Source organism: Catharus ustulatus, chromosome 4, assembly GCF_009819885.2.
Source record: "Catharus ustulatus isolate bCatUst1 chromosome 4, bCatUst1.pri.v2, whole genome shotgun sequence".
NCBI classification, from domain to species: Eukaryota; Metazoa; Chordata; class Aves; order Passeriformes; family Turdidae; genus Catharus; species Catharus ustulatus.
Genome location: NC_046224.1, coordinates 70,264,157 through 70,335,671, shown reverse-complemented (window position 1 = coordinate 70,335,671; position 71,515 = coordinate 70,264,157). Strand labels below are relative to the sequence as shown.

At 43.6% G+C, this 71,515-nt stretch overlaps 1 protein-coding gene across 1 annotated transcript; it reads right to left on the bottom strand.

Moving 5' to 3' along the window:
* Positions 1 to 10,917: 10,917 nt before the first annotated feature.
* Positions 10,918 to 45,316, bottom strand: AKR1D1 (aldo-keto reductase family 1 member D1). Its single transcript, XM_033058169.1, has 9 exons — positions 45,078 to 45,316; positions 28,897 to 29,064; positions 24,636 to 24,752; positions 20,179 to 20,256; positions 17,771 to 17,893; positions 15,933 to 16,042; positions 15,288 to 15,453; positions 14,435 to 14,517; positions 10,918 to 11,079 (listed from the first exon to the last, which is right to left on the bottom strand). The coding sequence occupies exons 1-9, from the start codon at positions 45,168 to 45,170 to the stop codon at positions 11,037 to 11,039; spliced, it is 981 nt and encodes a 326-aa protein (XP_032914060.1). The 5' UTR covers positions 45,171 to 45,316; the 3' UTR covers positions 10,918 to 11,036.
* Positions 45,317 to 71,515: the final 26,199 nt, after the last annotated feature.

Sequence of the window (71,515 nt, the reverse complement as noted above, 5' to 3'; positions counted from 1 at the left end):
ACATCTGTTCCAGCCATGCTCAAACCTATCCCACTATCCACAACCTTGCATTGATTAGCAATTCTCATGAAGGTGGAAACTCTCTGTGTTGCTTGATCCAGGAGTTTGCTGGTGGGCACAGGGACTCATGAGTGCCAATGACACACAAGTGACTCCAAGAGAATTTAGGCACCCACATGGTGATGGAGGTCAGTGCAGGCAGGGCAATGGCACTGGCTGCAGCCCTGAGAGGAACATTAGAGTATTTTGCACTTCTGACACCAGCAAAATGAATCACTGTGGTAAAGTTTGAGATCCATTTGTGCCTATTGCTGGGAACAGGAAGGGGAGCAAGTAAATAAGGCTGGATGTGTTATGGCTAGCTGTCTTTTGTTCTGTTTGATCACTTGACAAGACAGATGACTGCTTACTTTAGGCTATTAGGCATGTTTGTTATACATAAGGATTCATGGACTTTCAGTTAGGCTTTAAAAAAAATCTTGCTAGAATTATAGAGAGTATTAATTAAAATTCCGTGACTGTTCTGAATGAAGATAGCAGTAAGTATCGAGACACTGGGTAAATGTACTGCTCTCTACATTGTGCTAGTATAATGTTTCCTTATGTTAAAGGACAACAACCTCACAGAAGAGTGAGAAATGTGGATAAATAATGTGTTAATTAGTGACAAATTTAAGCATAGACGCATACATAAATAAAATTTCATAACTTTATGATGATTTATTACCAAAGCTAAAATATTTCCAGAGGAGTAGTTTTCCACTGGAGGAGAAAATTCTGTGAAGCTGTAACAACATAGTGACAACTTTTACCCATTGTTTGGAAGAGAAAAAATTTATTAAAACATGAAAGGCCAAGTGATTTTATTCTGCAAATTAGTAGAAATCCAGAAAACAATTAACTGTGGGCAAATCCTAAGAAATTAGTTGTCTCAGAACTTGTTCAGAGATAGTTTTTCACAGAAAGTTCACTTTGAACATCACACTCAGTAACCAGCAAAACACATTTTTAATGATGTTCACTTATGGCATAGAAAAAGAAACCAGTAGGAAAAAAAAAAAAGCGGGGGGTGGGAATGTTGCTTTGCATGTAAATCTGTTTTGTGTCGCTCCTTCTGTCAAAACCTTTGTGGGGAGACTGATCCCAGCAGGAAAGCATTCTTCTGGAGATTGCAGCAAAGTGGAGTGTTTCCCAGATGGGTGGAAAGCCCCATCTTAATCCCCAGTAGTAGTTACAAATAGGTGAGAGCCATGCTTGTAGGACCCTGGGAGTGCTCTTTGGGTTTCCTGCTATAAACAGGAGACATTAAAGGCAAGCAAAGTTTAACTTTCCTGATAAACTGAAGCACTGAACTCAGTTGCTCAGAAGGCTGCAAGAGTTCTCTGGCAGAGCTTGTTGTGATTTGTCTGAACTGTATAAACTGAAAAAGCTGTGAAAGCCCAGGTTTAACAGAGCTCCTGAAACCTTCTGCTGGGACACCTCCTCCAAAAAATGTCAAGGAGAGCAGATATTTTAGGGTTAAAAAAGGGTGGAAACTGAGATGTTCTGCAGTCTTGCTTAATGCTCTGCTCTTCTTAATGACTGGAGAAGTGATTTGGTTAAGAGGTGGTGGAATTTCTTTTTATTCTTCTTGCTGAGTTTCTGAAAGGAATTCTGGATTTTTAGAGGGAGAACCTTCATGTTTTTCTCAAGAAGCAAGGTAAAATAGAAAAAGGAGTCTTCCTACAACCAAAACATGAATGTTTAATTCACTCTAAAAGTAGGCTGAGCCTTACAACTCTCTGAACTTTCTTCTGACAGCCATGCCTCTTGGAGACTCTCCTGCTCTCCGACCACAGCCCCAGATGCAATCTTAGAGTCTCAAAACCTGTGGGACCAAACATCAGCTCTGCAGTGGCTGGCACTACAACATCCAAGGCCCTCACCCTGCAAATGGAGACGGTAACAGATCTCCTACATTGGGAAGAATAACTCCCAAAATTGTATGTGAATGGCCCAGTGCAGAGTATGGATTGAAGCCCCCTGGACACACATGTAGGAGGAATTTAGAGTGTTAAATGTAATTTATGTCAAGCTTCTCTTTTTGCTTTTTCTTACCTGCCTGCTTTACTTTTCCAGGTCTAAGGAAACTGCAAAGCCAGAGATCCCAGCCCCAGAGATGGGGGATGTGTGTGAGGTGTTCCTGTACTGTGCAGCTCTTACAGGATGAATTCTCCCACTGTCTTCTGACTCTGTGTGGGCATATCCAGCCCCTGCCCAGGTGGTGGGGGTGCCACAGCCCATGAGCAGGAGCTGCTCCAAACGGCAGGAGCAGCAGAGCTGTGCACAGGTTGCTTTCCTGCAGAGCTGCCAGGTGAGCCAGGCGCTGACCCAGGCACGTTCACTGCTGTGAGCTCCAGCTTCCTCGACTTGGGAAATGCAGCAAAGGCAAGGGGGAGGGAGTCACTTTACAGCAATTCCTGCAAAGACTGTGATTCATTTATTTGTTCTTCTAAGAACGCCCTAGCCAGATGACTAAGGCAGATCTGCAAGCTGATGACCCAGAAACAGTAGAGCTAAATTTCACATGTGGTGGAAAGGAAAAGTAAGTTAAAAGCCATATACAGACTGTTATCTTCCTACTTTCAGTGGTTTACCTCCCAGTACAAGCCCTGGCCTTACACCAAAGACAGAGCAGAGATTTGCTCAGGGGCTTTTCTCCTTTTTTCTACCTTTTCATCATCTCAGGATGGGGTATCTGAGGTTACCTATACTTGTGACTTTTGAAATTAGCAACACATAAGCTCACCACAGCTGCTGGGTCTCTCAGGTAGGAGGGTTGGGGTGGCCTATTTCCTTTTCTTGATGAAGTTCAAACTGCTGAGATGGAGGCTGCTGGGTTTACTGCACCTTTGCTTTCCCTCAGGTAAGACATTTTTCCTTACAGGGCAGGTGGAAAGGAAAAGAAGGAGTGTCAAAGTGTAATAAATTTGTTTTGATTGCTTGGGCTGAGCTCCCACTGGGGAGGCAGGAACCTGTCTCTGCCCTTGTCAGAGGATAGGTCTCTGAGATGGCTGCAGTAACTTCTGAGGAATTGAAGATAGTCTGGATAAATGTAGAGGGGAAAAGTGATTCTTGTTGTTGCTTCACGTCTGTTGGTGGAAGAGCCCTCTGTGAACAGAAAGCACCAAGCTACACTGCAAAGTGGGTGTGAAACAATCAGACTAACTGGTTAAACTGTGCCTGATGTCAGCCTGGTACTAAGATAATGCAAAGGGCTTCGGTATTCTGTTTGAATTTTTAAATTTATTTTGTCTGCAGTGGTATTCCCTGGGGGGTTGTCTGTGCTGCTGCTGCTGGGTTGCTCTCAGTCTGTGTTTCCTTAGTGCCAGTGGAGCATTGTACTTCTTGGGGTGCTCTGGGTGCCTACAAAACCTGATGTGCCTCATCCCAGCACCTGCTTGTGGAAACATGTGGCAGCCCTCTGTAGAGGGCAGGATTCCCAGCCTGTGTGTGTGCATACCTGTAGGAGCCTGCAGTCATAAATACATTCAACCTCTTGGCTGAAAATCTCCAAATATCTCTTTTCTGGTCTTCCTTTTAGAACACTAGAATTTTTTTTAAAAGGTGCTTTTATGAAATACAACTTGAAAGTATTAAGCGCCAAGCAGCACATGACCCTAGCATCACAAAAATCCCTTTATAATAGTCCTCAGTCATGTAATCCTGTGTGCAGCATGCAGGGCAAGATGGGAAAGTTCTCTCTTCTCATCAGGTTCTTCTGTCCAGGTGACTAGGCAGTATCTGACATGGAGATGTTGTGCACTGGCCATTACAGGAGCCACTACCTTCAAACCCCAATTCCCTTGTTTGACCCTTTAATAAATGTAGCCATGATTTCCAGAAAGTGACCCTCCACAGTTTAAAATTTATACAAAGATAAATATTATGCTCTTCGATTTCTTCAATTTTAAAAAAATATTTCCTCAAATATATGAATGTTTTCTTGTTCCTGTACCATGATATAGGCTATAAATGTAGAGGCTAGTGCAACTCCATTATTATATGATTTCCAGTAGGAGAATATTGGCTTCTCTCCATACCATACTAAAGAGGTCAGTCTCCATAATCCATCACTGGCTTCCTCACCACCATTTTTGCTCTTTTTCTTGATTCTGCCAGAGAATGAATTCTGTGGGCCACATCAGACCTTTACTCCACACAAAGTTCATAAAGGTTCGCAGGGTCAAAATTACTAAGAAGTTAAAAATTATGTAATTTTGCATGTGTTTTCCTAGTGCTTTCTCTCTCCTAATTAGTTTTGGTTTGTAATTTTTCATGACTGGCACAGTCTTTCCACATTTCCATCATAAATGCTACTGGGAAGAGATTCTTCACACTCAATACTGTTTTTAAAAGCTGGATTTTCCAGAGCTGGGAAATATCTCAGGTGAGTGACCTTCTCTGGAGGTGGGGTCACGTCAAGGCCTCTTTCCTCAATGAATAGGAGGAATCCAGAGAAATGAAGGCAAACATCCAAGTAATTTTTGCAGAGAGTGAGAATGTGTGAAGGGAACCCTCACTCAGCAGTTAAGTTCGATTTAGTTGTTCATACATGTGGCAAAAAGAAACTTGGGAGAGAGGACAGAACAAGAATGGATGTGTGTTTAGCTGCAAAGAGGGTGAAGGAATAAGATATGGAGGAGGCAAAGAAAGTCACAGAGGTCAGTTACTGATGTCTGTGGAGTGCTGGATTTATTGGGTGAAGAAGAAGTGCAAATCAATGTGTTAATTCAGTTTTTTCCATAGTATCTCTGTGCAGCCTGCTAGGGAGTGTGTTTGCTTGAGGGATGCTGCAGGGCTTGCTGTCACTGTAGTAATAAAAGCCAGAAATGCAGTGAAATTCCCATTTACTCATATTGTGTTGGAATTGATACTCATACCATCCTTTCCAACTCAGACACTCAGTTTCTCTGATAACATAACTGGTTTTGTGTCCAAAAGAAACAGCAAAGGGAGCGACTCACATAGCACTGAGATGAGCCATAGTACAAAGGGGGAAAGGTTTGATCCCTGCCCTGTTGTTTTCCCATCACCAGTGACCACAGTGAGGTCTGGACTGCAACTGCCCTCCTTCCCAAGGACATTACATTTCTCAGCTATTTCCCCTTTTTGCCCTGATGAGTGGCTCATGCAAAGTTGAAAAGTTCGGTGTAGCACATGGAGCCAGACGCCTTCCGTGAGACTGCAGGGCTTGGTAACTGGATAAGGTGAGGCGTGTAGGTTAAAACCCCTGTAAAGATTTGAACCTGACTTCCTGCATCACTTCTTAGTATTCTGAGTGCTGAGGAAAGGCAACTACAATGCCCCCCTTCCTCCTACTGTGCACTCTGAAACTGCTTTTATGGGCTCAAACCCTTGCACACCCAAAGACCAACTCTGGAAACACAGGGCTGGGAGCCAAGTAACTCGGTGGTCTTCGACTTGGAGAGGTGTAGATTACCAAGGCAATTCATAGCTCCTGGTGTGCTCTAAATGCCATGACTAGAAAAAAAATTAGCAGAAATCCTAAATTAGTGCTTAACTTTTCTGCTTTGTTGTTTCTCCTACTCTGTTCTGGAAGGACTGTAATTCACAGGGGACCAGAGAGATAGCATATTGAATGAAGGTGTGGATTTCTGATCCATGACTTAGAAGAATTTTGAATGTTGAAGATTCCTCTTTGAATTGTCTCAAGTTCAGATCAATATAGCTAATAGCATATAAAAGCAATCTACTCATAATCCTGTAGGAGAAAAAAAAAAAAAAACAGGACTGCAGTCCCACCACAGTGAAAAAGCAGGGAATGACTGCAAAGTATGCTGCCAAACAGCTGGTTTGGGCTGTTTTGGACTGTCTGGGTCCATTACTGCTGAACATGTGGGATGGTGGGACGACTTTTCTGGGAATCTCCTATTTTACACACAGGGCAGGGTGTCACCCTGTAGATGAAAGCTGGGGGAGTGGCATGAGGAGCAAAGCAATTTTCCAGAGAGTTCCCAAAGGTGAAATACTCTTGACTACCTTTCCCAAGGGTCTGTCCTGGTGTGGGAGAGCAACACTGCTCAGGTTAACTGGGGGAAGAGAAAACTTGGGATGAGTTTCCTTGCAGTGAGGGCATGGGGCCTCCAGTTTGTGCATCTACACCCCGTGTCAGCCCAGTCACTCCTGATTTTTATGTGCTGAAATGTCAGTGGGATTCTACCCAATGTCCTCAGCACCCTGCCCTGGCACGGACTTTCGTTATGTGTGAGGTTTCTCTGAGACATGTTCTAGGTCATCACGAGCTCTCATTTATCTTTTAATTGAGTGTACATTTGTCTTGGTGCAGAGTCTTGCCTTTGCTGTGTTCAGTGACCTTGGACTGATCTGAGACCTCCACTCAGGTAGCTCTGCAATCTATGGAGCAAAAACTGAGCAGCTTCCTCCAGTGGAGCCCCTGGTGTCCATGTGTGATTGTTTATACACACGTGTTTTCTTCCTTTCCAGCTCCTTCTTTCTGTCCTCTTTTCCCATTTGGTTCTGCTTTGCATTTTATTTGCAATGTGTTGTCCTGTTGTGAGTATTGCTCATGCATGTTGAGTTAGGGTTCCCCAAGGAGTCTGTCTGGCACTGGAAAATTAAGGTTTTTTTGGCTTTTGCACTCTCAAAGCCCTTTATTATAAACTGGGGTTTTTGCTTCAGGGTAGTAGGATGTTGGGAAGAGCTGAAATATGGCACTGCTGAGAATCAATTAGTGTAAAAGCTGCACTAGTACCCAACTACATGCTGATTACTCTGCCCCCAAAGGCAAATGTGTTTGTAGTTTGGGTCACAAGTGAAATAAGCCTGCTGAATCTCATTTCTAACATGTCACTCTCTTATGGACTTTTTTCACCCAGTGCTTACCTCTAGACATGTGAATTTTCTTGTTGAGAGAGGGGAAAAGTGTTTTGGAACAGCAGATCCCGCCCTTCCTCTCCTCCCAAAAAATAAGGAAATTGTCTTACAAATACCAAACTGATTTATTTCAAAGTGTTTTGGTTTGGCAGATAGCAACAAGGAGACTGGTTTTATTCACAGTAGAAAGGTGGTATATCATCTTAAATCTTCAAATTTGACTTACTCTACACAAGACATCTGAGTTTGTCCTCTCTACTTGCGGTGGAGATTTGAGAAATGTCTTGTACATCCCAGATATGTGATTTCTTTTCCTTTAAGAGTCCCTATAACACTGACTTTGCTTCCACACTGAAACGATTTGCACACTAAATTGAAGAATCAACTTTGATTCTAGTTATGAAATGATCTTAATTAGTTAAGGAATGTATTAACCTCTCTGCTGTTGAATACCTTTGCACCTCCCAAGAATGTGGTAATGATTAAATATTCTGCCAATCTGGAGGTGAGCAGCTTTTGGGTTTTGTTGGATTCCAGAAAAGAATTAAATGAAGAAGAGTTATTAAATGAGGACCTTGCTGCATGCAGCCAAAGGCATTGCCTTTTGTGGTCACCTATCCTCTCTGACTGCAAAACTCACTATCACCCCTCAGTTGTCATTACACTTTGACCAGGAGAAGAGATCTCATTTTTGCACCCAGGCAACAGGTAAAAACTACACGAGGTACTTTTTTCCTTTCCCTGTGTCCATTTCTGTCTACCCAAAATTGCATCCTAATTTTGGCTGATGGCTTGATATCTGCACTCTTGTAAAGTCTCTTGGCAGCTCTGTGGTATGAAAACATGGTATAAATCCAAAGGGCATTCTTTAATGTAGGACTGTAAAAATAAATGTACGCTGTGTCCGTCCCACTTCATCTCTTACTATTTTCCCTATTTCTCTTGCACAGCATTCAGGAAAATTGGATGCACATCCTTTTTGAAACAGATTCCTATTCCAGATGCTTAGTTTGGGGAAGGGGAAGCTCTGCCTCCCCATGGAGGAACAAATTCACCTCCCCATGCAGTGCAGGATGGAGTGATCACTGTGCCAGTGCTTTGCTGTTGCTTCACCAGCAAAACATGAGCATGCACATGCCCAAAGCTGCTGCGCTCCCAAGCCCTGTGCTCTGCCCTGAGCTTGTGCAACAGTAGGTAATGCCAGGTAAGCCCAGGATCTAATGAACTGCTGTGGCAACTAGCTGTGCTGCTGGGGGTGTTATCACATCACCTGGGTTTCTGCTGACCAGACCAGCTCTTAGTGTGCTTGGAGAATCTAAAGTGCTGCATCGTTTGTGCTCTTTGCTGTAAAGTAACCTGTGCCTAGTTGAAGCAAACATCTTTGGTCTGTATTTCACTTCATTTTGCAGCTATACAAAGAGTCACAAACAATTCAGGTTATTTACCATAAAATGAGTAAATTTTCCAGTATGTGATCGGGTCTATTCTTGTCACGTGTGAGTGCTATCAGAGCAGGAGGTGCTAGAGCTCCCTCTGTCCATGCCTGACCCGTCCAGTTGGAGCAGGGCTGTATGTGACCACTCCAAGTGATGTTTCACACCAGCCAGAGAGGCCAGTAAGACTCTGAAATGTGCTAGATGGAAGCAAATCATACTTGGGTTGTGGTTTGGACTTTTCTCTCTTGTTGTGCAGCTGCTGGTAGAATGGGTTTCCCAAGCTCTCACCTCCAGGTCTGTTTATATCCCCCATCTAAACCTTTTCTTTGTAGGGCAAGCTGGAGAACAATGGGGAGCAATGGTCTGAAACTGAGAAGAGTGGGGGGTAAAAGTAGGCTATGTGTCAGTAGCAATTTCATAACTGATGGAAACTAGTATGGGAGAATTTGCCCCTGGGAAGAGGCTGAATCTTTTTTCATCAGATACAAATGAGACAATGCAAAGGAGGAGGAGGAGGATTCTATTAAAATTAGAGGGGGGAGGAATTTGATGGCATGACTAGGGCAGGAGGAACACTCACAATCTGTCCTGCATTATTTAATCAGTATAGGTCAAAGATGTGATTATATGGTATTCCCTGTTAGAGAGGGTTCAGCATATTGTCTTCCTTACTCACATGTACAAGGTCACCTGCTTTATTAGAATCTCCAGTGCTGCCTGACCTCAGGGAAGGGGATGCCTGGAAAGAGCAGTGAGCTGGTGTGAGCATTTAAGCTAAGCACTAGTTGACATTTGCAGTTGTAGACAACAAGAGCTTTGCCAAACCTGGCCTGAACGTTGGCTGCGACTGAAGAATTGCACCTGGTCAAGTTACAGTGCAAAAATTTGTACAGTGCTACTGTTAAGAAGTTGAGCCTTGTGGGCTCTATTTAGGGCTTGTACTCATGAAGCAACTGGAATAACATGTTGGGTATGGTGGTAACTCCTCCTCTCTGGCACTTGAATTTAGACTTGGATTTTATTCAGTTTTTTGACTAGGACCTCAGCTGTTTGCAAAGGGGCAAAGCAGGACTTGTGATAGTGGTTCTCAACACCCCTTGGGCTCAGGGTTCCACCTGACCTTGGGATTGTCCTTAGATCTACACCAGGAGGTTTCTAACATATCTGAGGAGAAAGAAGACATATATGCCCCACTTTGTTTTTTATATCCCCCTCTGGTCTAAGTGGGTAATAGAATAAAATGGGAATTGCCCTCGGGTAACAGGAAGCAGAATTCTCCTTTGCTGGCATAGCTTTATGAATGGCATAGCCACATGAAGGCCACCCCTGCTGAAGGGGCCTGATTTCCCCACTGAGCTCATCCAGGGATGCATTTGCACTTGCCTCTATTAGGAGGCTTCCCCTGCTGCTCCTGTGGTCATCCCTGTCCCTCTTTGTCTCAGCTGAGGAGCACACCATGACCATAGAGAAGAGTTTCCGTGAACTGTACGCTCTGGCATTTTCCTGTTCCAGTCACTCCAGGGATAATAAATAGCAATGGTAATAAATAAAAGCAGATGCTATAGACTGAAGTTTATGTATTACACATTTTCCAATGTACATACATTCTAGTACATGAAGTACTCTCTCTCTCTCTGTGTATGGCAGGAAACTTGTGGTCCTTGAGCTCAGGAGAAAGGCAAAATAGCCTTCTGCAGATGTGGGTATGGGCAGATGCAGCTATAGGCAGCAAACAAGTGGTCTGAAAAAAAAGTTCATGCTGAAGCAGTCAGTCTTCCTTATCACAGTTTAAGTGAACAGAAATTTTCTTGGGGTAATATCAGTTAGTGGAGCATGAAAGAGGCTTAAGGGATTTTTAATCTCCAGAGATGAAGACCTCCCTAGTTGAAGCTGCAGGTTGTGTATGCAATGCTAGTTAATACCACCCTCGAATAACAGGTACAGTGTAATACAAGTGTCATACTCTGTCTTGTGTTTTACTGAGGCACTCAGCTGAGGGGTGTGTGTGGGAATATGGGAATATGAACATGCCTTTAATGCTTCAGGGTTTGAACTAGTTCCATGTGGAGCCAGCTGGGATGTACGTATGGAACAAACTCATGTGTGCAGCTGTAGAACACTCTGGTCACAGTTAAATGGCCTTCACTGCATGAAGCAGTGCACATACCTAGTCCATATCAGCAAAAATATATATCACATATCAAAAATTAATAGATCAGATTCAATTAGTTCACCCCTCTTGACTTTCTCTTACTTGAGCTACAAAAGAAAATGGTACTGGTTTGGACCACATGACCCCTCTGTGGTATCTTTGAACTTTGGCCATTCTGTGATTCTGATTCTGCCTCACATCTACTGAAGTGGGAGGTTTTGTTTAAATTAAGTGAAGAATATTCCATTAAGTGAAACTGATTGGGCTTGAACTACTGAACTTGTTTTTAGGAGAAATCTTCAGTTTTATCAGTGGTCAGTCTTGAACCATCAGTGTTCAGCATTAAAGCCTGCTAAGCCAAAACCAGAAATTCAGTGAATTAAATAGATTTGGACATCAATAACAAGAAGAGACTGACAAGACAAAAAGAAGTAAATGTCATGTTTTTAATGCTGATTTGAACAGCCTCACATGAAGACAAAGCACCAAACGTTGAGTCTCTCTCAGCAAAGCCTAACAGCACAGGCTGGCTGTCCAGACCCATCTCTTTTTCAGTATTCATCATTGAAGGGATACTCTGGATGGTCACGCCACCTGTGGAAAGGTCAGATTGGACAAGTGAGCTCCTTGGGTGAGGCAAGATATCAAATCACTGCAGTCATCCTGTGCCCAGCAAACCCCTTCCTTGCAGTATATAGGTGGCCTTTATGGTAGCTCTTCTACTTATTCAGAAGCTGTTCTGCTCTGAATAACTGCCCCTGCAGAGCTGGAAGCAAGCCTGTGTATTTAAGGAGAGCACAGTGAAGGACCATTTTTTCAGGCTTACAGACTGCATATCTTAGGGAGAGATGGGGAAAATCAACAGGAGTCTGGATGTCAACTGTTCTTACTATTTAACTTAGGTGAGTGGAAGTGTTTTAGGAAACGTGAATGGCTTCACCTTGTGTGCACTGTGGAAGGGGAAGACTTTTTTCAGGTGTCTAGAAAGACTCCTAGAAATAAGGACTATATGTGAAGAAGAGGTGGAGACACCAGGCTGTTCTACTTTGTCTATTTGTCTTTGCCCTTAGAGCTGGCATGAACAGGTCTGGGTCTGGGGTGGTACTTTCCCCAAGCAGCTGCCATACCTAAACTAGGTCTGGCTGTCCTCTAGCTCAGCCTACATGTAGATACTCTGCCAGCATCTACAGTGGCAGAGAATTTACAGAAAAGCTTTAGGATGACCCAGCTCAGGGAAGAAAGGCATGGTCATGGGCGCATCCTAACAAAGACAGAGATATTTCAGGCTTTGTCTTAGAAACTGCATGCTCAGGAAGATGCACAATCCAGGATCATTATAAAAGGCAAGAAGAAAATTCCCAGGGTCAACTTCAGGTGAAAAAATAACACTGTGTTTGCCCATTATTGGCAGACTTAATGGAGAAGTAGCTGTTTTCTGTTGTGGGTTTTCTTGTTTGTTTGAGAAGATGATGCTAAATCACAAGCCCTGGCTTGACAAACACTTTCCATTAGCTAAATGAAAAATTTCTGAAGAGCATTCTCAGGTGCAGCATGGCAGCTGGCTGCCTTGCCTTACAGCACAGCACAACAAATACTGGCATTTATCCAGCTATGAATCGTTCCAGTCTGGGAAGGACATATTTCACAATATTGAAGGTAACTAACTGGAAGGCATCAAACATTTGAATTGGTTAAGTCAAAACATTTCATTCCAATATTCAGCCAAGTTCAAGTGTTTACACATTAACAGATTGAGTTGGTTGAAAAAAAAACCACCAAAAAACAAAACAAGCCACAACATTTTGGCTTGTTTGACTTCAGTATAATTTGATAATGTCTGAGTTGCCAGTGTCATTATCTCTACTTTTCATCTATTGAGCATGCTTGCTATTCAGATCTCACATGTTCAAAAGTCTGAGTCCATTGAGTGAAAATGATTCACTTGAAGGAGTCAGTGCAGGTTGGCATAACTGGTAAGGAAAAACAGCCATAGCAGAGAGTGGGACCATATGATCAGTCAAGCTGATACATTAATGTAAAACTTGCCCTCCATAATGCTTCTAGATTTCTCCAAGAGGAGAATAAACAATTTCAGATTAAGATTTCCTGAAGTACTCATGTTTTTTTATAAACCCTCCATTTTCTTCTCAGATGCTTAACTTGCTAATTCATTCCACCGATTGCGTTATCCTGTATGTATGGGCTTACTCATACCATCAGAACAACAGGTTTGCACACAGTACCCTTATGGTAGCTGATAAGAGGAAGAACTACAGGAAAGCTGGATTTTTCCATTCCTGCTGGCATGTGCATCATAGCAGCCAAAGGTTTTTCAGGAAGTTGACTAACCAAAAGTCTTTCTGTATCGCGGTTTGACTTTTTGAGATACAGATTGCTGGATGAAATAAGAAATGTGTTTAGGCTGGTAATTTGCCTGATGCATGTCAATTCCAGACACTTCAGTGTGGTAACGCAGAGTAGGCATAGATATATATATATATATATATATATATATATATATATATATATATCTGCTCCTTACATGGCAACATCACTTTTCCTATGAGGCTTTTTTCATAGCTGAGATCAGATTGTACTTAAACATTTTTCCCTAAACATGGAGCTCTTGTGAAAACTAGAGCTGCCAATGCCCATCTTATGCATCCTGTTTTCTTTATCCTTGGTGGCCTCCTGTGACCAAATTCAGTCTAACAAAGCAAAGCATTTAACTTATTACTTTTTTAGATTGGTAGCTTATGAAGTTCCTCCCCTGTGGGCATTTGCAGCCTTTGACTTTGCTTCTGGGAAACGCTCTTGCATTTGCACCAAGGTTACATTTCGAGTATATAATCTTTAAAATTTAAATGATGCCATAACTCAGTTTTGCTATATAAAACCAAACTGTGTCAGATACCAAAACACACTTAAGAATCTCCTGGGCCATTTGTGAACTTAGTTCCATTCTGGAACTAAGTACTGCTAATTGATGCAAGGCTATTTTAAGTTTTAAGAAATTAAAGCTTCAGAGCACCTGGCTGAGCTTAAATGTGAAAAATGAGCTCCATTATGAAGCTTTTAACTTAGTGCATATTTTGGATCATATTTATGCAGCACAGTAAGTGGTTTGTTTGTTTTTTTGTAACATTTCCCTTTATCTTTTGAGAAATGGTCAACATTTTAGAGTGCTATTGATGCTGTTTGATGCTGTTATCAATGTTTTTCATTTCATGCTACAGTTTAGCAGGACACAGATAATCTAAGGTAAAAAGAGAAATGCATGGACATTAATCACTAGCATCTGGCTACTTATTGAGTGCCCTGAAAAGGGGAAAACAAAGTTTGGCCTTAAGCTGTAGATGCTTTTGAGCTGAAGTAAAAACAAACAGCCTTATCCTCTGGAAGAGAGGATGTTGGGTGATTCTGAGCTTTCAAATGAAGCAAAACTATATTGGGTGATAAGCTTTAGGTGTCAAGTGGCACGAGTTCAAGCCTTGTTAATTCTCAGAGAGATAATTAGGAAGTGGTCTAGCAGTCAAACTAGCTTCCCACTCTTCTGTTTTTCTTAGAAGGTACAACTCAATTTTATTTAAATTTCAGCTTTGATATCCATGCTTCTAGACAGGGATGATGCTATGCCTTATCAGTGTCTGAGACCACCATTCCCATATAGCAGAAAGAGTTTAAGGAAATGGAGTAGAGATGGAATAGCAAGATACACTCACTTTTTGCTAGGTGTGCTTTGAGAACTTGAGCTGCCCGCAAATATTGTACACTTATTTTTGCAATGGGTCTGGGAGCATATTCAGGCTTCATTAAAAGTCTCATGTTTAAACCTTACCTTAGAATAGGGTTGTTTATGCAAAAGTTAATATTAAAAGGAAGTGATTTTATTTTTTTAATTCTCTGAAAGGAATGCTCTATGAGGATGTAGGATTTCTCCTGTACTTACATTAACAGTTCCACATAACGAACGTTTTTGTTCAGGGCTTCAATTTCTTTCATCTCTTTCTCAGTGAGGGAGAAGTCAAAGATCTAATGGAGGAGATGTTAGGAATTCATTAGCATTTCTTGTCGTAATCAACCTTCATATTTTTAAATTCCAGAAGCACAATCCCTCCTTCTCCCCTGTATCTCTCCCACAGACCCATGCTTACTTACATTTGCAGGAGTCTCGAGGACATGAATAAGCCCAGTCACATTTGCCTACACCTTTTTTTGCAAGGAGGGGAAGGTAGTCTGGCAATACTGAGCCACCAGCTTTGAGAGCAATGTATTTCCAGGGAAAGTAGGGAGCAGTGTGAGTACGGAGTGCTGCAAGGGGTGCAGGAACAAAATCATCTTATTTTTGGGTGGTAGTGAAACCAATTGTTTTCTGGTGGTGTGGTTGTGACCCTCTGTAACACTTGTGTGTAGCAACCCTTCCCTAGCACAGCTGTCCCATACCTGAAGACAGGGCAGAATGACATTCCTGAGCTCCTGCAGCCTCGGGCTGCTGTCTTAGTGGGTTACCTCCTCTCACTTGTGCTGCTCACTGCAGCAGCTGATGCTCTGGGACACACCACCAGCTGGAGCTTTAGCTGCTCCAGAGGGTTAAAAGACACCAACATTTCCTCTGTGTATTGCTCTATTATTTTCATATCTTGTTACCATTTAGTGGTGGGGACAAAAAGCACCAAATGTGGTGAAGTTTGCCATTGGTCAAGTCTTACTTATATCTACAGAAAAAATGGGGAAATTACCTTCTATAGGGGCTAAGCCAATGGAAGTGGATTTGTCCGTGTGCTACTGGGTTATGAATTTACCTGGAAATTCTCTCTGATGCGTTGTGGATTGAAGCTTTTTGGGATCACCACCACCCCTCGCTGGACATTGAAGCGCAAAGCAATCTGTGCTGCAGTCTTGTTGTACTTCTTGCCAATGGCATTCAGCACAGGATCCTTCAGTAAAGGAGGGGAGGACACATTTACCCTGGAAAGAAAGTGGGAAGAAAAAGAAAAAAAAAGTCCTGCTCATCTGTAATGTCAACACATAGGGGCATCTGCTTTTTTGAGGACAGAACACTGCACCTTTTGACAAGTAGGGTGAAAGACGGGAGAAAAGCTTTGGCTCTTAGGTTGGCAGGTTGTCAAAGGCAACTTCCTGTGTGATGTCCTAACGTTGACTTAGTTTCTCCTTCCTCACCTAAGCCTCACAAGTTCCCCTTTCCAAACACTTGCCTTCTGTTAGAGGAGACCTAAGGCAATCTCCTATGCAGACACCTGGCATTCTTTGATGACAGCGTGCATCAAGAGTGTTGAAAGTTTACACTCACAACAGTAATATTTAGACACTGAAGTTCAAAACCACTTTAAAAAATGGGGGCAGAGGTATTTTGCATGGAGATCCAGCAGTAGAGAACTATGTTTCCCTGGATAATGTCCTGCTGTTAGAAAGTAAAGGGGTCTTACCATGATTCATCCCTTGAGGTTCCCAATGGGCTGTACCCAACAATAACAATGTCATGTTGTCTGCAAAATTCCAGGAGTTTGGGTTGGGTGAAGTAGGGATGGCATTCTACCTACAAGAGTAACACAGAAAGAATGATTAAATAACAGGACTAGACACAGTAGCAGAAGAAATCCCAATATTTGTGAGAGCTATAGACCAGATGATGCTTTCAGGAAAGGATATATGTTAATTAGGGAAGAGGGAACTTCATCTGTGTTTATTATCGTAATTGTACATTGCTGGGTGATTGACTTTTTTATTAATTTTTTTTTTTTTTTTGTGAGGAGCAGATCAACATCTGCAACTATAATTTGGCTGCAAAGAACTTTTATTGGCCCACAGTGGAAAGGTGGCAATAAATGGAGATTATGGAGGTAAGGCAAGCTCACTAGACAAGTAGACTAGTGGGTCTACTCTCATGTGGGTCAGCTCTCCATTTCTCTGCCTCTTGCATTCAGGATGACTAATCTGATGTTGTTTTTAGGGAAGTGTTGGCATAAGCTATCCCAGTTAGAAAGGTGAGGGGAGGGGCTATACAGAAGGTGAGATTATGACCTCTTGTGAGCTCTGCCCTCCCACATTGCAAACACTGTTCCTTTGCAGGCATGGATTTTCTGGCTGTGATCTCAGACTCTGGGAAATGGATGTCTAAAAGGTGACAGAGCAACCACTGTTTGCAGTGGTTGCTATCTGGCAAGTCTGAAGCTATCTGGCACATCTATGCTTGCTGGCCAACTGCCCTACACTAGGCTTAATCTTTTGCCTGGTTTTCCTCGACCCCAGGAAGCATCAGCAATGCTCAGCACAGTCTTAGGGGCACGCCAGGAACAGCAATTGCATTTTGCACCCGCTGGGCATGTTAATACCGGGGAAGGGTGCTGGAATTTCCTATTCTTGCCAGCCTTTCCCTCCAAGCCAAGTACAGAAATGGAAGCTGTGGCCAGCCTCCTTGCCCTGCCTCACGGCCATTCTAGTCCTCCAGGCCACGTGCTGGGAGTGGGAAGTTGGTCCTGGTTGGTCCCTGGCCTCTTCTCTGTTACTGCTAACGTGGATATTTGTTTGTGCCAGAGGAGTCAGAAGAGCTTCCCAGAGATTTCTAGGAAATGCAGTGACCTGCCAAATGCCAGAGCCAAAGGTACTGGGCACTCAGATGTGTCGCTGCCACTTGTCGCCTTCTCAGAGCCCCGCTGCTGTAATTTAACTCGGATGTGCCTGTCATCCTCATGGGATTGCTCAGCTGGGCCAAGGTAACAGGGTCTTCTTTAGCTGAGCGTTTTCTCTACCTCTTACAAAGGTCTTTTAGGAAAAGTACAACAGACCAAGTACTGGAAATTCAGGAGTTGCTTCTAATGGCTTTCACACTTGAGAAGCCTGGAGCGACTCAGGATCTGTAGGGTTGGGCTGGTGTCAACTAAGGTAGGCATGGCTTCATTGAGGACTGGTTGTCTCTGAATGGCTTTCTTGGGAATTTTTGGACTTGAAGTAAGGTACATGGCAGAGATCTGAGATCTGCTTTGACTCAGCATTCAACCTTGTTATGGAGCTTTGGCACAGAGGCACCAATTTTGTAGTCCTGGAGCAGAAACTGAGCAAAGCGATTGCTCCAGAGCCTTTAAATATTGATCTTTAGCCTAGATAGGAAGAGTAATATTTTCAAGCTAGAAATGGAAGTATGGAGGGCATCCTCTGTGGCAAAACACCCATCACCTTTCTGTATATGGTGGCCTAGGCTGTGTGTTCCCATTCCCCAGAGGGCAGTGGCACTGTGGCAGGCACTGCCCTTGGCTTGCAGTCATACCTGGTTGCTGACAGGTTTGTACTTAAGTCCTGGCTTGTTCATGATCATCTCCAGTTGCCTGCGGTTGAAATTGGATACTCCAATAGACTTTGCCAAGCCTGCATCTTTACATGCCTCCAGAGCCTGCAAAGAAAGCAAAGACAACAATCTCACAGGTTGGCTTGATTTCTTGGGGCATGCATTTTAGAGAGAGGTGGAAGAGAGACCATTATTGAGACCCTTTGCTGCAGCAGAACTAACGGCTGTTAGCATGAGGGCTGGTGGTGTCCAGACAAACCAAACTCTTTTCCTGTGTCGACCCGCTTTTCAGACCAACCCCTAATGTTTTTTACCTCCTGTGAGGGTAGAATTTGTCTGGAGAGCAGAAAGATTTAACCTGAGATATAGATACTTAAATACCAGGCAACCACTTTTTAAAGAGTTTTGCATTATGCTGCTTTAGCAGTACCTCAAAGCCGGAGAAGGAAAAGTGAACAAAACAGATTGCTTTCCTGATAAGTCATTTCACTCCTTTTGATTGTAAGATAGTTTTTCATATGAAGTCTTTATCCAGTGAAATCCCCTAAATATCTGGCAAGGCACATCACAAAACCTGCACAGGAAACTTCAGTACAGTATCTAGCAGGAAAAAAAAGCTGGATGGGAGAGAAGCATTCTAGATATCTTGCACTTTAGGCAGATCCTAGTAGCTGAGAAACTCTTACGAATACTGGATATTAATATGTTCCTTGGTCTTTGTTATCTTCATCTCCTGGGTTGCTAAGGGGAAAGGGGGTCCTTTCCTATGGTCTTTCCCTTTGCTGCCCAAAACACAAATAATTCAGTGACTGTTTGAGACAGAGCAGACCCCACCATGGAGCTGGATGCCCTTCCAGGCTTTGTTATTCTTTCTGTCTCACAGGAGCTGAAAGCAGGGAGCTAAGAGGCACTGTGTGTTTGATGACCTCTAGTTGGCCTCATATGCCTTCTATCACTCAGTGACAAGTCAGCAAATACAGTCATCTGGATTAATTTTTGCCAGCTAGCACCACACTGAGAGAGTGAAATTATCTGGATTGAGTTGAGCCATCTTAATTTAGATTAATGTTGCTATTTGCAGGCACTTCCCACAACCTATTTTTCTTTTGGCTTATTAGCTGAAGAGAGTGGCCTGCTATAGAACAACCTTTACATTAAACACCAGCTCAAAGATAAAAATATGGCACTGTTGGGAGAGCTGCTTGTTTCAACGTGTGAGCAACCATTCTGTGAAAAGAGGAGAATGAACTGCATCAGCCAAATTCAAATGTAACATAAACAGCTAACATGGAAGTCCCCCTCCCCCTGAGAGCCAGCCTGGATGGCTCAGCTGCCGAGGGAAACTTCAGGACCTTCTCTGAGCTCTCTGCCCCTTCAAAACCTCACACAGAATTTCACCATTCTTCATCTTTATCTTGTGTACCTCAAGTAGAGCTAAACTGGGACATGTCTATCCAGATCTGGACAGTTGAAGCTGAAGTGGAGCACGTAGTAGCACCTCTTATCTCTCTTGGTGTGAACTGGATGTAATTAGTGATGCTATTTCATCAGGCCTGGTGCAGGAGAGCTGAGCAGCTCTGGCCAGGAACTAAAGAGGTGTCCATGGCTTTGAGAGACAGAAATGTGAGGAGATTGCTAGCCTCACTTTCTGCCTCACCCAAGATCCTGAAGCCAAGTGAGGCTTAATGAAACATCTGCCTAAAGGATTAGAGCACATCACAAACAAATGTAGGGTGCAATCTTTCAGGCAAATGCTACTTCCCTCCAAGTTTTCTTACCAGAAAAATCTTGTGTTCCCATCTGATAAGTAAATTTTAGAAGTGAGTGAACTTGTTCTAACGGCAAGTGATGGCAAGGTCTTGGGCTTTGTTTTTCAGGGGTTATGAGTGGGGAGGTGTTGCTTTTTTATTTTGTTTGTTTTGTTTTGTTTTTAATAGGGGTTTTTTTGGTTGATTGTTTGGGGTTTTTTTATGGTGAGCTTTAGGGCAAAATCTGTTTTTTTTCTGCAAGTGAAAAGATTTTTTTTCTTTTCTAGATGACCTAGTCTCTTCTGAGGGCTCCAACTTTCTTGTTCCGTGAAGATCTGATAAAGGGGAAGGATTGGTAAAAACCTAATGATAAAAGCTTCAAGTAGAGAATGTAGAGTGCACTCTCTCAAAGAGGGAATGTGGATGTCTAATGTTTCAACAATTTTGTTATTAAAATAATTAAATGACAGCAAAAAGAAACAAGCTTAAGGATAGAAGTAAAATTTATCTATGGAGCTTGTAGAATTAGATCCATTTACCTTGGCAATTTACTTCAGTTATGTTTATAAAAACCACAAGTAAAAATGAGAATGAATATCTGTGGGTTAAAAGCATATATGGATGGATGTTGTGTTTGCTTACCTCCCAAGTGGCACATAAGTCTGTCTCATGGTAGATAAATTTTCCGTTTTCATCTTTTGGGTAGAGTGCATCTCCAGGCTGAAAAGTAAAACCATACTACTGTGCTTAGAAGAAAAATTTTTCAATCCTTAGAGCAAAATTTTTTTTTCACAGACTCTGTTTCTACTAGCAAACAACAAATATAAAATAATAGTTTTCTGAAGCACCCTAAGTTCAGCATGTCATTCATGCTGGGATTACCACATCTTTGTCTGCTGGATGGTCCTTGGATACACTCCTGAGCTGTCACATGAGAGTACACTCAGGAGATCCTCGATGGCCTTGTTTTTCAGTAAACTTTTGACCTTTATGTTATGGCCTCCAAAAGACTCATCTCCTTCCAAAGGGCTGGGTTACAGTACCAGCCTGTATTCTCTTCTTTTTGGCCCTTCCCTTCCCTCCTGCGTGTGTCCTAGGCACTTGGGAGCTGGACTAAGCTGGACTGTCTCCAACAGCTGGAGGGTCCAAGAGCTACTAGCAGTAAAGGGCTATGGGCACAACCTCTCAAGTGCATTATCCACCTTTCTTTGGGCACTAGAAACTCTTTCTTCCAATTTCTATACTCTGTAGGCTTTAGAGATGATTTATGAGCTGTTATCTCACAAGCACAGCTTTCTCTTATTTGCTGGTCATTTCACTGCTGTTGCAGGCAATGCATTAACACCTTCCTCCCTTGAGCCTGATCAGAATTTCACTTTTGTCTTTTGCTGAGGTTTGGTTTTTCTTTTTTTTTTTTTTTTTTGAGCAAAAAACCTTCAGTGATGTTTGACATTTAATCTGACTTCAAACTGCATAATTTCAAAGGCCTGGGTACAAGATGTTGACGTGGTAACTCCTTGGGAACATGCAGCTGTGACTAATATGATCAGTAACTATCACCTCCCAATTCAGTCGAGTTCAAATCCAAGGCACTTAATGGGAAAAGTGAGCCTAAGGAAAATACAGCCTCAGATTTCAGAGGGCCAAGGTCTCAGTTACAGGCATAAACCTCTCTCCTCCAAATGTGCTGATTTTCCTCAGAGAATTCCACAAAGACAACTTGTTGCTTTTGCTGCTCTGTCTTGCTGGAAAAAATATCTTGACTAGAAGGAGGTAGGTGGCTGTTGGGTACATTTTTTTTCTATTAGAAGGCAAAGTGTTTGCCATCATAACATGAGGTGGAAAAGCTTTATTTGCAAAACCATCCTCATGGTATTTTGGAACAAATTATTCATCCCATGATGCCCCAGCAGACTTTCCAAGGACTGCAAGTTCAACATATTAAACAGTTGGACCTGTTTAATTTTAGTAAATGAATCTGAATTCAGGACCTTTTTACTCTGTCTCATTTCTAATTCACTAACTTTTATTCAACTTTTTTATAGTAGTCACTAGGTAGGAATTATATCAGCTAATTTACCATCCTCCCATTTTCCTCTGTCATTTGTGTTTTAAAAATGAACCAAGTCAGGATGAATGGTGCTTGAGGATGAACTTCTCTTGCCTGAGATGTGGTGTGAACCACTGTGGATTTCTACAGTGATCAATTCTTCCTCCTACCTGCAGAGAACTCTGCAAGGTGTTGAAGTGCAGTTGTCTCTGCTCAATAGTCTCCAGACAAAACTTTCTCTGTTTAAATCTTTTTATTCTTAATAACTTTAAAACTTTCTCTACCAAGCTATCTTTTTAGGGATCAGAAAGGAAATTTCTGAATGGAAGATCTGCCTGCCGATGGAGAGTGGTGAGTGCTGGTTTTGGAAAAGGTCTTTCAGAAGTTGGTCACATATTTTAGCTCTGGTTTGTCATGTACTACACCATACCAGTCATCCTAGAAATGCTGATGTCTTCTTTTGCAGTTCTGTTGAAGAAAGCCTTGTGTTTTACACTGGATGAAAGGTGGCTTGTTACCATGCTGGTGCATGAGCACTGAAATTACTGTGGCAACACTGTGCAGTCACTGCCGTTATGCAGCATCACACGTTGTCATGTCCTGTCTGAAGTTAGAGGCACTTCAAAAGATACCCGACAGCTTATTTGCCGGTTTAAAACCCTGAAGCTGTTAACCACTGAGAGGAAAAGTCTTGCTCCCATTATAATAATTTTCTCACCAACACACATGCAGAAAGACAAGTCTGCACATCCCCTTGTTTTCATAAAATGGTCTTTGACAAGCAGGCTTTCTCAAGAAAGCAATTTGAGCAACCTGTGGATGCCTGTCCTATAAATAGAAGGGCAACAGGAAGTCAAATAGTGATGCAAACGGTCTGTTTTGTGTTATTCTTTTAAAATTACAAGATACTTAGATGAGACTTGCTCAGTGTAACACTAAAATATCTGCTTTCTTGTCAGATGACAGAATCACTCGGTTGGGATAGATTTGTAGATCATTTAGTGCACAAGTTGATGCTTAATTGATTAATCAGTCATCTGAAAAGAGTCCCCTAATAAACCTGCTGTTTTTTCATCCCTAGAATACCTGCTGGGTATGAGCTCCCCAGGCAGAGGGAGGACATGTGGTGGCATGGAGATCTGTTTCTGCTGGTTAGTGCCTTGCTAGGGTGGAGGAACTTAGCAACACTGCTGGGGGCTAAAGGCAGGAAGGACAGAAGTCCTAAATAGGGAATCTACCCGGGAAAAACACAAGGAGGTGTAGGCTCATGTTGGTAGGTCAAAGAATAATTTCACCCCCACATGGTGGCCATTCTTGAGCTGTTGAAAAGCTGAGTGGTGCTCTTTGAAACCATTGTGCCTGAAAGCCCTGTGATGAATTGCTGGCTGGGCTCTGCAGGGAGAAGTTTCTTACTGTTTTCAGGGTGGTACTGTAAGTTCTGTCTTCAGTACATCACTGCTTCCAACCAGAGATTGCTTTTGCTAGACTTCTGGGGAGGAAAACACCAGTATTTGCAGACTGGGAGGAGGGGGGGGTTGGAGTATCTTAGAGTTACACCTGCATGCTCCTCATCAAAGGCAAGCATCACAGGCAGGATGGGTGTATTTGTGAGAGAAGGAGCAAAGAAAGGAAACCTGTCACCACAGCAAAAGGATGGGGTTTTTTCATTTTATATTTGACACAGAAAAGTGTATATTTTTCAGGAAGAAAGTGAGTTATTTTTTTCTCTCCTCTCATGAGAAACATGAATGAATGTCTAGGTCTGCTACTCCTTTAACTACTGAAGATTGTTGATACAAGCCTCAGGGAGTCAGATGTACATTACTTTAAAGCCAGCTGTCTATATCTTTATATTGTGAGACAATGACCTTCACTATGTGGGAGAATGAACTACTAAAGAATACAAACACAAGAAAAAGGAAACAGGAAATTGCTAGTGGTGGGAAATTTTCAAAAATGTACCCAAAAGGATTCCATACGTGTGACTGTATAAATAAAATTTTAATATCAGAGTCTGGTTACTCCTATACAGGTCTTAATAGGATATGGCCTCCTCAGGGGAAAAAAAAGGGTTGCAAGTGTAATATGATAGCCTCATTGGTAAATTGCTTCCCATCTGATAGTTCTGGTAATTTGGAGTCTGCAGCAAAGTATGATGTTAATAATCAGAGATCTACCTTTCTTCCAAAAAGAGGCCAGCTTAGAGCTCAAACCTTGTTCAGAAACAATTAACCAACTAATTGCCTGACCCTATTCTCTTTTAGAAGAAGGATTTAATTAGTTCAAAACCACTTAAATGTTTTGAATATCATTCTCTTCATTTCATTTGCCTTTAATATCATGTACTTGTAGAGGGAGATTGTAAAGCAAGGTACAAAAACAAGAGGGAGGCATGCAACTGAAATGTGAACTCCCTGCATTCAAAGGTTTTACCTACAAGTTGTCCAGAGCCAGCAGTATGAGGGAATATCAGAGTTGAATATTTTAGAATGAGGGATGGACAACCCATTCTCGGCACCAGTTGGGATCTAGTGAAGCTGAGTGATGCAGTTACAGAGATTGAAATCATAACCATGATTTACCCAGCAGCTTCAGTTTGGGACAGTAAGGAAATCAAACTTGGTGGCTTTTTTTTTTTACCTTTACCTCTCCCTCTCTGAACTTTGCGCCTGGCCCATTGCTGCTTTTCATTTTTCATATTTCTTTCCTCCAGTGACTCTCCTCATGGCTCACAGAGGATTCAGACACATGTACTGCTCAGCTATGGTAATTTTTCAGAGCAGGAGCTGCTCAACTACAGCTGGGAGACCTGTTCTTCCAGCAGAAAGAATCCAGACAACAAGACTCTCCTGGCCTGTTCTGAATCCACCAGAAACCCCTCTTTGGGTAGGTCATGCAAAGAAATAAGTGTATGGGGTATATATCAAAATGCATATGTTATCTGCCCAAAATGCTATTGACAACATAGGCTGGAAGCTGCAAGGAATATGCTAGATGGAGACCTTTGTTCAAGTTAAGTTCATGCACTTTTCCTAGTTTTGCTTTTTACCTTGAAAGCCATTGGCAGCTCAATAATGTAGAGGTCAACGTAGTCCAGCTGCAGGATCTTCAGGGTTTTCTCCAGCGTGGGACGCACCAGCTCTGGGGGGTGGCAGGTATTCCACAGCTGGGGAGGCAAGCACAGGCTTTTTTGGGGTGCCAGGAGGAAAAGTGAAGCAGCTGAAGCCCCCCAGCACACAGACCCTCCCTCTTGTCCTTCTGACAGAGCCCATTATGCAGAGTGCAAAGACATCGTGGTCTCCATGCCTGCAAGGCAGAGGTGAAGGCCTTGCCTTCTGTAAGAGCCAGGTGCAGAGGTTAAAACAGGAATTCTTGCCCAGGACAAATGAAGTGTTGTCCCAGTAAAGCCATTACTATTTTTTTTTTTATTACAACACAGGTTCTTCTGAGCTGAGTACATTGCAAGCTCTTGCTCAATGAACATAGGCAGATTCCTTCTGTTTTCCAAGCATATGCTTTCACTGAAAAACTTTGTTCCCACAAGAATCTGTGGTCAGTTTTATGCTTGAAGGCAGATAATGTGAATTAGCTATTGAACGTCCAAGCACCCAGCACTAAGAGAATCTTCTGGTTTTCTCCTTCCTGTGGTCATGGAGCCTGAGAGACTGCCTGAGCTAGGGAAGTTTTCTCTTATTCCCCCATCTGGAAGATGTGTTTGTGTAACGCAGGTGTGAGTAGTTACAGCACAGTTCTGTACCTCTTTAATGCAAACTGCTTCCTTTCAGGGTTATGCCCCGAGGTTGCTATGGAGTGTGCTTAGCTGGTGAGTGTTCAGCACTATCTCCAGCTGAACTCTGCTGATGAAATTCTCTTACAAGGATAAAACCATGGCATGGTAATTAGTAACCAGGAGCTCTTTGTAAACTGATCGGGTTTTGTCGATTTTAACTGCAGCAGAATTAACACACAATAGGAGGTTTAAAGTGTCATTTGAATGCACACAATAAGTTGGGCTATTTTCTTTTCTTTTTTTTTTTCCAACTTACAAAACTAACTGTGTGGAGTCACGTTGAGGTTTTTGTTTTCCAACTTTTGTTGGCTGCTGTTTGCTGGTGTAGTCATTGTCTAGTCAGTTCTGCCACCAAAGCTGACAGCCACTGCATGCCAAGGTATAGAATAGACACAAAACTTGAATTGTGATTTATGGGAGAAGATGTTGATTATAGGTGTTAAAGGGCATAGCCTGTGTAAATTTTAAGTTATTTTAGATGCTTGTTTTGTTCTTAAACTATGTTACAGTTATTCCCAGAGAAAAAAAATCTGCTCAGTTCTGCCCATAGAACAAGGACATGTCAAGTTGTGCTGAGAGCAGGAGATCTGCCCTAATGTGACAAGCCAAAACACCTGGAAATTCCTAGTAGGCTTTTCTCAACTGTATGGGAAGATGTGAAGAGTTTATGATCAGCAGACAGTGGTGAGAGGCTAAGGTGTACTACAGAAAGGGGACCAAGGTCCTGTTCTCATTAATTTGAAGTTGTTCCACTGAATTTACCTTTGATCTATGTGTTTTTTAAGCATTTTACATGCAAAATGAGCTTAACTTATATTTAAGTAAGGAAATAACTTTGTAGACCTTTCATGTCCAGTTGGTTACTTTGTTTTAGAAATTTGATAACCTGAGATATATTGCCTAGAAGTAGTTTTTCTGAGCTCAGCATTTGCCAGTGAATATACTTCTCTCTAAAGACTGCAGAGGTTCTGAAGAACCAGCCTTTAAAAACAGCAAACATTTGTGCTATGTCAATACATCGATGCCATGGAAACTTGAGAGTTTCATAACTGTTTTTGTGATTTGTACAAGTTATTGTATTATCTACCTAAGTAGAACCCATGTTTGAGCATTCAAAGCTGCCAGCTGGCTTTGGCATTTTAGGACACCACATTTCCTGGAAATGTTACTTCTAGTTTAATGAAAGAAATATCCTGGGATGAAAGAGGAGACCAAAAAGGTCTTGCTGTATAAGCCAAGTGAGATGTTGGCAGTTGATATAAAACCTCTAAAATTTCTGGATGCTGAGCTGCTGTGCCTGATCAGGCAGCCAGCAGCGAGAGCCAAGTGCAAGTGCTGATGATTTCAACTGGCAGATGGAGCGCGATCACACCGGGTCACTGCTCCAGTAACGCTGCCACTCAGCAGGGCTGCTCCCGTCAGTCCCTGCTGAGGGATCAGCCTTCCCTCTGCAGCATCTTTGCTTAAGGAAACATCTGCACCAGGGGCTTGGGTCTGAAGGCTCTTGGGAATTCCCAGTACTTCTGATGTCAGTAAGGCAGAATTCTGTAGTGCCTGAAGTATCTACTGGGTTGAGATTTGCCTGTAGCTTCTAAGATACCTAAGTTTGTGAGGCACATTGAACTAAAGATATATAAGGCAAGGGAGATCCACTCCTACTCTTTCTGGGAAGTTCAGAGCTGCTGTGAGAGCTTTGAGTGAAACCTGTGAAAATCTATATGGCAATGGATTGAATTAGTTACCTCTTTTCAACATTGTAGAAATGTTAGAATGGACTCTCACCCCTACAGCAGACATTTTGTCAAGCACAAACAGAACACAACTGTGGGAGAAATTCATGTCATCTCACAGACACACAGCAGGCTGGGAGCACAGGCATTGGCTGCTGTGGTGCTGTGTGCTGCAGCCCTGTGGCTTGCAGGACCTGCTGTTTTCCAAATGACTCAGTGTTTAAGTAGTGATTATCGACCAGGAAAATCATCTGGTGATCAGATCAGGCAACTGAATACGGAAAGGCTTAATAAATAAAGGAAGCTTGGAAATTTTACCAGGAGATGTGCTTTCACAGAGTCTAAAGGTTAATATGGGCAAATAAACTGCAGGGGAAGCAGTTGAGAAAGTTAAAATACTCAAAATTGTTAGGACATCTGGTTCTAACCTTTTGGCACAACTTGGTGGTTTTGATTTGTAATATTACTGATAATTTGCAGTAATGAAAGTATAAAACTGTTGAAACCAAATATTTTCTCTGATCCAAATCAACATATTTGGCATATGAGAGACTGAGAAATTCTCCTGATAAAGGCAGAGAATTTGAGAACGTGAGGCTTTTCTCAGAATGGCAAGGTTGTTATCAGTAAAACCAAGCAGGAAACTTGGAAAAGAGGTGCATATTTTACAGATTGGGAATTGCTGTACTTGGAAATTGGTCTATAGCTGCTGAAAATCCACTTGGTCTGCAAACTATCCAATCTGAAGCTTAGTTTTCCCAGATCATAGAACTTAAGAAAATTGCTCACAGTAAGCCAGGCCTCTCATCCCATGGGATCTTTCACTCTAGGAACAGTGGTGTTTATTTGCAAGTCTGTTGAGTAATTGTGGATTACGTCTTATTTGGGAAAGGAGAAAGGGAAAATATTAGGCTGATATGTTCAAAGAGGCACTGCAGGAAGGACTATGTGAGGCCATTAACTCCCTTAAAAATGGGATAGGCACCGTCAGTCTTTATTCTGCAATGTGCAATGAGCTCTCTTGTACCTGGGGTAATTCATCGTAGTTGTGGCAGCTTTTGTCAAACACTTCATTGGACAAGGGATTTCACTCTTTTAGGAGAGAGTCAAGTCATAAAGGTAAGACTTGAATGTATAAAATAGCTCAGGCATTACTCCAGCCTCACTTCTCTAGAGCAGAAGTGTAATGACATCTTCTCTCCAAGTTAAGTTGATTCACCATCCTAACACTTTTTAATGACAGGTGATACAGTAACTAAGGGTGTAGCTTGATGAGTAATTTTCTGGCAGTAGTACCAATGTAGGCACTTGCTGTTCTCCCATACAGACACTGGCATGCACGTGCTTGCTCCCACCCCTTTCATTGTGCAACCTCATGGCAAACCCTTGCAGGGAATTGCTCTCACAGAAAATAGCTCAGTTGCTAGTGGATCATTGTCCAGCTGGGACTCTGTGTGTGACAACACAACATGTGGCACAGTAATAGGCTAGGCAGCACTTTAGGCTGAATGCAGCTGTGGTTTTAACTTAGAGGTGCCTACAGTACTGAGAAGAAGGGATGTTGCATGGTTCCCACTGCTATCAGAGATTTAAACAGAGAACAGCAGTGATTCCTGTGCCTCACAGCAAACCCATGAAGATCTGCAGCATTCTGGTAATGCTAGGAAAGAAAAATAAAGGATGTTGGATCTGGAAGGAAGCATTCCAGATGTTGACTGCCAGCATTCTTAAGAAAGACCATTCACGGAAATCCTGGATTTAATGTAAATAATCTGAGTGCAGGTTCTCACCTTGCCACAGTAGAAGATGTCTTCTCTCTTGATCTTCCCTTCAGCAATCTTCTCCCGGATGGCTTGTCCCACTTCATGCTCATTGAAGTAGACAAAGGCACCGTCGATGTGGCGGTAACCAGCGTCAATGGCAAGCTTCACTGCCTCCAGACAGGAGCCTTTGGGAGTCTGATGGGAGAAGGAAAAGAATGAACATAGACTCAGCCTACCACTTACCTCTCCTTCAGTGCTGGAGAGTCCCTGAGACGTGCAGGATTTGTGGTGTAATTCATCCTGAGTGACCATCCCTTACCTCCCAAGGCAACCACGTTCCAGCTTCCAAATGAGAAAGTGCTGTGCACTTTTTTCTCAAAACTGTTGAGCATGTGGGATTAGACTGGGAAAAGGCAGCAATGCAAAAAATTGTCTCACTGTCTTTGTGAAAGAGAGAATACTAATGTCCTCAGGAAGTAGAATCTAATGCATTTGGTTTGAAAATAATTTCAGAATTTCTTACCTAAGGAGCAAGCCTACAGGAAGTAGAATCTAATGCATTTAATGTGAAAATAATTTCAGAATTTCTTATCTAGAGAGCAAGGGCTTTCCTACAACAGTCATTTGATAAAATCACTTAAGGGGCAGACAACTTTTTGGTTGAGCAAAACTTTTTGGTCAACCACCTGCTGATCAGAGGCCGTTTGAATAGCTTGGACCTTGCAGCAGTACAGGAATTTGGATTTGACTTTCTTCTCCTCAAATCAACTTAGCATTGTTGGTATCACAATATGAAGGTCAGGACTATCTACTGGTAATCCCAGTTCTGAACAGCTGCTTTACTGTGTGGTTAAGAAACAGTAGTTGCTTTTGTGTATATTTATGTATATTTTACTGCTTCAATTTAACATGAGCCCAAGAAACCTCCTAATAAGTGACATTTTTGTACTGTGTGCTGCATTCATGTTTGCTTATCATTGCCAAAATTCAGAGTGAGCTTGTTTATTCAGAACAGTCATATTTTCCATATTTTCCATTAGCCAATGTGGCAAGCAAAATTACATGTGGGCCAAACTAAGCAAAAAACTGGTTACTGACATTATTCATCTGGTCACTAAAATTGCACTGAAAACAACTTACAGTTCCTACACTTTTTATAATGAGAGAGCAGCTCTAAGTGTGGTGGCATTGCTCTGCTGCAACAGGGACATCTGATTCACTTCAAGAAAAACTGAGGTAGGGCAAGTCAAACTGCTCTGCTGTGCTGCTGTCTGTCAACAATAAATGGCAGGAGTTGGATTTTGCCATCTACAAGTGCAGGGCCAAGACCACACTGCTTCTGTGAAGAAAACAGATGCCAGAGGCGTCTGGAAATGAGAAGGTGTGAAGAGAGGATGTCAGATTTGTTGGTTTTGACAATGGCAAGGGAAGAAGAGAAGCAGGACTGGCAGTAAGTGTTGTTGGGAAGGACTATTTTTCACCCTAGCAATAATAGGTCTCCTTCCTCTCTGTCCTAGCTGTCCTTTTACAGATGCCATTGGCCTGGCTTTCGTGAGTTTTTCATGAAAGAAACAACTTCTGTTCCACCACCTGCTGAACTAAAAGGTAAGAAAGTTATAACTGCTATAGGATGCTTCAGTGGTTAAGGACGTTGGTCTTCCCTTCCATATTCATGAAAGAAAAGTCTTTGAAGTACTGCTGAAGACACCTGAGGATGTCTTTCAGTCCCAGAACTGTAGGCTGGTGACAGATCATTCTGGGATAATGGGAGCATATTCCAGCCTGCTTGCTCAGTGCCCCATCTTGGCTGACTCTGAGGGACACAAAATGGACCAGCTTCTGTTTGGTCTTGGGAGGAACTTTCTGCTCCAGCATGCAGTGCCTAAACGTTGCTTAAAATGCAAATCTGCTCACACGTGCCCTGATTTATTACAGACCTGAATGAGGGCCTAGAAGTAAAACAGCACAATTTGGCACTCCAGAGTATTTACAGCAGTGATGATGCAATACTGTGTGCTTAATTGAGGGAGACAATGCAACACTTGTTTCAGTGCTTTGCTGCTTTCATTGTGGAAGCCTCCCAAAAGCACGCTAGGGCCCTTGCCTGGTTGTTGGTGGGATGTAAGGAAGGCCATGGCAGCTACCAGCTTTTCAGGCACACTCAATGGCTACTTTTGTCTTGGGGCACGCTGGGCAGCATTACAGAAGTGCAAGGCATGGGGCAATGGCAGCCTCCAACATGTTCTCTGCTTTGTCCCTGCCTGAACCTGCAGGAGAGGATTTGAGAGAGACATCAGGATGAAAGCTCTGCCACGAGTGTTACAAGCCCGCAGTGACTGATGACAGTAACCTCAGACCTCTGCCCCAGCAATGAGCTGCACAAGGCTGGAGCCACAGTGGCAAAGCTCAGGCTGACTGGCACAGAGCAGCAGGGCTCAGCTGAAAGGTCTGGGGAGCTCAAGCGTAAGTGATTATTAGTTATCTGAAAGACGAGTGTGTTTCCAACAGGGCTATCTGTGGTTTTTCTCTCTGAAATGTGATTTTGCAAACAGTGTGTCTTCTAGATTTCTTCAACTTGTTTGACTTTCACAATTCAAGTGTGTGAAAGCAGTGCATTTAGAGGACAGTGATGCATTACCATAATATAGATTTTGCAAAAAAAAATATTTGTTGAAGAGACTGAAAATGGGAGGTGAACCCAGTCCTAGAATTTCCCCTCTTCATGCTCTTGAGAGATTGTGTGAACTCAGCTCCCTGTTATTTCCTCGTGCTGTAAACTAAACTCTACCAGGCAAGGAAATGTTGATTATTGAGTTGCATCTTTTCTCAGTCACCAGGGCCAGTTTGGTCAGTAAGAAAATCAGAAGGAATAGGTGAGGAAAGGTAGAGTCTCACATGTGAGGAACAGCATAGTTTCAGACATGGAAGGAGGGTAGAATAGAGGAAAATGCTTGTAGTTGCTGCATCTGCTTTTGGCTGAATCTGTTGACTTGTGTTAATGCTGAACGTCTGTGAATTTCTGAATTTTTTACATGGGACTTACATCTGTACAAATAATCTTGTGAAAGACTCCTCCATCTCAAGGAATAACCTTATTCTTTGGGGGTTGGGGTGGCTTTTTTTGGATCAGGTCTTGATTACCAATGGCCAGAGATAGGTTTACATTATATATATATATGTTTTTATTGCTCTAGTCCATTTCATCTGATGTGGTATATTAATTTTGACAGATTCTGCTCTAAGGTGCTTCATATAAAAATGCAAAGCAATCTAGGGAACAGTTTTTGGAAAATATTGCCTCTATTGAACCATCCCAGCTGAAGGTCTGAGACATCTGTGAGTCTGGAAACTTTATACCATATGTTTATTTTCATTCTAATGGAGAAACTATCATTTCTGGCATTTCACATATTTAATCCTTCCAAATCCTGCAGTAATGGGCTGTGGTAAACTGTGCTGATGAGTTGCACAGGCTAGTCATGTTGTGGTATTGCCACTTTTTAGAAATGTCACTTTAGGTGTCATGTTTTATTCTATGGTTCCCTGACAGACCATACCAAAGCTGGGTGATTCAGATCACCTCAGCTCATCCATCTTTCCATCAGAGGACGCACAAACCAGGATCTTTCCCATCTGCTTTTCTGCTCAGTCTGAGATGTTTAAATCTCTTCTGTCTTTCATTGGTCTTCAGTAGTGACCAGATCAACTGAAAACCAACTTTTATTTAAGTGCAGATAGAAATTTGTGATACTTCTGTGTTGTATGAGGGTCAGCACCACTTATCACAGAAGCTGATGGAACAGCACCTCTCAGGCTGTTTGGCCATGGGGAACCACCTTATTCTACTCAGAACCCCAGACCTCTTCCCCCTCCTTCCTTCAGGTTATACTCAGTACATTACCTAAAATGCAGTTGGCTATTCTGCCTGCTCATTCCAGACAGGGCTTTATTCTTGCACCATTCCTGAATGAGCAGGGCTCACTTTTAGAGTAGTACAAATACTGAAGTGTCTCTGTGTCATAAACCCTTATGCTTTGTTAGTACTAATTCAGGACTCTCTAGCTTTGGCCTTAAGACAAATCTCTGCTTCTTTATTACTTTTTATTTAAGAGTAGATAAGAGGTGTTCTTGATCAGCTTCTAATCAGCGTGCCTTGCAACTATGCTGCTTTGATCAAGGACTTGTTTTAAAACTGGAATTTTATAACCACTTGTACACTGGAAGTCAGATATTTATCTTCAGTGCTTTTGCAGACAGTCACTAATTTGTGCCAAAGAACCATATTAAGTTTATTGCACATTATATGACAAAAGAATAACTGGTTGACTAGGAGGACTTGCTCAATCACTAATAAATTTCTTCAATAGCATCTGTGTTATTTTTAAGGTCATAAAGTTTAAGGAAACAAGAGACACAATTATTCCCTCTATCAATCAATAGCTTGTTAACTGGCTGATTTACCATCATGCATGACAGATTTAACTGGTATCTGTTTACTTCAGGTTCCATGATAAATAAATCCAACAGAAGGGCTGGGGGAGCAGACCGAGATATGCACCTTCACTGAAAGAAAGGAAGCAGCAATTTGGCCCCTTCTCCACAGATGAAGTAGCCAACTGGCCAGTTACCACTTTCTGTGAGTCTGAAAAAGCAATGTGCTTCATCAATTCTGTCTGAAAGGGTCTGCTCTCTTTTTCCTCTGAGACCATAAACTTTCCTAATTTTTAATGTTTATTCCAGACACCTTCTGTCACATCCTATTTTGTCAAAAACTATTCTCCCTACCATAGCAAATGGTTCAGCTTCAGTCTTGTTTGTGAGTGCACATGACCAAGCCACAGGAGAATATTTTTTGTGCAGGCATACCCATGAGTTTTTCTCTTCTCATTCAAGTAGAACAGTATTTGCTCAGCAGTGTTAGTGGTTGTCTGACTGTTATTTAGTGTCACAGTTCAACTGCCCTCCAATTCTTTTGTTTTTTCTATACCATCTTTTTCTGGTCATGTTTCCATTGGCTTTCCAGCTGATTAAGAGGGTTATCTCCAAAGACAAAGCTAGCACACTGGCAGTAGATTATAATCTTGCAAAACCATCTGAACTGCTACTGTAGTCACTACTTTTATGTCTTTATATCAGTATTATCATTTATTCTTTATTAGTATGTATGGTAAAGGAAAACAGTCTGACTCAGGCTCCCAGATTCTGCTCTGCCCTGTTTTGCAGGAGCAGCTTTAAGAGTTGCACCAGTGTCAGCAGCACTTCAGGGAAGAAGCCCTTTACCTTAGTCCTGAGCATCTCACCTGTGTAGTGGAATGCTTTGCAGTCTCTCAGCTTGGAATAACGATCCTGGAGGGAAAAGCCTAAAGTGTTAGGAGACACAGGGCCATCTTCTGGAAAAATCTGAGTTTAGCTGCAGCAGAATTACACAAGGCATCCAAGCCATGGGCCAAGTGCTCCAGTCCAAACCTATAATTTAGGATGTGGAGCCGCTGTTTAGGAATCTTAGTCAGCTAAATACAGGAAGGAGAAAGTAGGTACATTCCTGGGCTCAGAGCCTCCTTCATCAGAGCTCGGCACTCACACACAGATTCTTATGCAAGTTTCTAGAAGCCCAGTTGCTTATTTCCATTTGCCTGTTTTCTGGACAAACTGGCAAAAAGGATTGGCTTAAGATGTTAGGAACGGAGCATAGAAAGCATGTGTACTGAAGGCCCTGCAGGAAAGCACAGGTTGAGTTTACAAAGCCAGAGGATATGAGCCACACAAGGGTACATTCTTAGAATTGTTTAATCTTGTAAAAGAGAAGCTGTACTGTACACCTCTTTCTTGGAAAATGCAACCGCCAGCACATCCCTCTCTCTCGTACACAGGAAAATCTGGCTTTCATCCCCCGGAAGCATTGGCAGCCACCATCCAGGAAGCAAAACCCAGCAAAGGGTTCTCTGCAAAAGCAGGTAGAGCTGGGAATGGAGAACACAGCTAAGAGCCACAAGCTGCTGTACTGGCCCAGAACTTCGCTTTATGTCATGCACTGTGTTGCCTTGGAAGGTGGAGGACAGCAAATATGTGCAGAGAAGATGGGGGAATGGTGTCTCTTGTGGCCTTGTGTCACATAATGAATGAAGGTGGGACAAGGGTGTTTTTCTCCTCCAACTTGGTGCTCTATCAGTGGCCTCAAGCGTGGGGTTTGTCCATACAACAGAAATTAGATTGCATAACTGCAGATTTAGCATTTCTAGAATTCTTGTGACATTGTTATTTTAGGATTTAGCCAAAGCTGTCTTCAGGAAAGCCTTATTATTGTAGCTGGCAGAGGGTTCTGGAGTTATTTTTAACGCTTGATTGCAGAATCCTCAGTTTTAGGAACGCTGCAGCTTTTCACCCAACACAAAGTCAGTTAATGCAAGGTGAAACTAAAGAGCTGCCATACCTTTCTGCTAGCAGCAAAAGGATGAAAGCAAACCAAGAACATGATGTGCACACCCAGGTCCCTGTGCTCACAGTGCTAGTGGGGTGGACTGGGAAAGTTTCCTGAAGAGCTGGAGGACACAACAGCCAGCTGGCTGGGCCTGGAAAGCATGGATCTGTCTGGGAGGGTGGATGCTATCAAAATACCCTTCAGACAAGCAATGCAATCACAGGGATGTGTGAGGTACAAGGGGAAGATAAAGCCCCAGCTTGTGCAATAAAAGAGAAGAAAAGGTTGCCAGTAGCTCTTCTGCTTCATTCCCTAGAGTTAAAGGGGAGAGGTTTCTGGCGCCAGTTCGAAGAAGTGTTTGCAAAGGCAAATGTAAAACTTGGGGAATTCCACCACCTAGTTAGCTGAACCAACAAGAGTTGGCTTCGAAGCCCAGAGAGGCATTTTCTGCACAGTGCTTTCAAGTTTTGACAAATCTGGCCTCCTAGGTCAACCAAAGAGACAATCCAGATGTTAGCTTCCCACATGAGCTGCAAGAACATGCTTACAGTGATTTTTGGAGAACTGTGGGGAATCAGGGACACATAGGAGTGCACAGCCATATTTAACGTATGGAGTCGGTCAGGGACATTTTAAAAATGGAGCTTTGCCTGGAAAATTGGGCTCTGAATGTTCTTGCCAAAAAGCGTATCTTTCAGTTGTGGTAATCCCGATTACTCACTCGTAGGGGTTCAGTTTTTCCCCTCTTCAACAATGCCTGTCTCATCTTCTGCAAAACAATCTTCTTAACTTTTATTTAGATAGAATGGCTTTCCCTGTGGCTTTTGAGCAGCTTTAAAAAAGCCCCACCATATTTAGAAAGCTATAGGAAAAGAGAAGAAGCAAAGTGCTATTTGAGTGTCAATATTTGGCTTAGCATTATTGCACTGGTAACAGCTAACTTTGTAGTTTTTGGAAGACGGGTATATTGAAACAGCTAGTGCTTGTCACTGCAGCACATAGCTTTGAAATGGAAAAGGTCTGTTCTCTGTTTGGTTATTTTTCAAATAAGAATCCTTGTGACTGGTTTTGAGTAGTGCTACTGTCCTAAAAGCTTATCTGGATTAACCTCCTATTAGTTTTGGATCTGGACTGATCAGACACGATTCTACCCTGTGTCACAGACACGTAGTTTGGTGGATCATGCTGGTACCTGATATCCACCATCCAAAAGTAGTCCTGAGTGCCAGGCAAAGTTGTCACCTCCTAAAGCACCCCCCTTGTTCTGGGAGCATTTTCCTGTGGAGCGTTTTTGCCGTGTCCAAGTCTGCACGTGTTGGTACCACGTTTGGGAGCCAAGTGACACCGTGCCAGGGTGGCTGCAAGAGCCAGCCCCTCTGCTTGGATTAGGCAGGCATCACTGCACAAGGCCTGGCAATTATCTGGCTGTCAATGGATTAATTAGTGCAAGTCCTCAGCTCTGCATGGGGTTACCTCTCTTGGTCCTGGAGCTGTCTGAAAATATTTTCACATAGCAGCTGAGATGTCATCATAGGTTAGAGGCACTATCATTTTAAGAAGAAGGTTTTTTTGTTTTAGGCATGCTGGGGTGGCCAGGAGGAGGGGTAGAAATTGTTCTGAGCATAATCTGCTCCTTATAGCAAACTAAAAAATTCACAGTTTTCCAGGACCAGCAATTTTGTGTCCTTTTTGTTCAGAAATCCTCCCTTGGTTAATGAACTTTGTAGCTAGAAAGTCAGCCTTTCATTCACACTCATCTACAACTCATCTACTCTTCTTCATTAGAAATTTTACATGTTGACCACTTCAGTAAATGCAGCTTTCAATCTGTTACACATGATAGGACACTAAGTGTGTTTACAACTGGAAACAGAAGCCATTAGCACAAAGTAGAGATTTTTTAATACTATTAATTTGTTTTCTGTTAAGCTTTGGGTTTCATGGAAATGAAGAACCACAGAGATTTCATCAGAGAAGATACATGGAAGTAAAAAAGCATTTTGCAAATTCATCAATGTCCTAGAACCATGGGTCTTGTGTAAACCAAAGTATTAGGAGTAAAGCATGTGTCTCCAAGAAACTTGCATGCAAGAATCTTTCTTCCAGGCTGACAGTGTGGTAAGTCATTTTATCAAATCCAAATTTAAAATCTTGTTACAGCTCTTACACAAAAGCTAGGAGTTTGAGTCTGCCACATTTCAAGAAAAAAAGTATCTACCTCTTCTAATTACCCGATTTTTCTAATTATATGACTTAGGCTTCCTTTCTTAATGAGATAAAGATGTAATCTTGTCTTTATGCAAGCCAAAAATATTGTTCCATTGTATAACACAAGATTACAGGGACCTAGCAGGAACTGAGGCACCAAAAGGCAGTTGCAGGCAGAGAGGTCAAGGCTAAACATGAAGAAGTGTTGAAGGCACCTGTTAAAAGAAATGGAGGAAGACTGCTCCAGTGGCAGAACAGAAAAGTTGTATGGTTGAGGAAAAAATGAAAACGTAAGACAAATCCGAGGTAGTAGTAGACATGCCATTTGACCATATAAGAAAGGAAATTTTAAAATGTGTCAAGCAACAGTAAGCTTTTAGCAAAAGTCACTGATGAAATCAGAACTTGTTCTGAGACTCTTTTGATTTAGTTTAACTTCTAGTGTGTATCATCACCTCTGTTATAAGGAGTTTGATCTGTGAAAGCACTCTTTCATGTGTGAAACCACTTATTCCCTGGCATATTTGCCACCTCTGTAGCGAAGAGCAGGGATGAATTAAAGCAATATTAGAGCCCAATCCCTGCAGTTTCTTGACTCCTCACAGAAGCTTTTGCTCAAGAGCCAAGTTGGTCTGTTGCCTGCTAAAAGCTGATGCCTGCTGCTGCAACTCCTCAAGGCATCTGGGCACCAAATATCAAGAAATCCTGCCTTTATCTGCTCTTGGCAACTGGGTCTTGCCAGTAACTGACTTAGTTAAGGAATAAAATCTGAGCAATTGATCAGTGAGGGCATCACTCAACACCAGGATGCCAGCCACTGAAGGAAAGGCATGCCATCTGCAGTCTGTGCGAGCAAAATTGCCTCAGTGTGGTTTAGTCCTTCAAACACGAAACTGAGTCACGGCTCCCTGAGCAGTCTGGCTGCAGATATTGGGTTTCAGGATAAATATTGTTCAGTGTGAAGGCTAGGCTAAGAGTTTACTAACAAGGCAGGAAGGAGCCCTTCAGGACATGCAGCAGATCATGCATTGTTGTCTTTCTGGGCTGCAGTAATGTATCTCCTTCACCCCTGACTCAGGTGTACAAGTCTCCACTTGGACGTATGATATCCTCAGAGACCAAGGGAACATGAGGCTACCCTCTGAAACATCTCAGAAATCCCAGCTCTGAGAGACCTCATGTTGCTACGTGTCAGCCAGCCGTGGCTCTGCTGCTCCAAAGCGCTCCCTGAAGACAAGAAGAACTAGTACTGCATGAGTAATACTGCTTAAAAAGCAAAGAGCTTGAGAAATCCAGTGGTGGTTACCAAAAGGGACTGTGAAGGGACACAATGTCTTTGGGAGATATAGCCAGATAACTTTAAAAAAAAAAAAAAAAAAAAAAAAGTTGTTTCAGGAATTTCATTTATTTCTTAACTTCAAGGCATAAATAAGATATTTCTAACCAAATATCCCATCTGACTCCCCCAGCTCTGTTCAAATTGTGTTCCCAATATTTTACCTCTGAAAAAAATAATTCCCTGGCCTACATCTGTGGTAATTTCATGTAGGTTCATAAAGATCACTTCATTAGAGAGCTAACTTCATACTTGCTGAGTTCAAACTTATATTTGTGTGTAATCATTTACATTCAAAGGACTGGCCTTTTCTTTACATATTTGTTTTAATAGAATGTCATGGGAAATAAGGCTGCAAGAACACTTGGATGTTAGAACAGTTCCTGCTCTTGTCACTGCTTCTCTGATCTCAAGGAAAAAACCAAGAAGCCAAGTTTACCTCAGGAGGAAGACAGTTGTCTGAGTCAGAGTAGAAGAAATTTACAGGTAAGAAATCAAGAAGTGGAAGCCTTTAACCTCAACACTGTCAGCAGAGATCTCCCTGGAATGCTCAATACATAATTTATTTTGTAACTTTGGGTCAGGCCAGGTGATTTTCTTTACAAGTCACCTGAAATCATTGCTGTCTCCAGCCAATTGTGTTTCAAAAGGCAGTGGTGGCTTTCCAGGAGGAAAACAGGGGGGATTAAGTTGAGTGTAATTCCTCCCTTACAGCAGCTCAGAGATCCAGATCCCATCATGGGGACAAATCACTTATTACCTCTTTTGACTTAAGAGCAGGCTGTGGCAGCTCCAAAGGCAGGCAGCCTGCAGCAGGGGTGCAGCCAGCACCGTTAAGAATGATTGAAAAAGTTTGAGCATGCACATCCTCGTGCGAGGAACTTCTTGGCATAAATGATTCTATGAGAGCATAGAGGCTGTTAGACCTGTACAATGAAAAATTACTCTGTTCAGCTTCTAGCTTGGGTGTAAAAAGTAATTCAGGGTGCCAAAACAGCATTTTTACTTATCCAAACCAGATTTTTTTTAACTTGGTCACTCAGACTGGATCTGGGAGCCCTGGATGAACTTTTCCTCTCCCTGATTCAAACCAGCAATTTCTTCTTAAACAAAACCCAGACTGTCTGGGCACTCACAAGGGTTACTTTGTGGTAGCTAAAGATTTGGGGAAATGGGTCTCTCTTCCTCCTGGCTGGATGCCATACCAAGTTCTTCAGCATCCAGTGCTGTGGGGCTGGTGGGCAGTATGCTTTCCCATGGGGAGGGTGCTCCTTCTGCTCCAGCATGTGCGTGTTTCTTCTTGCCTCTCTCTAGCTATCACCTACCCCACAATCGCGTTATTTCCCTGAGCGGTCTGATATGAATTTAATCCCCAGAGGCTGAGAGGAGGACTCAATCTGGTTTCCCACCGCCCATGTGGATTCCCTTACCAGCAGGCTATTCAGGGAAAGGCAACTGCTACCTCCAAGTGCTTTAATAATTCTTTGATTCCTCAGCTTGTACTGCCAGTGCCCAAAATGAAATGCTTTGCCATTTGTTTTGCCTGAAACTATTCCACAAAACTGCTTCCAATTTATGAATGGATTTGGCTACCTCAGAACCTCATTTTTAGCTAAGTTGCAACTTGCCAACAGCCCTCACCCAGTGCTATTCTTGAGCGCTTTGCCCAATCTTATGTTTCAGAGGCAGCGCCTGTGTACAGTGCGGTTGCTACAACCTTCTCTCCAAGCCCTGTCCTCCCTCAGTCAAAACAGGAAGACAGGAGAGGAGCTGTGGCCAAGGCCCCTTGACCTTCCAGGGAAACAGCAAGTATTTATGTGGAGACACTGGACTGATGATCTTAGCTGTGTTGACAGGGATGAGTTATAAAGTGAAGCAGGCATAAGTGCAGTTTTAACGAGGCATAGGATTTCCAGGATTTAGGAGTGTTTTTAGCACCTTTCCCCTCTAAGACTGCTCGTCCCCACACTTCATCTGCTTCCAGATGGGTGCCAGTACCACTCCATGGGCTGTGCTGGGAACTAAGAATCAGCCAGGAGGTGGTGGGAGGTCTGCCATGGACTGCTCTGGTTCTGCTGTGGCACAGGACAATGCCAGGGGCTCATCCAGGGGCTGCCCTCTTCTACCACCCTCCCCTGTGGGGCTGCCCTCTGCCTCCCCCCCCCCCCCCCCCCCCCATGTATTTAATACTCTGGAGAATTGGGTCAACGGCTTGGGGGCCCTTAGGGAGGGGGAGCTGGACACGGTGCATCTGCTGGAGCCTTGGCAGAGCCGCTCCTGCACTCACAGAGCTTTGCCAGAAGGATCCACAAAGCCAAACAGAGGTAGAACTGGCCTCAAATTTTAAAACTGTCTGGAGTGCATTGGTAGTCCTGATTCACAGTTCCCACTGTGGTTCCCACCCAAACTCATGAGGAGAAGGAATATTTGGGGAAGGGAAGAGAGAACAAGGGAAGGAATCGGTGACTGAGATTTCCACTTTTTCACTTGAGTCCATCCTTGGTAGGATCAACAGCCTAATTTTTTATGTAGGCAAGAATCTAATGCAAACCATGCATCTCCTTCCTTGCATGAAGGAGAATGCAAAACCAACTTCAACACACTGAAATCTGTCTGCAAAAGAAAATTGAGCTTAATAGTTATGCAGTTATTGCATTCCTTTATTTTAAAATAAGGACAGGAAACACCAATTGAACCTGTAAAAAAATTTTATGTGCTTCTTTTGATAAATAACCCAAGTTTATGGCTAATTCTGTTGTGTGACCCAGTGAAGACTCCTTTCTTCCTGTTAGCAGATGGACTTATAGCCAATGGATTCATTGTACTTTCCTCCTGTGGTAGGAGAGTAAAGCAAAAAGAAACTCCCAATGTTGCACTTTTTGCCTCATAGAATCAGCAGAATTGTCATCCCAACCTCTATCCAGTCAGAAGAAAAGCTCTCTTACATCTAGGGCAAAAGAGCATTCAATTAAAATGAGTCTGATATCAAACAGACCTTTTCTACAGTGGTCCAGCTCTGCTCCTGTTGAATGATATACTATTTTGAGTCAGTAAACTTGTAGGGACTTTCTGTCAATAGATGTATTTTTTGTTGAGTATTTCACAACCAGAAAAGTATGGCTTATCTCCCAAAGTTGTCTTTGGGAGAACAATTAAGTTATTTAAGATGAGCAAGGCAAGCTGCTGACACATTTCAGTTTTGAAGGCACTGCTGTTCAGTTTATGCAGACAAAGCCTGAAACGTGAAAGCTGGCCTCCTGCCTTTGTTTTCTTCTAACCGACTGGGGGAGAAGCAGATTTCCCTGCTCCATGGCTAACTAGATCTGCCTGGTTGGCTTAACCAGCGAGCACATTCCTGCACTTCAGGAAGAACACTCCGGGCTCATTACGAGCTACTGGGCTCCAGCCTGACACTGAGAAAACAGATTTGTTTTGGACATGCTGCTCTGACATGGAGGTGCCAGGGTGAATAATCTTTGGGGGAAAAAAAAATCAAAACAACAAACTAGCATAAAATCAAAAACCTGTCTCCAAGAACAAGATGAATAATCTGACAAATTAATGGCTCTGTGTATTTTTTTTTTTTTTTATCAAAGCACAAAATAACTAGAAGTTGCAGGGATCTGACTCATGAGCAGAAATAGAGTGCTGGGGCTGGCTTGAACCGTCGCTACCACCAGCTGCCTGCCCCCACCGCTGGAGAATGGGTGGCTCAGATGCTGCTTCTTAAGCAATTCAGCCACAAAAGGCTACAGTTCAGCATTTTAAGGGAAACGTGTCGGCGCTAGTTTATAGCCTCACTCCTTAGGATAAGCCTTGAAACGGTCCTGGGTTGCCACAAAGCCTCTCAGCTGTTGAGGCGGGAGGAAAAGGACAGACACCTCGCCAGGCATCCCGGGGGAAGTCGCACCAGGCACAAGTCAGCACTCGGCAAAGCAGCTTGTCCCAGCCAAGCAGCACTCCGCTGCCACAGCGAGGAGCTGACAGAAGCCCCCACCGCCCTCATCAGCCAAGGAGCCCCTTTTGAAACGCGCAAATTTTAAGCCATGTCCTATTTAAACACCCTGCCCCATCACCGACCAGCAGCACAATTCTGCAACAAATCCCACAGCACGCCGCCGCTGCTGCGTCTCCTCAGCTGCTCTCTGTGACAAGTTCTTCGACTCAAATAGCAGCCCTAATCCTAGCGTAAAGCTCCAGCCCAGCTCCGCCAGATAAACACACATTGTTTCACCTGGTCTTCTGCGAAAATGAGACCGTGGCGAGTGCCTTATCGCTTCTATTTTCTCTACCTCTTCTCAGCTCCTCCTCCTACCCGTAACTTTCTAGCGTGTTTTTCATGTAGAAAGAGAAAGCTCGGAAAATCGAACTCCTACAAACGCAAGGGGAAGGAGAAGGGGTGGTTGGATATGAGCACCCATCCCCACTGTGGGTACAGTTACACAGCGGCTTCAATTGCTCTAAATCGGAGTTGCCGTAGCAATGCCTGCCCTGCCTGCATTATCCTGTCTTCCCCACCTTCCGTTAGCACAAAACAAAGGCTGTATATGCGAAAAGCAAAAAGCCACTACCTGGGGCTGATTCGGCTGAAAACCAACCCTGCCTAAAAATGATTCATTTTGGCTCATTGAGCTCCGTGCAAGGGCTCGCCGTACACCTCGAGCCACGGGAGGGCAAAGGAAGGAAGCATCAGAGTTTTGCAGGACGGGGGGAGAAGAAGCAGATGTGTTGCTCTGTTGATTTTGGGACAGCTGAATTCCTGCAGAATGAATTCTTAGCAGGGTTACGGCAGTGCCGAGAAGCTGCCTCCGTAAGGGGAATCCCATCCAGCTCTCCTCTCAGCTCCGTCAGGTTCCTTGCCACTCCGGGCACCCTGCCTGATGCCACAGTATTGGGCCACGGCTATTCCGGGCTGCAGGCGGGAAGCGCAGCAAGGTAGGAGCTCTTGTGCTGGCAGCTGCATTTTTCTTAGCTTAAAACTAGGGCAAAAATTGAAACTTGAGGGTTCGGAGCATGATGTACACGTCTGGAAAAAGATGCTTCAAGTTCACTCAGGACTATTTTGTCACTGAATTATGCAACATTCTACTTTGCTAAATCAAAACTCCTGTTAGAGACCTTAATTTTGTTCCACTAACCGTTCTTCAAAGAATGCATTAGCTGAAAATACCTCCTGAAAGTTTAGTAGTGTGGGGAACAATGCCCAGGCTCCGAAGTCATGAATTCCTATTGATTCTCCCCATGTAAACCAGCATCGTTAACCAGCGAGATCTGCAGTCCTAAGGACGTCTTACACTCTTTCTGCATCACTCATGCATTGCCTGCAGTAGTGTTTGTTGAAGATTCAACACCGTTATTGAAGCACCACGGTACATTTAGTGGTTGGTGAACGGCTTTAATCAAGAGTCCTCTTTAAAAGGTACTTTTAAATACCTTGTGATATGTGGAGTCATACACACACATTGCATCGCAGCTATTACACAAGAAGGGTTCTGGCCAGGATGCCTCTTTTTCAACTCTTCAAACAAACAAAAAAGAGAACTGATGAAAGATCAGGTAGTTTAGGAGAGCTTTAAAAGGCAGTGGCTACTGAATTGCCTGTGCGCTCCCAGGTCGCGGAGGGAAGAAGCATCAGGTGTGCTTCCCCAGCCTCCACGGGGGCAGCCGACCGGCACGGTCAAACGGGATGCCTGCCCGGCGCAAAAAAGCGAAGGATGCAGAATACTTGAGAGTGGTTTGGCCGCTGGCAGTCAGCTGTGGGAGCCGCAGGAATCAGGACGCAGGAATTTGAGTCTTTGTTTCAGGAACATTACTTGGAAAGTATCGGGGGCAGCCGCAAGACGGTCCGATATCCCTCATTTTATCTACGCTGGGCGCAGGGGGCAAGGCAGGGGAGCCGACGGCACCGTCCCTCCTGGCTCCGGGGGTCCCATCCCTTCCCGACCCGACTCCAGGTCCCCCGCGCCCCTGCCCGTGCCCCCAGCTGGGCGGTGGGCGACAGTGGCAGCTGCAGCACACCGCAAGCTGGGCGGCATTTTTTTTCTTATTTCTTCCCACCTTTCCTCATCTGAGTGCCGCGCCACTGCCCGCACTGCTCGGGGTAGAGCCGGGTCTTTAAGTTCGATCGGGGAAAGGAGCAAAGAGAGAAGTGGCCGGGACGGGAGGAGAGGAGGAGGGTAGCCGCGGCTCGGGGGGCTGCAGCGAGGGCGGCCGGCACCTGCCCCCGCCAGGCGCCCCCGGACTTACTTTCTGGGGGTCGGCGTAGGTGCCCAGCCCCAAGAGCGGGATGCTGTTGCCGTCGCTCAGCGGAACGCGGTGGCTCTCGGCGGTGAGGTTCATCGTGCCGGCAGGTAGGGCCGCCCCGGACCCGGGGCTGATCCGCAGGGGGCGGGAGCCGCCGCTTCGCAGCCAACCGCGGCGCTGGCACCGGCACCCACCGACGGCTGGACGGAGCGGACCGGCGGTGGCTCTGGGGGGACCGAGGGACGAACTGCCCTCTCCCGCCGCCGGGGAGCGCCTTTTTGGGGGGCTGAGCCACGTGTGCCCGCGGCTGCCCTGCACCGCGCCCCGCCGCGCACCGCCCCGGCCCCGCCCCGGCCCCGCGGCCACCGGCGCCCCGCGCACCGCCCCGCGCAGCGCCGGCCCCGCCGCGACCCCCGCGGGAGGGAAACGCTGCTCCTGTCAGCCTCAAGGCACCTTTGAGCGGCTTAAGCATTGCTGTCCTTCCCCGGAGCTTCCGTGCTCCCCGTGGTTTGCGGGGTCCGGTCTTGGAAATTTACCCACAGAGGTGTAGAACAGTTTGCACCTCTCCTTTCCAGTGGTTGAAACCCACTGCTGTAGAGGGAAGGAGGGAAATCCCAGACTGGTGAGTTGTTTCTCTGCCTCAGCGTGAGTCCCAAATTTCAGTGAATGGGCTCAAGTTCCTCACGGTCGGGTTCTGCTCCGCAGTGGAAAAATTCCATGTATTTCCTAATGCTGATAGCCCAGAAGGCGACAATATCCTTCATGAAATTCATCACAACCCTTACTGTCTTTTCTGGTCCTCATAAAACCCTCAGGGCCGTGATTTCACACTGCTCTGCAAATGTACCCTGTCCTGAGCCACCTGCATTGTGACATCTATGCTGAGATCTCCCCATTTGATCTGGAAGTGCATGTCTTCCTAGATCAACCTGAAATTAAGCCTTAAGAATTATTCCTTAGACATAACAATGGTCTTTGCCTGGCTGATTATTTTAATCTACTCGAATATCCCACATGGTAACAGTTCAACAGGTTATGTAATTCCAAGAGGGGTTAATGGATCCATCATGATAAGTTATCTCTGCAGTTGTTGAAATCAACAGGTATGTACCAGTATGCATTTGGTTTCAGGGTTAGTTGCTGCTAGGGCTGGGAACCTTCCTGGAGAATAACCTATCACAAGACCCTTTTAATGTTACTGGTTAGATACCTGCAAGGGTCTCCTGAGAAGATGGAAAAAGTGCCACTTCCACATTTAGGAATGTTCCAAGAAGTTCAGGATGAAGTACAAGCCAACTAGATCCCAACCCAAAAAATTCTAGATAGTTAGGATATCCTGCAGGACAAAGGTGTTGTGGTGTCTCTAAACTGCACCGTGGAAAGAGGGCTGAGTGTGAGTGAGGTTTTCTGAGAGCCTGTGCTTTACCTTCCCAGCATAGTGCAAAGAGCTGCCTTGAGGGGTGGTTGGTTTCCATCTCAAGGAGGGGGAGCTGAAGCAAACAGCAGCCTGGCTGTAGTTACTCTGGGCAGGCTCATCCTGCTAAACTCTGTGTGTTGCTGCAAGTTGTGGGTGCCTGCAGGAGGAAGGAAAACCAGTGACCACCTCCTTGCCACCCTGTTGCTCCCATATAACTGATTTCCACTTTCCACAGGAGCAGCTCCAATCTTCTCTCTCTGTGCCAAGCACACTCTGTAGGAGGACAAGTCAATGCCAGCTGCCTGTCTAAGCTATAGCCATCGTTCTATTGTATTTCCAACAGAGGAGCAAACACATGGAAAGATGGAAATGTGGTGAGCAGAGAAGAGTCCGATGTGGCAGAGGACATTCAGGACCTCCTTATTTCCAGTCCCACACTAGCATTCCATGAAGAGGCTGATTCCCAACCACTGATTCCCATCCTTTAACTTCTGTGCTCCAAGTCCACTCTACAACCTGCTTTTCCTTAATTCCTCTCAATCCAGCATCTTTTGAGGAGTTTAAAGGCACCGTTTTGGCTCATTTGCTTTGGGCTCGGAGCACATCCAGTTTACCCATGTGTTCTGGCAAGAGAGCGACGCGTGCCCGGAGCTGCACGTGATCCCAACCTAAGCACTGGCTGTGTCTGTGGTGCCTGTCCTGGGGAGAAGAGCAAGTGCAAGGAGCCTCTCTGGCAGGACTACACAAACCTGATATGTGATAGCCTTTGACAACAACTGTGAAGGAAGGATTGATGGGCTTGTCATAATTCACAGAACGGGGAGCTTGGGCAGGAGAAGGACTTGTGTTTCTAGGAACAGGCAGGCAAAGTGGTCCATCACCCTCAGGGCAAGCCAGACACGGCAGGCACTCCTGCCCTGCCACAGGCATGAGCCCCCAGCACTCATCAGGGTAACAGGCAAAAGTCACCTTCACCTCACTTCCAGCTTCACTGCTAGACTGGTCCTTACAAAACAAGCCAGTGTGCTTGCCGAAGAAATTGGAGAGAGGCAGAGGGTTTTACAAGTCCTTTCCTCCACTCCTGCACCTTAACTGACAGCAAATAGTGTGAACACCTCTTACCCATTAGACTTTCAAAGTCCCATAGCTCCTCTAGCACCCTACCCTACTGTTCCAGTGCCTTTGCAGATTTTATATTAAACCCCATAAAACAAATAGGGAAATGCATATTTTCCCCCTTTACATCCAAGTTACTAACTAAGAAAAAAAGCATTTCATAGCAGCTAGAAATACTAGCAGGTTTTCAGTTGATAATGAATATCCTTTAAAGAACAGAGGAAGCCGAATAATGGAGCCTGGAGCCTGTCATGTGCAATTCTTGTTAACAATCATTTCTGTTAGCTGTTCAGGGAAGCACAGTTCTCAATTTCAGAGCTTAAATGACTTAAGCAGACTTTTTACGAGGACATGGTATCTAGCAACTTTGACTGCAAAACAATGCGAGTTTCTAGAGGCAAAGCATTGCCTGCTGCTCCTTGTCGATCAGTAACGACTCAGGAGCTTTTATAAAATGCAGATGTGATCTCAGTTCTTTCTCTAGGAAACAAAAACAATGAAGTTTCAGCCTGGCCTGACTAGCAAGTAATGAGTGCTGCCATCCTATCAACACAAGTTTACCTTTTCTAGTGAAGCGCTTAAATCACACAAAAACACCTTCAGAAGTAACTAAGGTAGGTTTGTGATTCATGTCTTGATGCAGAGTTTTAGAATTGCATTAGTCATCTCAGGTAAAGAGCAGGGATTTCAAAAGCAGCATCTTATATGTGTTCTGTTCCCCACCCCCTGAATCTCCACACAAATAAAGTAGATTTAAAAAAATAAAAAGAAAAATTAGATCTAAGTTTTTTTGCAGGAAAAGTGGGTCAGACATTTGAGGATTCTTGCTGTTAAAAACTTGCTGAAATCTCAGGTAAGGAAAGTACTTAACGGCCTCCTTACCTGGGCAAAACTGGTCAGGGATCTTTTAAAGTAAAGAGGTCACCTTTTTACTCATTTTATCTCAAATTGCTAACTACCCTGGGAACAAGAGAAAACATGTGAGGCCTTTAAATATAGAATCCCCAGTTCTTGGAAGGAAGGAGAAAGAGTCGTTGATTGAGAAGGACTGGCTTTGTAATCATTTAGATTTCACGTTTCCTTGGACATTCATGGGTTGCCTCCCCACTCCCCTCCCCCCACCCTTTTTTTTTTTTTTAATTTTTTTTTTTTTTTTTTTGGACAAGAGGACATGTTAAAAATAGCATTCTCCTGAATCTTCTAACTCTAGGTGTGTTTACACATTGTAGGTTAGTTCGGTGAGATTCTAGAGGTGCGTGACCTGTAGTGCCTAAAAATGAGCTTTTTTAAAAAAGGAAAATTGAAAATACTTTATAATACTTGTATTTGTTAGATTAAAAGTGCATGTTGCTACAGTTTCTATTTTCTCTATGAGTCGTGCTCCATTCTGTGTAATTATCTGCTAGAATGCATACTCTGCATGTGTTTTTAGTTAAAATTTCTTAAAACATGGTCTTAAAGTCTGCATATTTTCAGCCTAGTCCTTTAATAACTCACATAAAATAGCATGTGTCCCTTCTGCATGTGGGATATCTACTAAGGTATTTTCAACTATTTAGCTTGGAGATTTTGGTAGCATGTGTCAAGGCTAATATTTATTTTCTATTTTGCCATTACCTATAATAAACTAACACATATAAAGGAAAACTTCTAGCTTCATTTTTGAAGTCTAAGAAATAAGGTCTGTGTATGCTTAGTAGAGAGCCTATTCATGAAGTGAGATTGCTTTTTTAGTTCTTGCTACTTCTCCCACAAATAATATAAGCTGAACTGGAGAACATTGATGTGTTTTTTTTAAAAATCTGTAGCATCTTTTAATTCTATTTTCACAGATTATCACAATAATCATCACATATATCCCAATATACTTCCTGAAAGCACCTGATGAGATGAGTGGTACCTTACACTGCCTGCGTGATTCCTTCATTTAGTGACCAAGGGATTCCTCATATGCAAGCATTTGTGATCTTTTCCCTTTGGTGATGTTCGTTGCACAGTGAGGCTGATCACTGCCAAGATAACAGCCTGGGCTTTGTTGGGAAGTGTGATGTAATGGGCATTCCTAGAAGTTTTTATGCCAACACCTTTTTTTCACTAGCTCCCACTGGTGCATGTAAACTACTTGGCAAATAATGAAACACTTAAGTGACATGCTCTTTTTTTTTAGTTTCAATAACTTTTGTCTGCTAAGGACTAGTTCTTGGTAAATTCTTCTTTGAAAGACCGAAGATTGCTTTCAAACTTTCAAGACTTACAGCTTGGCAGTGATGAGAATATGATATATGTACCCTTCTAGTGAAACTCTTCACTGCAAGTCCTGCAAAGCAGAATCTGTCCTCCAAAGACCTCACCTGGCCTGACCTTTCCAGCACTGGTGCAGCACTTCTGCTGGATCCCTAAGGAGATCATGAGGACAGGGAGAAAATGTGCCTACCACTTGTGCTTGTGGAGAGATTTAGGAAAATACTTGATGGCTGGGTCACTTATCCGTTTGGCTTCCTATAAATGCTCTGTGGCTACAGCTGTGATAAAAGGGAAATTCCAATGTATCCTTGATGCTGTTCCATTGCTTCTAGTAACATTGGAAAAGTGAAGCCACTGCAAGCCTTTGATCACTCCTGGGGTACAGAAGAATGCCAGCAGCTGCTCCAGATTATGCTCCAACCACTCCTGTGGCTGTGGGGTTGTGCTCACGCTGCACTGAGGCACAGGGAATTCCCAGGGACCAGCCTCCAGTGGCCATCCTGGTCCATCCCTGTCCCCAAGCCACCTCAGGACAGGTGCAGAGCCCCTGGCTGTGGCATCCCCTGGAATGCCACTGCCACAGCCCTTGTGCTGGGTGAGGGGGTGACTGTACAAATAGCCAGAGCCTGCTCAGCAGTTTACCTGGTTTGGGTTGTCACTGAGTGAAGCTGTGGTGGATGCTGTACCAGAAGCAGTTTCCCATGGCAGGAGAGGGGCCAGCACTAGCAGTAAAACCCCTAAAATGCACCCTTTTCCCTTTTGGTGTCCACTGCAGGAGCTGAGTTATTCCATTAGCATCCAGGGAGTGTTACTTATAGGCTGAAAATCCCTGTGGAGGATGATGGAAGATCGGAAACTGCTGGGAAGGAGATGCTCAGTTTGAAAAAGTAATCCTCCTAATCCTTTGGAAAGGTAATCCTCTAGTCCCTTACCAGTGTCATTTATACAGGCACTGTCTTGTGAGCCTGCTCTCTTTTGGGCACTGTCTTCATGCTCGAGTTTGTTGTTAGTAGGGCTTACAGCAAACTGAGCCAGAAGCCAGCTTATTTCCTCCCCCTGACACTCTGTTTACTGATTTATCACTTTCTTCTAGCAACAGTGTCTTTAGTTTTTGCTCCTGACTGTCTGCTCTGGCACATGACCGACCTGGGAGCTGGTGAACGCTGCCTCTCAGATCCTCAGCCAAAGGTCAGGAGCTGCATGGTGGCCTCTGGATTCCTCAGATACCGCCCCTTGTCATGTGGGGAGGCATTAACCTTTGGCCCTGAGTAAGTATCCTCATATCTCACCTCAGTTAGTCTGGCCTGCTATTTGATCCTGTCCTGTATAAACCCCTTTCTTTTGGCATCCTGTGAATGTAAGCCCTGCCTTGATGATTTCCAGCACGCCATCCACCTGATGCTGGGTGGGAGATACCCTGTGTGCTGCACCCAGGGCCGAGTGAGCTGGGGCAGAAGGGGCAGCTTGGGAAGAGCTGACTGTACTTTCACAGCCCCTCCTGCCTCCCAAGGGAGCAGTGGTAGTGGCTCCCTCTGTGTAACCTCTCTTCCTCACCCAGAATAGGTATAGCTACTGTGGGAGGATACTGCCTGTATCATGCAACTAAGGTGCTTTGAGAGTTTGAGGTTTGGGGTTTTTAAACTCCTGATTCAGGGGGAGGGACTCACTGAGAGTCCCATACTTCGAATCAGGCTCTTGAGACAGAGTTTGACTCATCCGCAGATCTTAGCATGTTCCAAAAATGTGAGATTTCTCTTGCCTCTTTTTAATGCAGAACTTGGTCAAGAGTTCACCTCAGTGCACCACCACTATTCCTGCCAACTCCCATGTTTACTTGACATGTAACCTCGCACAACTCCCTTGGGTCTATCTCAGAGCTGTACAGGCGTTCTTAGTTCAGTTCTGATGAATGATCATTTTACTTCCTTGCACTGGGTAAACAGCTGTTTTCCATGTTACCTGCTTCAGGACCCTCACCGGCACGTTGTTTCTTTCCTTGCCTGCAGCAACAAGCAGACACAAGTGACTAATTGCAGCAACACTGCACCAGCACCTTCTTGCAGTCAGGACAGCATGGAAAACACACATCATTTTCATACAGCTCACCACATGTCAAATGGCTGCAAGATAAATTAACAGGGAGCAGGCACTTGCAGTCTCTTTTCCATATCTTTTACTAGTCAAAAGAATGAAAGCACACAGGCTTGGAGATGAGGGTCCCAAAGTGACCAGTCCCCTTTGGTCACAGCACTTCCAGATTCAAGTCCCTACTGGAGAATCCCTCCCTTTGAAGTACATCTCATTTGGGGAGGAGCCAAAATCACGGGGAGGAAACTATTAGCTTGTGAAGAGAACCCCACAGGTAAAGTCTGAGCTCCTGCTGGTTTCTTTCCTTGCAGGTATTTCCCGTGGATGCTTTAAAAACAGATGGTATTGTGGGTTTTTCTGGTGCCACCTGCTAGTGGGCAATGCTCTGTGTCAAAAGGAACAAGGATTTTAGAAGAGTAGGCTTTGAAACATCACAGTGATGCTTTTTTATTTGGGCCAGAGTGTTTTAAAAGGCCAGATAAGCTCATCTTTGTTGTGTTCATCCTTGTCCTGGAGCTGGCAGCCCAGCAGGAGGGCAGTGCTGGTGGGAGCAGAGTGGTGCTGCCAAAAGATGTGAAGCCCTACTTGAGTGCCTGTGCTTTATGAGCAGAGGTTCTCTGAGGGCTGGTGGGATTTACAGCTCTTCATTTCACATTTCATACCAAGGTGCTGCACACAGACCACGGGGTGGGTTTTTCCTCTCAGGGGGCTCTCAATTTGCAGTGGCCATTTCTTTTGTCTGCTTTGCAGATAGAATTTTTTCCCCATCTTCTACTTTTCCCGAATTGCCACTGAATTTTTGCTGTTTGCATGTACATTGGCAGATTGAGAAATCTCCTGATGTATTGTGAGACATGCTTATCATATTCTGCCAAGCTCTACCAACCTATCACTTCCATGCCACCTTCCATGCCACCTTGCCTTTGAAACTTCATTGTCAGGTTTACTTGAGCCTGTGCCCAAATATCTACATTTTATGAAAGTCTCATCCTTCTGCCCTACCCCTTTTCCATGCGTTCTGTAATATTGTGCAATGAGGCAACATGGTGTTAACCTCCTCTCTCCAAAGTGTTGTGTAGCATCCCTGCAAATTAAATGGTGATGATCCAGTTTGGGATTAGGAAATAGAAAGAAGTGAAGGATTCTTTGTTTGCATAAGACTGGAAGAACTGCTGGGGCAGAGCTAGAACCCAGGATAAGTCATGGGACTGCCTGTCATAACAAGAAAGGGGAGCTTGCAGCAATTTCTTTTTCTGAGATGATTTATTAAATCTCCTGTACTTGGTTTAGTAAATGCTAATAGATGGGACACAAAACAAAATGTTCTCTTCCAGCTTTCATAGGCTGCGTGGTATCTCTCACAGCCGTACAGGATTAACGGTGGCTGTAGGGTAGGATGTATCATAAAACTTTTATTAAATGTTTTAAAGCCAATTAAAGAGACATTGGCAATTTGAGCTTTCTAAGCTTTTACAAAGTAAATTTTTTCCATTGTAGTCAAAGTGCCTTTGAAGTGCTAGATCCTGAAATTTTAACCATTTAAGAAGTAAATTGCTATATATTCTCTGCTGATGCTGAGCCAATACTGTGACAGAAACTCAAGTAGTTATGCCCAGTACTATTGTGGGCAGACAAGGAATAAAATTCTCCAAAGCAGAATTCATTCTTCCTCTCTTTCTTCATTTACAGAAGTATTGTAAATTTTAATTGAAGCCTCATTAAGTGACATTGTAGACAGGCTGGTTTGGGTTCTCCTACCAATTTGATGATGTGTCTTTCAGATAAGCCTTTCTTAAAATCCTCAAATCTCCAAACAGAAATGAGACCTTTTGCAAGTGTAATACTGATTATTAGAAAAATATGTCTGGATTCTTGAATTTCATTAAAAACCAAGCTTCCATTTCAGGTATGTAGTTTCCCTTATCGTAATGTGTAGAATGTCCTTTTTTCCCATGGAGAACATTCAGCCTACTTTTCAAGGAGCATGCAGCCCATGACAGGAAAAGGATCTGCAAGGCCCAGTGTCTAGGGTAGAAAGGAGATGGGTGGAGGTAGATGCAGTCAGTTTGCTTTCCTAGGTAGTGTTGTACTTTCAGTCAATCTTTTGTTGGAGCTCAAGGATGCACTTGGGTTTCTGGGCTGCAAGCTCACACTGCTGGGTCACATCCAGCCTTTCATCCTCCAGTACCCCAAAGTCCTCCTCAGAGCTGCTCCCTATCCCTTCATCCACCAGCCTTTGTTCATACCAGGGGTAACTCCTTTTCAGTTGTCACTGTGATTGAAACTCCAGGATCCTGGATCTTTAGATATGAGCCTGTCAGGGCCCATCTTGGCCTGTTCTAGCATTCTCTGAGAGGCAGAAGCATCTCTTTGTTGCCTATAATGCCTTGGATGTGGTCTACCTCTGTCTGTGAAAGGGCAGCAGAGGCTGGGGCAGCAATACCTTCCCCCCCTGCCCAATCCATTTCCAGGGTGATCTCGGTGCACATCCTCAGCTCTGCGTGTTGCAAAAGGCTGACACGTCCCTGCAGCGTGCCTGGTGATTTCCTGCACACTTGCAGGGCTGCTGTGTGTACTTTGGGGAGCCCAAAGGCGGAGGTGAGGGGGCCTTGGCACAATGTCACCTTCCTGGTCTCACAGCTCATTGCTCACCCGCAGCTGGGACCTGACAGGCTTTTTTTGTCTCTGTTTTGTATAAATCTTCGTCACTGTAGCACTTCATCTGATGTGACTAACACGCATGGTTTTTCTCTGCTCTCTCCCCTGAGGAAGGTGGGGGGAGAATTAGTGTGGGCAGTGCAGTATTTCTGCTTCGGTCTGGTTATTTTAGAAACAAACTTAAAAACATATGTTCATTTCAGTTCGTTTATGTGACAGAGACAAGGTCGAAGAGATATGCCTGGAAAGTGTAGCTGAAACCTCCCTAAGAGCTGGGCTGTGTTCAGGGATCATGTTACACGGAGTTTATTGCAGGCTGGTATTTAAATTCACTGTAGCCTGCCCCATCATTGTATTTTAAAGATCCCTTTCTTTTACAAGTCTCTTCATTTTGTCTCCTTCTCCTATTTGTACTTTTTCAATTTATTTTTCTTTTCAGGATAATTTCATTTTTTGAAATATTCTCTGATCTGTAGAAATCATCATCTGTACTATAGAAACACATTTGTATAAAACCTGGTAGCCTAAATTTTCTCCTCATTGTGTTGCACGTTGTGTCCTTGCTCCACAATTCCTACCTAAATTTCCAGTACTGGTGAGACAGACTGTACCTCTGAACACTTTTGTGTTAATAAGGCAACAATTGTGACTGGCAGGACACGGTGATGGAAGATTTCCTCCTGAAAAAGTGAGGATTGGCAAGTCTGGTTTTCATTTTTCATCAAAGCAAAAGCGAAGTTTTGTAAATGATGGTGGGAAGAAATCTGAGGAGGGGAGATTTCAGGAGATAAAAGCCTGTCTGCATGGGAGGGAGGTGAGGGGGCAACTGACTTCAAGCCTCAGCTCAGCTGGACCTGGATGTAGACCTGAAGCCCCTGCCTCTGTGAGCTTGCTGGCTGGGGCTGCTCCCCTCCTGACCAGTGTTTAAAGATGCAGAAAGTGAGAAGAAAAATGAGAAAACAAATGGTGATTAACTTAGTCATGGGAGGAGAGCACCCGACTGTGATGTAGGAGACAGAAGTTCAAGCCTTTGCTGAAATCTGTCACAAAAAGTAATTAAATTTTCTCCTTCATGCTCTCCTCCAGTGCTGTAATCCCCGTGGCTGCCAAAGGTCTTCCTGCTCCTTACCAACCAGGCTTTCCTTGGGGATGGGAACTTAGAGCCACTTCTGGGAAAAAGGTCCCATAAAATCCTTCCCAACACTTGCAGGAATGCAAATAGGATTTGCGTTGGCTCTCGTTTGATTGTACCACTAAGCAACATCTTCTGGTCTTTTGCACAACTATAGTTCAAATTTTGTATTAAAAAGGGGTGTGTGTGGCAGGGGGAAAGGCAGATTGGGATTTTTGGAGGGGTTTTGGTTAAGTCTTGCACTTTGTTCATGTGGTGATACTATGGAAACTTGAGTTGTGGGTCCAGGGAGAATCTAAGTTGTGAAGGAAAAAGCTGAGATTTTTTGGTAGGAGCACATGGTTTTGAGCACTCCTTTTGACTTTTCCTCCTCGTGATATTGGTGGGGATGTAGTTAATTTTAATGGGAACAGGATCAATGCATAAACCATGATAAGCCTTCACTAAATGAAAACTGGAAAATGTCTACTGAACTGCTTTTGAAATGTCTGGATGTAAGTAAAAGGGATCAGAGGCCTGTTTGTTGCTCAGAGAATATATTTGACTCTGGACTAATAAATTTTCCCAGATTTTCTTTAGAAAGTTAGATAAATGAAAGGGCAGTCCCATTTGTAAACAAAGCTGTCTGAATTTATTGTTAAGTAAAAGCATCAGGGGCTTTTGCAGTACTTTCCTCTGTGGCTGAGTGCCGGCACAGTTGCTTTTTAGAAAGCTTAGTGCATATGATTCTTTTTTATTAGAAAATAAACAGAAAAGACATACCAATCAGCAGCTTCAAAAGGTCCTTGCTGCAGTATCAGTGTAAGAGCTGTGCAATAGCCTCCTGATGAAAAGGGAAATCAGACAAATTGGTTTCAGGCTCTGTGGTAGAAAAATGAAGCTCTGACCAGCTTAGTGAAAAGTTTATGAACCTTCTGGGGAGCCCCCACTGTGTTTGCCCAAGCTACACTGAGTTTTTTGACTGATTCTTTGGAACCAGGTAAAAAGGTAGTTTGAGCACTCAAACCAAACAGAAAAGAGGAGAGAGGGACACTCTGAGGATGGGAAATCTTGTACATACACCTGCAGAAACCAAAGCAGCCGTTTGCTGTGTAGCACTGGCAGGAGTGCTGTGCAAAGTAGGAGTGGTTGCCTCACAAACTTTTGGGTAATGACATCCTATTCATTCTCCCCCTACCCTGTGGTTGATGCTGACAGTGCTGCCTAGTTCTGTTCACGTTATCTGCCCAGATTAGAGGTCTGTGAGGCATGTGAGCACCCTGCAATACAGCAGGAGAGATCAACTCTGTGTAGGGACCCAGACTGCACAAGATCAGCAGCTGCAGAAATGTCAGAAATGAGACTGCCTCTCCAGCTATCCCTAATTGTTTTGCCATGGCACTGCTAGATTCAACATGGGCTAAAATTCTGCTTTTTGGGCAGGACCTGTAGCAGTGGTCACATCATTTCAGTGTAGTGTCTGAAGTGCTTCATATCCCATGTCTGTGCTTCCTTTGCTTTTTATATAATGTGCATGGTATCATTTTACTAGAACAACGCTTCTTAAGCATTGCTGTAACCAGAGATACCCTGACCTTACTGTCACATGCTGGCTATTTCTTGTGCCAAAACAAAAAGGTGAGAAAATAGAAACTAAAGGGATATAGCAATTGCCATGTATGTATTTGCATTTCTCTCTCCTCAGACTGTAAATAATCTAGTTCATGGCAATGTTTCTGTTTGGGTTTCTACCTCATTTCTACTTGGCAAATGGCTTTGGACAGACTTGGGAGGTTTTATTTGCTTTTTCAAGGGAGAGAAGAAAAAAAGATAAGAGGGGTTTGACTGAGGCTGTCGTGAGGCCAGTGTAGCTGCAGCACACCAGCTGGGAGCATGGCTTACTCTTCACGTGTGCTTAGGGAGCCAGCCAGGCCCCCAGACAGGATGGACAGCTAGCTGGGAAGAAAAGGACAGCCCAAAAGGTTATGTGGTCACATGGCTAGGTTTTCCTTGGACTGGCCTTCAACCCCCTGTCCCCATCACCATTCCTCGGTAAGGCTGTCTCTCAAGGCTTGTGGAAAAAAAGAGCTACACTCTTTTAATTGAAGCTGTGTGGTTAAGCAGGTTTCCAGTAAACTAGTGCCTGTGCCTGGACTCTTATTTCAGCATGAAGTGGGGCTTTTGTTTGTTTTGGTTTGGTTTTGCTTTGTTTTGTTTGACCTTTTTGTTATTTTAGCTTAAGAAAAACAATTAAGAGCAGACCACAATTAATATACCATTTTCATACCTCCTCCAAAACATGCATGATATAGTGTTTAAACTTGTGAAAAATCATGGTAGACAAAGCTTGATAAACTTTGGTTCCTTTCCACAAAGGTGAAGAGGAAAAGATTTTTCCTGGACCTGGTGTTTCAAAGTGAACTTCAGGCAGTCTTTGCAGTGCCTCACTGTACCCAGGCTCCTTCCTATTTTGTCAGTGTGTGGTGCCTAAGAGCAGCTCCCAAGATTTTAGCCTGTGACCTGATGGAGAACAAAAGCATGCTTCTCTGTAGAGAAACTCAAGGATGGGAGCCTGGAAATTTCTGGCGTTTGAAAATTCATTTCAGTGTTCAAATTTTAGAAACGTATTTCTATTAAGTAATTTAGAGTCTGTTGACACTGGATGAAAATCACAGGAACATTAGGCTGTTGTACGGGAGAGTGACTTCTTGTGTGTCCTACCAGATGAGGAGACCTCATAATAGCCCCAAAGCTCTTCTGGAATCCCCAATTGAAGGGACATAGCTTTTGTGATGGTCACCTCTTGGCTCTAAGAGAACTCATTTCTCTGAAATTTTCTTGCCCACTCTGCCTTTGAACTAAGAAGCATGAAAGCTAAGGGATGCTGTATGACTTCCTGAGTGTTGTGTTATGCATGGATGGTTGAGCACTGCTCACGCTGAGCGTTCAGATAAGAGGGGAGACTTTGCATGCGGTGCGTCCCCTCCGAATTGTCCCACCGGGCCACCTCGATGGCTGAATGAACAGCAGCTGTTCATTAACAGGGAACAGAGATCCGGCCTGGCCATAGGAAGTGAAAGCCCTAGAGCACACTGCAGTAGCCTTGTTCTGCCTTTACAAAGCTGCTCTCTGTTAAAGTGCGGTACCGACCCTCGCTGGCGTACAAATGCCCTTCGTTAGGGTTTGCACGCTGCGTTATATGAGTCCGCAGTTAAAAAGCAAACGAACAAAACCTGCTTGTGGTAATTCACTGGAATGGCACTGGAAGTCAGTTTAATCAGGGGGAAAAAAATGATTGGGGTGATTATGCTCAACTGTAGTGCTGGAAGGAGCAGGACAGCCAGGAGCTGAGGTGGTGACTTCACCAGGGACCGTGAAGAAGATGGATTATTTGCAAAATCTCAGCCTGACATGGCTCTCCCAGCATGCAGCCTGCTCCTAAGACACACATCCATATATGTTTAATAAGGTGTTAGAACAGAACCTGAAATGTTCGTTCACATTCCCCCGTTGTGGATCATTTCAGTGACCATCTGGTGCCCCTCTTATTTTTTTCTAAGACGCTCTTGCATCCTGCACATTACTTTCTGTTTACCCTTTGGGCCCCTGCTTGGCAGAGTGCCATGGAATGTGCTTGGTGTCCTGTCCTTTCCTAGCTCAGCAAAACACTGAAGACAGTGCATAACGATAAGCCATCGTATTTCCGCTCCCACCTCACCAGGAGAGCCTCATCTTACCAGCTGCAAGAGCAGCCTTTGCTTGGAAGGTGGGAGAAGGATGTGAGAGTTTGTACAAACTGTACTTTTATTCCCAGGGAGATTTTTAACACTTGTTTTGGTGGCTTGCTCAGATTTGCATACTCGAGTGGAGAGCAGCCTGGTATCCAAGAGGTAGGAGAGGTAGAAGGATTTGGTTGAAGAAAAAAATAATTCCTTTCATGGGTCCCAGAGTTATCTCTGACACCAAGAGCTGAAAGACCTCCCAGCTGAGCCACCATTTTCCATGTGCTAGTGCTACGATTGCAAACCTACTGGGGCTTTGCAGTGTGCAAATTCAGTTAATTTGCTTAGCTGGAAGAAAAGCAGTAACTCTACCCTTTCTGAACTGCCCAGCATGGAAGTCTGGATTTTAACCATAAGAAAAGCTAGCAGCCTTGAGGAATGCCACTAGGAAGTGGAACTCAAGCAATTACACTGAACAAACAATGAATTGCATATATTTCTAGTGTGTCTGTTTGCATCGACATGATTGAGAGAGGGGAATGAAGAGGAAGGATGGACCTGACATCAACCATGCTCAGTTTGGGAGGGAATGCAGAGCAGACTGTGTTTACAGATGGATTTGGGAGTGCATTGAGTCCACTGAAGGAACCTGGTGTAAGTGGCTGTGGATTGATGTTTTTCACATGGCAGTGGCCCCGCTGCTGTGCTGTGGGCATTCTAAGCCAGCAGAGCTGTATCACCTCCAAGACACACAGGCTGAGACAGCTGAGCCCATTTCCACCAGCATCACTGCATCTCTGACCCAGCTTCTGCCAGGAGGGGTATTTTGTTGAGGGCATGGAGCTGGGATGATTCCCAAGCCTTGCTGTGCTTGCACAACACTGCTCTATGAATTCTCTGACAATACAAAAACAGCTGAACCACTTTACATTTCGTTTGTTTAAGTGGCCTTTTGCAGTGGCGTGAGTACACTGAACATTTTAGTTGTCCTTCTCTGGATATCTTTTGCTTTGTCATGTTGGTGACGTTCTTACTCAATTTATTTAGCCAAAGTATTTTGGCTAACACTATGTTGAACTCTGGTCCAGGAGGCCTCTTTGGTTCAGGTGCCTCCACAGCTTCTCTAGGAAGCAAGTCAGGATTTTTCTGGCCAACAAGAGTGCATGTGCATTTGTTCACTCTTGTTCCTCTTCCCTTATCTCTGTTTGTATTACGTTACCATTCAGGGTGTTCCTGCACTCATCCCATGTTGGTATGGTGCCCAAAAGTTGACACTCCTGTAAGCTTGTAGTCTATGTATGGTACAAAAAGTGCCAGAGAGAGTGTCTAGGGATTGCTATAAAGATCTCAATGTTGTATTTTGTTCTCCTACATGAAATTCCTGCTGTAGATCCTCCTACACGCTGAAGTAAGGAATCTGTGTGAAAGTGTCTTCACTCCATGTGTGTTTATTGTCAAAGTCCTTCAGGCTTTGTTTGACTATTTTGATATGTCCAGTTTCTTATCTGATGTTTTCTGGTTACCTTTCCAATTCAGGGCCGAAGTCCAAAGAGAGATTGGCATGTGCTTATGGAGGGTGGAGTTGGCAGAGAAGTGGCTTGGCTCTGCCCCTTTTTTGACTGGAAAGTTGTCTTGTGAAGTAACCCCAGCTGGGGTCTCTCTGAAAAGAGAGAGCCTTTCTGAATCTTCCTTAAGTGCTATTGTCACAGTTCCCAGAGGAATATATCTGAATTTAAATTTGAGGAGCATGGCTGTTCCCTCTGTGACACTTCGGAAGCACAGGCAGGTGATGGGGCTGGGGCACATGTTCAGAAGGAGAATCAACTGCAGGCAAATGTCTCTCGTGACCTGTCTTCAAGGATGTCCAGGCTTCAAGGTCCCACACCACCCACAGGTGCTCTGCTTCATCCCTGCTGCTGGAAAACAGGCCCTTACACCTCTTCTGAACCTCCCTACCTGTAGTTTAAAGATTATTACTTTTTGCTCTAATCCCCCAAAAACTCCATTGTGGATACTTTAGATATGCTCTAATGTGGAATGTCTGAATTCCTGAAAGAACACACAAGAGAACCAACTCATGCCTCAGAAGGTGACTCAGAGCCTTTCTGGCCAAAGACAGAAAATCCTACCAGGACAGACTAAAAGCACCTAAGAGTGTCCTGATACTGATAGTATTGAACAGGTGGCAAGGCTTGGATACTGTGTGAGACTGGAAGGAATCTGAGAAGGTTTTTTACAAAGGAATTGTGTTTTCTTAGCAGGTGCTTGTGATCCACCATCCATCCAGAGAAGGATCAGCAGTGATTCTACAGCCTCACTCAGGTCGGAGTGAGCAATGATGGGTGTGGAAGAGTCAACCATGGAATACCTGAGCACAGCAAGACAGCAGGAGATCTTGTGGTGATTATTAATGGAATATTTGTAAGTGTCCAGGCAATTTACATGATGAGTAGTGTAAACAGGTAACTGAATGAGGAGTGAAAACTATTAGGCAGGAGGTTAGTGGTTGTTGCTTGAACTGGGGACCAAAAAGAAAATCCTGCCTGGGGTCATTAACAGTATTCTCCTGACACACTGCTAGAGCAGAGCTTGCCTCAGCTCTCAAGTGGTCCTTCTATCTCAGCTTGAAATGCCTGAAGTGATGGTGATGATTTCATTCTGTGGGCTATGACATAAGCTACAAGTGAGTGTCAGCCTCAGAAGATGATTGCATTTCTCAGAGAAGTTTCCTTGAGGACCTTTTCTGGTAGCTAAACAACCCACTTCAAGCTGATTTTTCCATGTTACACCAAAGCTGCAGAAAAATCAGTGGTTTTGAACAGTGTTCCACAGCCATTGCTTTCATTTTTGAAAATTCATTAAGGACAAAAATGAGAACAACAAAAAAAAAAGTCATTCTAGTGAGCTGAATAAAGCTGAACTGGCAAATCCCAGATACCCAGAAGAAACAGTGTCCTGTTTATAAGGAAAGAGTGTGGTTACTGTGGTCGGACAGCTGGGCTACAGGCCAGACCATGCCTCCTAAACATGTTTTATCTAACCTCATGTCACAGGCAGGATGTGGGCAATGTAAGATTTTCTTTTCTGAAAGGTAAGGGCCATTCACACAGAGCATACACAGGCATTGCTCCCTTGACAGCTGCTTTGTCTTGCACCCACTGAACCTCTACTTCTTCATTAGGGTATCAGAGGAAATTTCTTGACCTGCTGGCATCAGGATTGGGGCAGATCCACCTTGGTGGCTTTCCCTGGGCATCAAAAAGGCAAAGACAGGCTTCAACCAGACCTGAATGGAGCCATTCTTCTCAGCCAGCTGTGAACACTTACACCTAAGCAGGGGTGTGATGGTAGCACATAAATGATGGGTGCAGCTGATGTGGCCCAGAAACTATGAGACTGTAGAGTCCCTGGAGAGTCCTTTCTCCTTCCCTGGCTGCTGATGTTACATAGGGTGGCTGGAAGAAGCCATCAGGACTCCAGGAGCACCTCTGCTTGGTTGGCTGAAGCTAAGGGGATGTCTAGTGGTGGTATTTGAAGATCCAGGTTTCCCTTTAACTAGAGGCATCTAGTTTTTCACTAGGAAAACTGCTGCAGCTTCCTTGAAAGTGATGGGCAGAGTCAGAAATGAGATTTAAGGTGTGTTGTGTCATTTTTCCCTAGTGAAAGAAACTGCCAAATTTAATTACTAATACAAAGGCAAAGCTAATATTAGTTAGTCTCTGTGCAGCAAACCCTGTGATGATAGTGGGGCTTCAGTGGACAAAACTGATGTGAAACTGATGCAGTCTTCCTGACAGGCCTGATGGGCTTTATTCTGCCTCTCTCTGTGCAAGTGGAGACCCCAGACCACAACCACAAGGAATTTAAGCCTTGTCATTTGAATTTTTTAATGTGAATACCAGGAATATGTAAAACATTCATGGCTTAGACAATGCAGTGAGACCCTGATGTGTGACACAGACAGGCAGAAGTCAGATGCTGGTTTCTCAAATGGTTTCTCAATGCAGTATTGATTTTTGCAGTAATATATCACCTCCCCTCAGATAATAATTAGGGCCTTGGTGTCAGGTAAAACTAAACCACAAAACTGCATTGCCTTTACCTAGATGCTGAGGTGCTGCTGTGACTAAGGACAATGTATATAACTGTAGGCAGCAGTGCAAGACAACACAGTAAGTAAATATTGAAGGGAAATTAGAGGAGGTTCACTAACATCATCCTATTGTATTTTAGAATTTACAAAGATTTGCCTTGGTAAAAGTTATGCAGTTGGTGGTAAGCTTGCTCTGAAGGAATGTACTCACACAGACAACTCTGGCAAAATTATCTTTGAGGCTGTGGCAATAGCAGGTAGAGAAACTCAGGGGCAGCTCCCAAAGAGCTGCCCCTCCTTGATGAGGATCATTGCAACAGGCAGACATGGTAATGTATTGCTAAACTCCTTTTATTTTCCTAGGTGTAGGAAATGCATATTTTTCTCAGTATAAAGGAACTAATTGCTTATTTTTCAGGCTATTTAACCAAATGTAGTGTATACATTCCCCCTGGAACATTTTTTTATCTTTTTTTGTTTCTTTCTCTCTCTCTTATCATGAAGTCTTTTTCCCCTCCTCAAACCAGTGACCAGCAGAAAGACTAAGAACCTCTTGCCTTTAACCATATAATCCATTTAGATGAGAATTTTTTCTGCCTTTCTGTCTTGTGTGTTCAAGGCCAGTTATCACCTTGATTTCAGAGCAACTCTCAGTGATGAAATAGTTCTGGTGCTGAGCAGGGAGCACAGGCAGAGCTCAGACACTTTATTCAGACAAGTTTCATGCTCCTGTACTTGGAGATGGATAAAATTCCCCATGTGAGGTACTGAAGTGATTTGCTCTTCCATGGATTCACAATGAAATCTGGTTGTTTGTTTTGGTTTGTTTTTTTAAAGTTCCTTCCTTCTCACCTCCCAGATGTTTCCAATTTATTATCTTTTCATTTCTTTAACTTGTTCCTATTTAATTCTTTACATATTCTTCCTTATTTAGCATTTTTGCTAAGATGTGTACTGAAATCCAAGAGGAGCAGTTCTGTGGATGGAGGTAGTATTTTTCCCCAGTGAGATTCTCTCTGTCATTGCTCTACAGGTGTAAGTAGTTTAATTGTCTTTTTTGTTTGGTTGCTTTTTTGTTGTTGCTTGTTTTGTTTTTGGAAGGAGGCAGGGGGAGCAGGTAAGGTAGTTGTAAAGTCACAAGCTTTAATTTTGCCTTTTGGTGTTCTGTGACTTTTCCAAGGTTTGTGAGGTACTGAAGGGCTGTGTGATGGGAAAAAACACCAAAAAGCTTTGTTCATGTCAGCATGTTCTGTCTTTCCATTGTGACATCCCCTTTTCTGGCCTGGTCCCACTCATTTGCACCACCTGTCACTACTCTGGGCAGTGCTGCCAACAGCAAACCCCTGGAGGAGAGGCTGGTCCCTCTTCTTTGGAAGAAAACTTCCATTTTCTGGTCTTGGGGTGAGTTTGGAAGTATCTTGTTGCTTTTGTGAAGGACTTTTGTGACATATAAGTTTGGATTTCCCAACTCCTAGGCAGCGCATCACTGCTTTCCCAGCTGTGATTCTTGACAGATTTAGATTTACATTGCAGTGTCTGACGCACGATGGCAATCTCTTCTCTTTTCTCGTGACATGTCTGTGCTTCACGTGGCTGTGCTCATGTGCAGGCAGTGTGTGTCGTGACTGTGTCTGCAGGTGATGCTCGGGACATCTGTCCCTGGGCTGTGCTCCCCGTGCTGCTGCTGCATTCCTGGCTGCTGCTGCCCATCCCTTCTCCAGTGGAGCAACAGTGCCAACTGCTGGCTGCTGCACCTGGCCTCCATCCCCTAAGCTTAATTCTGAGCTGCCTGAAACACATCAGCATCCCCTTTGCTGGTTACTTATTAATATCTCAGTTTATTAGTCCTTCTTTCCATACCAAAATAATATTCTGTTGAGCTCAGGTAAGCCTCAAGTTACCTTTGCCGGCCACATTTCTAATTGTTTGATGTTGGTTTAAAGCACTGTGCCTCTCCTGGTCTCCCAGGGCTGGCTGCTCAAAGAGGGGAGAAGGTTTCTGCTCTGAGCTGTGGAGTGCCACAAAGTGCTCCCTGAAAGTTCTTTAATCATTCAGTTGTGGCAGCAATTTTCCAGCTATGTATTTGGGACACTCTTATGGTTAAAGCCACAATGAGCTCTGGGGAAAATGAGACGGTGATTTATGTATTTCTGCACAGAGTGTACACAGCACTTTTGCTCAGGAAAAAAAAAATGAAAGAAAAGAAAAGAGGAGGGTAAGAAAAATTAGATAATCTACAGCTGTACATAAAAGTGTAGTTTTAATCGAATTTCAGTGAAATGTTTTAATAGCAAAAATAGTTTATGTTTGTGTTTTGTTTTAGCAAATGGAAAAGACAAGTTTGTTTCTTTAAATTTTTCCTGTGAGAAAGGGGTTACAATGTTTGCAGGAGGTGAGGGTTGAGAGGACACATATATGGGGAATAGGAAACTGGGGAAGAAAAAGGTGTAAAAGGAAACAAGAGAGCTTTTCAGAGGAAGGAGAAAGTGAATGGGTAAAGCAATAAACCTGAGAGAGATGATCAGGGGAATTTTGCAGAGGAAAAAAAAAAGGGGCGGGATACGAGGCAGCCAAACAAACTGAAAGTGAGTTTGATGAGTCAGGGTTTCTGTGGGTTTCTTGCATCTCCCAAAAGGCCATTTTTTACTTCCTCCCAGCCACAAATGTTCTTCATTATTTTTGGAACAGAACACGAAAGGAAAACTAATAAATCAGCTATTCTTAAACATACATGACAAGTCCAGGCAGAGGCACAGGTGGACCACAGCCACAGGAGGTCTCTTAAATCAAAGTTGGAGAGCTTTGGGCTGCCAGCAGGTTTAGCACTGCTTCCAGCCCTCTGTTACTCTTTCAATCATGTACTTTTTGGGGGTTTGGATAGGCAAATCTAAACCAGGCAAAAAGAAGAAAAAAAATAAAAACAGCATTTTGATGCTGCCTTGATAGACAGGACAATCAAAACTCCTCTTGTACAACTGAAACCTCAGTAAAGAATTTCTTCTTATCTAATCTAAACCCACATCTTTCAGTATGTATTGGTCTGTTCCAATGACAGTCTTGACTTTTTATTACTGATGTAAATACTTAAGCTATAATAATATATAATAATACAATTATTAATGGATATAATGCTGTTATTTACTCTTTTTTTTCCCCCAGGAGTTGTGGTTGTAATTTTCAAGAGTCTTGTTCTAACCATGCACTGATTTGTTTTACCTTCACACAGACAGGTATTCCTCTGAACCAGTTTGTTTCTCTAAATAAAGGGAGCAGGCTCCATGCTTTCATATCCACAGCAAGCCTTTGCCACTGAGATAACCAGCCTCTTACTGAAAATACATTGCTATATGTGTAATATATTATTATGTTATTAGGGAAAATTAATGGGAGCAGAACTGAGAAAGCTGAGCTGACCTGATGGAGAGAGGAGCATGCTAAGGAGTGTGGTTCTGCACACAGGGGTGGGATGTGAGGCTGGGGAAAGCAGAGGGCTGTCACTCCCTCTACCAGCCATGGGTTTGCCCTACGGTGGGATGGGATGGGATGGGATGGGATGGGATGGGATGGGATGGGATGGGATGGGATGGGATGGGATGGGATGGGATGGGATGGGATGGGATGGGATGGGATGGGGACAGGTGAGTGGCTGTGTCTGCTGTCCCTGCAGGCTGAGCAGGGCCAGTGGTCCTGGGAGCCACGATGCCACTAGATGTCCCTTGTCACCCGAGTGAGGTAGGCAGCTCGTCCCCATCTGTGCACTTTGGGCATGTGGGATGTAGTGTTAGAAAGAAGCCTGTTCTTTATGTGTTAAATATGGAGAAAAGCTGTGTCTGTATGTAAAAAATAAGGCTTGTATCAACCTGTCATGAATAGCAAGGAAAAAGTTACTTCCTTAACCACTTTAATTTTATTGGAAGATACTCTATCATAGGGAGGATTTTGTTTTGAAGTGGTATTTACAGGGCAGTTCAATATTTCCTGGGGGAGAAGAAGTCATGCTAGGAGATGCTCAGTGAGTTTAACTCTGTGGTTTCAGCTAACCTTTCCCTGCTAACACAGACCTGTAAGGTAGGGGCCTCCATCAGCTGAGCTGGTGAGGGGAAAAAGAAACCTGTGGATTTTCCTTCTGTATTCTTAGTGACTCTGCCATTTTAGGCAACCTTATGTTGCAAAAGGCAGGTAAAAGAGGTTGCTTTTGTGAAGAACTCAGCCCTTCCACCTCACTGGTGAAACCACACACTCAAAGGCTCAGTGTGCCCCTGCAGAGAGAGGGAAAGGCTGGTGGGAAAGGGAATAAGTAATTTCACTATTATAAGCTGCACTGAGTATAAGCCGCACTTCCAGGTGTTAGCAACTTTTTGTTCTTTGTCCATACTTAAGTGCAGCTGATTATACGCCACAGGTTATAATACAGAGTGTTGTATCACCATCTGCTGAGGGTGGGAGCAGTGATCCTTATCTCCGTGGGAGATATTCTGCTAATGGCCCTTCCATTGAAACCAGGCAGGGCATTGTTCTTTATCTTTTCACACCCCATCCTTCCTCCAGCCAGTCATTTTCTGCTAATGGCCATTGAGTCCCACTGTGGGACTGATAAAATTACTGCATCCCATTGGAAGTTGCTCCAGCCAGGGGGAAGAGCCCAACATTTCTTACCAAGATAAAAACAGAGGTTTTGGGACACTAAGGGAGCCCCTTTCTCCACTGGACTCCAGAGGAAAACCGGATTTCTCCACATCACCACTGGACCTCCGGAGGGAAACTGCACCTTGTACAGGAGCACTGCTCCAACTGAATCACTTCTGTCACTGCAGGAGGATGCAGCCACCATTTAATGGGACTGCTGCCAACACCCTGCCTGATGGGGTGTCAGGTTGTACTCTGACTTTGTCAGGGTTTGGAGTTTGTTTCTTTGTAGTACTGTATTTCTATTTTAATTTCCCTAGAAAAGAACTGTTATTCCTAATTCCCATATCTTTGCCTGAGAGCCCCTTGATTTCAAAATTATAATAATTTGGAGGGAGGGGGTTTACATTCTCCATTTCAAAGAGAAGCTCCTGCCTTTCTCAGCAGACACCTGTCCTCCAAACTAAAACAGCAACTTTTTGTTCTTTGTCCATATATAAACCGCACCTGATTATAAGCCGTTCTTCGGGTTCGCACCAAAATTTTAGTCAAAATGGTGTGGCTTATAATAGTGAAATTACTGTAGCTGCTGAGGGAGGTGGACTGCTGTAGTCATGTAGAGTGAAGGGCAAGAGTGTCTAAAGGGGTCTCAGGGAAACCTCCAAAACCTGCTCACACCTGGCCCCTCAAAAACCTTTTCTCACACTTCCCAGCCCCTGTGTCACTCAGCACACACGGAGCCACATGGAGCCCATGCTGCCTGGACACGTGGCTTGTGTTTGTCCTTCCAACCAGCTGTGCTGCTCCTGCCTTGCCAGTGATGCTCGTGCCTCTCCACACCAGTTTGACAGCTGGGTTTGAAGTGTGACCTCCAACAGCAGGAATGTGCTGGTCTCTTGGCAGCCCTTTAAGAGTTAATTCCTCCCTGTGCCCTAGGCATGTGGCCATGTTTTCTCCCCAGTGGAAGCTGTGTTTCCATATGTCCTTACCTCCCACAGCTGGCACCTCGGTGTGGGCATCTGTGCTGCTCTGCATGCCTGTGCCCTTGGAAAGCTCTGAGCCTGTGACAATGGGGCAGCTCCTGCAGTGCCCCATGTGCCTTCTGCACATCCCATGGCTGCCTGTGCAGTGGGGTGGGATCCCCCTGAACTGCCCTGAAAGCAGCTGCAGGGCTTTACCTGCCCACACAGTGTTAGGAACTTTGCTCCAATATGAGGAATAACTGCCTGGCTGTCACCTGTCTCTCACTGCCATGCGTGGCTGAAAGAACCAAGCTGTTGAGTATTCAGAGTCATATCTGCCTGCCTGAATGACAGAAAATGAAACATGTGCTGCTTTCTACTTCATTTAAACTGATGGGAGCCTGTAGGGCTCATCCTCCTTATGCACCAAGGAATCCACGTGTGCCACTTACCAATCAGGGGCTTCTTCACCAGTAATGTCTGAGCAAATCTCTTGATAACAGAGGGGCTACACACAGATTATTGTGATCATAATTTGGCCAACATAGGCTTTATTACTAATGGTGATGTTGGAGATGGAAAACCCAGCTTGATTCTCAGGTGCCTGCTGAAAAGTAATAAAATAAAGGGGAACAAAATCTGTGTGTGAATTTGCTACCAAACCTTTGAAAAACACAAAAGTGGAACCCTGCCAATGCTATTGCTGGCAATTTTTCATAGTGGAGCCTCATTGTGAGGTAGGATGAGAAGTGGAAGTGCATTTTTTGTCTCTGACATTAGTATCCTGTCGTTGTGTACAAATGGAGGGCTTACAGTTATTTGACATTTGTTGGATTGTAATTATTGTCTGCCGCTCTTACACCTTCAGAATATTTTTAAATATCTTCAGATAAGAGTCATTAGAAAATAACTTCAGCTAGCATTAGAAAAAGGTGTCTATTTTATTAACACAAAGAACAGACAAAGGAAGCATTTCAATGGAAGTGCTCTGTTAAAAATGGAGCCAGGTTTCTTTTTGCTTTGTTGAGAACATGGATGAAGGCAGGCTGGCTTTATGTAGTCTTTTGTTCATCCCTGGGCAATGGCAGAACTCACAGCTAAATTCTGTTGTCATAAAATTCTATGATGGTAGCTGAGAATGATGTAATATTATGCATATGCGTTTTCAACAACAACAACAAAAAAAATCCTAACCCATAGCTTGGATTTTGAATATCAGAAAGAGCCTTCACTACCAAGAAATGAGCATTCAGTATCAAGAATACAGTAAAAGCAACTAGAATTTTTTAAACATAAGAAGAGCCATTTGATATAACCAATAGCAAATAAAAAGGAATGTAAATATAATTTTAAATTATTTCTTTCACTCTCTTTTTTTTTCATGTTAATGTATCCTTGGCTCTAGTTCAGAATGACATGATAATTATGAATGTAAGAAAACCTAACTTTTAATTGTGCTAATTAAACTGTGTGCCACATAGACATTTGGGGAGAATTTCTAGTGTGAATGGAAGGAAAGAGCAGCAGTGATCACTTAAAACTGGATTCTTTTTTCCTACTACCTTGCAAAAAGGCATCATTGTATTTTGATTAATCCATGCTTGGTCCACCTCGGATGTTTCCATGGAAACAGAATTTTTTTCCTTGATGGAAATTGTTAGGCTCAGGAAAGCTCTTCACTGCACAAAACCACTTGAGCTCCTGAAGAACTACTTGTTGGAAATTTAATGTGCATAAACAGAACTCCCAAATTCCTCCTTAGTGTTATTGTTGTCAATGCTAATACAGAACTGTTTTCTTAATTATACACAGTGGTGCCTTTTCACTCCACAAGAAAATAGAGTGAGAGTGGTATTATTTCCATTGCAAAAGAGCACATTTCCTGGTCCAGAAAAAATTAGCCTGCAAACCTTCCAAAACTAAATTTTAATGATTCTGATGTGTGTATATTATGTAATTCTGTATCCAAATATTTTGGCTCAACGGCTGTTAAAATTAATTTAATTTTGTTTTGCAGATTGGCAATAATTTAAACGCATTATTCTTGTGTGCCTCAGTTTTGAATATCGAGTTTTGTTGGGGTTTGGTTGGTTTTGGTTTTGGTTTTTTCCTCCCAAAGAAAATATGGTCTCTTACTGGATGCTACTGTGATATTTGGAATATCTTTTGAAAATCAACCAACAGAGGGAGCATTTGTGTGTTGTTATTATTAATTTAACCAAATGGTTGGAAACATGACTCTCATTTTTCCCATCATTTCTGGACAACATGTTTATTGTGTAAAATTATAGGATTTCTTGACCATTAAAATATCTTGGTTTGGAGTGCTTTAATATAAAAAAGTCCAATCTTGAGTTTAGCTGACAGTGCAAGTAGCTATTTTAAATTGATTGTCAGGTTTATA

What these genes read in the sequence shown, in the direction of transcription:
- AKR1D1 (XM_033058169.1), bottom strand. Translation starts at nt 45,170, where the DNA reads ATGAACCTCACCGCCGAGAGCCACCGCGTTCCGCTGAGCGACGGCAAC. An exon ending in CCTACGCCGACCCCCAGAAA is followed by an intron (nt 29,065 to 45,077) that starts GTAAGTCCGGGG and finishes TTCTCCCATCAG; the next exon opens with ACTCCCAAAGGCTCCTGTCT. An exon ending in CGTTATGTGGAACTGTTAAT is followed by an intron (nt 11,080 to 14,434) that starts GTAAGTACAGGA and finishes ACCTTTCCACAG; the next exon opens with GTGGCGTGACCATCCAGAGT.